Source organism: Tachypleus tridentatus, chromosome 9, assembly GCF_004210375.1.
Source record: "Tachypleus tridentatus isolate NWPU-2018 chromosome 9, ASM421037v1, whole genome shotgun sequence".
Taxonomy (NCBI): domain Eukaryota; kingdom Metazoa; phylum Arthropoda; class Merostomata; order Xiphosura; family Limulidae; genus Tachypleus; species Tachypleus tridentatus.
In genome coordinates, this window is record NC_134833.1 from 142,368,929 (window position 1) to 142,441,017 (window position 72,089).

The 72,089-nt window shown below is 33.5% G+C and overlaps 2 protein-coding genes across 10 annotated transcripts in view; both read right to left on the bottom strand.

Annotated features, from left to right (window-relative positions):
- Positions 1–27,417: 27,417 nt before the first annotated feature.
- Positions 27,418–58,269, bottom strand: sm (heterogeneous nuclear ribonucleoprotein L). Of its 9 annotated transcripts, none has more exons than XM_076457651.1 (15): positions 58,169–58,242; positions 48,888–49,057; positions 43,935–43,978; positions 43,634–43,703; positions 41,708–41,795; positions 41,506–41,600; positions 41,240–41,303; positions 33,859–33,933; positions 33,470–33,644; positions 33,075–33,294; positions 32,558–32,679; positions 32,172–32,376; positions 28,419–28,476; positions 28,122–28,217; positions 27,418–27,840 (listed from the first exon to the last, which is right to left on the bottom strand). In XM_076457651.1, exons 2-15 carry the CDS (start codon positions 48,939–48,941, stop codon positions 27,782–27,784), a joined length of 1,425 nt encoding a protein of 474 aa, XP_076313766.1. In that variant the 5' UTR covers positions 48,942–49,057; positions 58,169–58,242; the 3' UTR covers positions 27,418–27,781. The 9 variants fall into 9 exon arrangements, with proteins under 9 accessions (XP_076313766.1, XP_076313764.1, XP_076313765.1 ...); XM_076457649.1 differs by having other exon boundaries at positions 33,461–33,644; XM_076457650.1 differs by having other exon boundaries at positions 33,470–33,647.
- A 5,099-nt stretch (positions 58,270–63,368) lies between these two features.
- Positions 63,369–72,089, bottom strand: part of LOC143226548 (uncharacterized) — a 12,651-nt gene continuing 3,930 nt past the window's right edge. Inside the window, exons 2-4 of the mRNA XM_076457658.1 lie at positions 68,744–69,106; positions 68,152–68,259; positions 63,369–66,970 (exon numbers count right to left, since the gene is read on the bottom strand). Of these exons, the coding sequence (XP_076313773.1) occupies positions 66,515–66,970; positions 68,152–68,259; positions 68,744–69,106 (927 nt within the window). The 3' untranslated portion in view covers positions 63,369–66,514. The remainder of the gene's footprint in view (positions 66,971–68,151; positions 68,260–68,743; positions 69,107–72,089) is intronic.

Consider the following 72,089-nt stretch of genomic DNA (forward strand, 5'->3'; position numbering starts at 1 on the left):
GCAAAATTTTGTAGTCGAAAGTTTCTCACCTTACATTTCATGGGTACTTCGACCAGTACAATTTGCAGGTGTAAAGTTTTGTATAAATATTTTAAATGTATATTCACATAAGATCGTTATATAAATCTGAATTAAATTCTTGAAATGAGAAACAAAAGTCAGACAACAAGCAGGTAACATTCACGTTACTCAAAAACTTGTTGCAGGCTTAATAATTAGGGTTAGCAAACATGGGGCTGTTTTAGATAGTATGGTACCGAACGATTTAGAAAAAGTGAACATTTTCTGAGAAAAAAGATTCTTTTTACGGCAGGAGAAAAGTGTTCGGATTGTGCTAATACAAACAATCATTTGTGATATATTAAATGTGCTACCGTTTAATGAATAAACAACAGTTTTTAAAACTCCATTTCTTAAAGCTATATTTATAAATTTCATCAACAAAGATATAATCAAACCTTCATAATTAGCAATTGTGAAAGTTGGGTGCTTGTTACAAGGGCAGAACTTAAAATTCTACTGTATGATAAACAAAAATTTGTTGTATGTATTATAGTTACTTTGATAATTCTCTGGATTTAGGATACCAAAGTGGGAATTTTTTATTAGTTTTTGTTTAAATTAGAATAAATTGATGACAAAGACCATTATACTTTATTCAAACTTTACTACTTGACAGGTTGTGGTAAGTATTTGAGAATAATACGAATCTTATTTTATTTATTTGTTGTACCTTGCTATGATGGGTTTAGTTTTAAGCCTTAGCTACTTGACATCTTTAATTAACTGTTACTATATTAAATACTTAATTTAACTCTTCTTACATGGAGCTTAAACATCATAGAACTATTGTTTAAGCAGTTTCAACATCATTATTATTACCGTTTTGTTTTCATCCATGTGTGTGTGTGTTTATCACCAATATTTCTCGAAAACAGTTGGGTAGATTTGAACGAAAGATAGTATACACTTGGACTATAACCCAACTTAGAAGTGATTAATATTCAGAGGGTCGATGTCAAAGGTAACAGCGAGTTCACGAAAAAAAAAAATCATATTTGTTACCATGGAGACCGATTTTGTACACTATTTTTGTTTCATATCTTATACAAAAACGAACGGATTTGTTAAAACTTTGTAATTTATGTGAAATGTTATCACCTATTATTCGTTGATGATCATGACGACAAACATTCAGACACATTTTCATATGTTTTAAGAACCAAAAATGGTCAACGCCATTCAGGTACTGGCATTATTGTTTAAAGAATCAATAATGTTTTATTATTGACTGAGTTAAAGGTATTGCGTTGAGCAGGTTACAAAATCGTAATTTAGAATGAACTTGATTTCTGATAAATTTAACGCCATCCTTTTGTTTCGCTTTAAAACATCCTGTACTTATCGATCTGATTTAGAAACATTGTTGTAGAGCAGCACTTGGTTGAGTGAGGCCTGTTTCTTGGAAAAATAACGTTATTTAAACAAACCTGTTTCTTTTATAAACAATACAAAACATGGAAACGTACCAACTTGTCGGGATTAATATAAAACAGTACACTGAATATTTGGTTTGCGAGTTATTTTTATACGTTTGGTAAACATTATAATGTTTTGTTTATATTAAGAAGCCTTGACTATACCATTTCTTTCCAACTTGAGAATAAAACATTGTTTAATCTCAGTTGTTAAGTTGGTTAAGAATAACGATATGGATGTTAGATAAATATAAAATAATGAAAAAATAGATATATGAAGTTCAGATAGGAAGACGATGAAGAATATAGATCTGGGTGAGAATTGGTCGGTAATACAATGAAGAACAGGAATTTGGGTGTGAAATAGTTAGCAAGACGATTAAAAATAGAGATGTGGATGTCAAGCAGTCGGTAAGATAATGCAAAATGGAGATGTGAGGGATAAGTAGTTAGAAAATAGGTGAAAAATAAATATTTGGAAGTCAAATAGTTAGCAAGACGATAAAGAATAGAGATGTGGATGTTAAACAGTTAGAACGTAGGTGAAGAAAAATGATGTGGGAGCCAGATAGTTATAAAAATATGAATAATATATATATGAATTTCAAATAGTAACACGATGAAGAATGGAGATCCGGGTGGAAAGTGGTGGATAATAGAATAAAGAAAATATATTTGGGAGTCTAATAGATATAAAGACAAGAATAAAGATTTAGTGCCAAATGGTTAGCAAGCCGATGAAAAATAGAGACCTGGATGTGAAGCGGTCTGTAAGATATTGCTAAATAGAGGTGGGAGGGATCAATATTTAGAGAAAAAAGGTAAAGAATAGAGATGTGGGCGTCAAACAGTTAAAAGGTAGGTGAACAATAAAAATATGGAAGCGATATAGTTATAAGAATATAAAGAGTAGATTGATGAATTTCAAATAGCTAGACGAAAAAGACAATAGATCCGGGTTGGAAATGGTGGATAATACAACTAATAAGAGTTTTGGGTGTTAATTTCATAGAAGAACAAGAATGGAGATTCGGGTGTCAAATAGTTAGCAATGCGACGAAGAACAGAGACCTGGATGTGAAACGGTCGGTAAGATAATGTAAAATGGAGAACTGAGAAATAAATACTAAGAAAAAAGGTATGAATAGAGATTCGGATGTCATAAACTTAGCAAGGCAATGAAGAATAAAGATATGAATGTCAAACAGTTAAAAAGTTAATGAACAATAAAGATGTGGAAGCCAGATGGTTATAAAAATAAGAAAAATAGGTATATGAATTTTAAATAGCAAGATGAAGAAGAATAGAGATGTGGGTGGACGTTGTGAGTAATACATTGAAGAACAGATATTTGGGTGATAGATATATAGAATGGGAAGAATAGAGATTTGAGTATCAAATAGTTAGGAAGAGGATGAAAAATAAAGACTTGGATGTCAAGTTGTGGGTAGATAATGGAAAGTAGAGATCAGATGAATAATTACTCAGAAAAAGGTATGAATAAAGATTTCGATCTCAAACATTTAGGAAAACGATGAAGAATATAGATATAAATCTCGAACAGTCAAAATAAAGATCTCGATGCCAGATTTTTGTAAAATTATGAAGAATAGATATATGATTTTCAAATAGCAAAGCGAAGAAGAATAAAGATGTGAGGGGAAGTGATGGGTAATATGTTGAAGAATAGAGATTTGGGTGATAGATATAGAGAATGACAAAAATAGAGATTTGAGTATCAAATAGTTAGGAAAAGGATGTAAAATAGAAACTTGGATGCCAATTGGTGGAAATATAATGCAAAATGGAGATCTGAGGAATAAATATACTCTTCAAAAAAAGAAACGCGAAAGGGATATTTTTGATATTTTAAAGAGAAATATATGTAATAACGTTACAAGCTCAGAGTATGTGATGTTACACGTGTTAAGGCACTGATTGTCAGACCAAAATGACAATAAAAGTTGTGCACTTTGAAAAGGGAAGAAAACAACAGATTTTTCGCCAAAACGCATTCGTGTCCAATAAAACCCTATAAAAGTGACGGGTTCTCGGTTTCCATAGCTCAGTGTTAAGCCACCGACACGCAATACGGTTATGCCAAGACTGACTGAAACACAACGCAACAACGCCATTGGTCGCTTGGAAGCAGGCGAATCTCGATGAGATGTTGCCTGAGCTGTGAATGTCCATTTAAGCACCATCACAAGGCTATGAAATCGTCACCAACAACATGGATCAACTTACGACCGTCCACGATCTGATAGACCTTGTGTGACCACGCCCGCACAAGATCGCTACATCCGGTTACGTCACCTTCGGGATAGGACCACCACTGCGACGTCTACTGCCTCAACCTAACCAGGGCTGCATAGGATTTCCGATCAGACCGTACGCAACCGTCGACGAGATTCTTAGGCCCCATGTGCAACCCATCATGGTGAACGTCATCGACGTTTTTCAACATGACAACGCCCGTCCTTACACAGCCCGACTCACCACTGTTTTCTTGAGACATTACGACATCAACGTTCTTCCCTGGCTCTCCAGATCACCAGATATAAATCCCATCGAACATCTTTGGGACCAGTTGGACCGACGTCTGAAACGGCGACAACCTCAACCGCAGACTCTACCTCAGCTTGCAGCAGCTTTGCCGGCTGAGCGGACAGCCATTCCACAGGATGTGATTCGTCATCTCATCGCATAAATGGGCAGGAGATGCCAAGCAGTTATTGATGCTCACGGGGGGCATACTCGTTATTGACGTTGAGTGACGTTAAACTTCAACTAGTGAGCGTGGACTTCGCCTTTGCAGACTTTGGATGTTCAGCAGTGAATGTGCAAAGTTTCACACATGTCATACAGAACTACCCGGAATAAACTTCTTAACAACATGTCTCAAATTTTGCCTTTTCTTTTTTTGAAGAGTATATTTTGAAAAAAAAAGGTAAGAATAGGGATTTCTACATCCTATTCTGAGGAAGACGATGAAGAATAGAGATATGGATATGAAACAATTACGGCACGAATAGATATTTGAATGTCAAACAGTTAGGAAAACATTCAGGAATAGAGACCTGGATGTCAAGAATTAAGATAATGCAAAATGGAAATATGAGGAATGAATACTTAGAAAAGAGTATGAATAAAGATTTGGATCTCAAACGATTAGCAAGGCAATGACGAATATAGATGTGGATGCCAAACAGTTAAAATAAATGGAAAATATAGATTTGGATGCCATGCCTTTGTAAAAATATGATGAAGAGCATATGAATTTGAAATAGCAAGACGAAGAAAGAATAAAGATGTGGGTGGGAAGTGGTTGGTAATAAAAAGAATAGAGGTTTGGGTGTGAAATTGTTAGGTAGAGGATAAGAAATAGAGACCTGGATATCGTGCGGTCGGTAAGATAATGCAAAATGGAGATATGAGCAATAAATGCTAAGAGAAAAGGAAACAATGATGTTAAATACATAACAAAACGATAAAGAATAGAGGTCACACAGTTAAAAAGGTCGTTGAAGAGTAAACATCCGAATGCCTGATTTTTATAAAATTATGAAGAATACATATATGATTATAAGATAGCAAGACGAAGAAGAATGGAGATGTGGGTGGGAACTGGTTAGTTATACAACGAAGAATTGAGATTTGGGTGTTAGATATACAGAAGAAGAAGTACTGAGATTTGGGTGTTAGATACATAAGAGAGGAATATAGATTCGATTGTGAAATAGATAGCAAGACGATGAAGAATAGGGACATGAAGGTCAAGAAGTGGGCAATATAATGCAAAATGGAGATCTGAGAAATAAATTCATAGACAAAAGGTTTGAATAGAGATTTGGAACTCAAATACTTATGAAGGTGTTGAAAAAGAGGCATGAATGTCAAACAGTGACTAAAAATTGAGATTTGAGTGTGAAATAGTTAGGAAGAGGATGAAATAGAGAGACCTTGATAGCATGCAGTCAGTAAGATAATACAAACTAGAGATCTGAGGAATAAATATTTAGAAAAAAGGAAAGAACAGATTTCTACATACAATACTTATGAAGAAAAATAGTATTATGGATGCGAAACAATTAGAAGTTATGTGAAAAATAAAGATCTGGGTGCCAGATTATAATAAAAATGTGAAATACAGGTCTATGAATTTCAAATAGTAAAACGAAGAAGAATAGATGTATGGATGGGAAGTGGTGAGTAATACAAGTAAGAATAGATATTTGAATGTTCAAGAATGAAGACTGATATCAACGTTCGGTTAGATAATTCAAAATGGAATGAGGAATAAATGCTCAGAAATAAAAATGTAAGAATAGAGATTATGATATCAGATACATAGCAACACGAAGAATAGAGACATGGATTTCTAACAGTTAAGAAATATGATTTGAATGCGATGTTTTTGTAAAATTATGACATATGTACAATTCACAGAGCAAGACGAAGAATAGACATTAGGTTGTGAATTAAGTAACACAAAAATGGATATCTGAGGAATAAAATGCTTAGAAAAACGCTGTAATAATTGTATTAAAGTGGGCGAAGGAAAGTTTTTTGGTTTTAAAGCGAAGTTTGTAATAGGTTTTTTGAGAAGGAATAGAAATACAGACCGATACACATTTGATTATGTATGTACATTACGGGTATCAACACTGAATTACAGTAACTGTAGATGCCTCTTTCCTATATTACAACGAAGCCTTTACGTGGTGCTGTTGAAGGAAGTTTCATTAACCAAGGAAAACTTCCGAAACCCCAGTTCTTAAAGAACGATAAAGAATTGTACAATTTTAATTTAGACACATGATACAAAAGTTACAAATGAGCGAATGACACCACAATATATTTCACTAAAAAGAGTTCATAGTTCTAGTTAATGGCCTTCCGTTGGAGAGACCGTGGTAGCGCCTTCGCCAGCCTCCCGACGCCGACGTTCTACGCCTTCCGTTGGAGAGACCGTGGTAGCGCCTTCGCCAGCCTCCCGACGCCGACGTTCTACGCCTTCCGTTGGAGAGACCGTGGTAGCGCCTTCGCCAGCCTCCCGACGCCGACGTTCTACGCCTTCCGTTGGAGAGACCGTGGTAGCGCCTTCGCCAGCCTCCCGACGCCGACGTTCTACGCCTTCCGTTGGAGAGACCGTGGTAGCGCCTTCGCCAGCCTCCCGACGCCGACGTTCTACGCCTTCCGTTGGAGAGACCGTGGTAGCGCCTTCGCCAGCCTCCCGACGCCGACGTTCTACGCCTTCCGTTGGAGAGACCGTGGTAGCGCCTTCGCCAGCCTCCCGACGCCGACGTTCTACGCCTTCCGTTGAGAGACCGTGGTAGCGCCTTCGCCAGCCTCCCGACGCCGACGTTCTACGCCTTCCGTTGGAGAGACCGTGGTAGCGCCTTCGCCAGCCTCCCGACGCCGACGTTCTACGCCTTCCGTTGGAGAGACCGTGGTAGCGCCTTCGCCAGCCTCCCGACGCCGACGTTCTACGCCTTCCGTTGGAGAGACCGTGGTAGCGCCTTCGCCAGCCTCCCGACGCCGACGTTCTACGCCTTCCGTTGGAGAGACCGTGGTAGCGCCTTCGCCAGCCTCCCGACGCCGACGTTCTACGCCTTCCGTTGGAGAGACCGTGGTAGCGCCTTCGCCAGCCTCCCGACGCCGACGTTCTACGCCTTCCGTTGGAGAGACCGTGGTAGCGCCTTCGCCAGCCTCCCGACGCCGACGTTCTACGCCTTCCGTTGGAGAGACCGTGGTAGCGCCTTCGCCAGCCTCCCGACGCCGACGTTCTACACCTTCCGTTGGAGAGACCGTGGTAGCGCCTTCGCCAGCCTCCCGACGCCGACGTTCTACACCTTCCGTTGGAGAGACCGTGGTAGCGCCTTCGCCAGCCTCCCGACGCCGACGTTCTACACCTTCCGTTGGAGAGACCGTGGTAGCGCCTTCGCCAGCCTCCCGACGCCAACGTTCTACACCTTCCGTTGAGAGACCGTGGTAGCGCCTTCGCCAGCCTCCCGACGCCAACGTTCTACACCTTCCGTTGGAGAGACCGTGGTAGCGCCTTCGCCAGCCTCCCGACGCCAACGTTCTACACCTTCCGTTGGAGAGACCGTGGTAGCGCCTTCGCTAGCCTCCCGACGCCGACGTTCTACACCTTCCGTTGGAGAGACCGTGGTAGCGCCTTCGCCAGCCCCGCGACGCTGACGTTCTAAATCACCAGTCATTTGATCATCGTCCGTAACGAATACCGTGGATGTAGATGGGTCTGTAGGGTAAAAATACAACGATGTGAAGTTAAAATACAAGAACAAAATTGCTAATACAATCTTACACTCCATCGTTTCGACACTCTAAAATACGTATAAAATAACTAAAACTATAAACATCTCCTTCTTCTCATCTACTGGTATTTATACAACTCGTCTTTGATGAATTCTGACAGCTCTGAACTTGCGCATGCTCATAAATATGCCGTAAAGAGAACAGACCCTATGCATTGTATGATAAAGGTAGGTTATGTTGATTGCTGGCCTCGTTCCCTATACATAGGTTCCTTACTATGTGCATATTGGGAATATTCTCTAAACAGTATTATAATTATCGTTGATTGCGCTATGTACTGATGGCACGGACACTAGTTTAAAAGTAGTACAAAACTCATCTAGATTTTCTGATCCACATGTCATAAAAAGGTACATATAGTGTCTTACCTACCGTAATCGCTCCTTTATAAGAAAGATACACTTTCTATTAACTTATAGAGCGAAATTGTGTACATGAGCTTTGACCATTATGTTTATTATAATACTATATTAAAGTCTGGAATCTATAAAATACATTTTACAACCAACTACCCACGTATATTATCTTACAAAAATAGTAAACAAACATATACAAGGAAAAACCAAATCATAGCTCAGTCGACAAGTAGAGTTGACTAGTGAACTTAAAAAGAAAAAGAATTGAAACTGACAAAACATAGGGACCCAGATTTTGTATTCATAAAATATTGTAAATTATTCATAAAAGAAATATTTTAAGGTTGCCTGATTAAAAACTATAATGATTCTAATGAAATTCCGAGATAGCTATACACAAAGTAGGTGAGTTCCTAATATCAGTCATCCCTTAAATAATGTCTGATTTGAGATTCAGTAAAGGAGAAAGGATTTCAAACGCTTTCAATGTTATTTAATTAATAATGTATGTTCCATTATTATTAATTACTCCCTGCCAACGATTCACAAGCTTCTGAACGTAACTTCCATAAAATTGTTGGGGTTTGGAGGAAAAGAATATAGAGAGGGTAGTTTTGAGATGTTCATGTGTTCCAAGCTCTTTTTCATCAAGATAATTTTGCAAACTTCAGAAGAGATGATAATCAGATGAGGCAAATTCTGGAGAATAAGGAGAATGATGGAGGTTTTAACAAGTTTAGCTCTTCAATTTTTGCAGATGTAATCCTTGTTGTATGGGGCCGTGCATTATCCTGGTGTAACACAACACCTTTACGATTGACCAAAACAGGCTTCTTATCTTTTAGTGCAACATTCAAGCGCACTAACTGTTTTGACAATAGAAGTCTGAAGTAATCCTTACATTGAGTGGCACCAACTCAAAGTAGATCACTTCAACGATATCTCACCAAATGCTTAACAAGACTTTCCTAGGGTCTAAGTCCATTTTGGGTTGTGCTTTAGCCAGTTTACCTGCACTAATCCATTATTTGCGGCACTTAAAAACTGTTATAAAATATCCATTTTTCATCTCCAGTCACTAACATGTCCAAAAACGGTGAGTTACGTTCACGAGAAGACAGATAAGTACAAATGTCCACTCTTGTACTAAGGTTGAATTATGTCAAATCATGTGGAACCTACGTTTCAAGAGTTGACACTTTTCCAAGCTGTTCCAGATGACGGTGAACTGTTGAATGGGTTGAATTAAGCTTTTGTGCTAGTTCTCCAACTGTAACAGCACAATCTTCATCAAGTGCACCAGCAGAAAGTCAGGAAATAAACTCAACAGGACGACCTGAACGTAGCGCTTCACTTAAGCTGTAGACACATCCATCTTCATAAGAGTTTATTTTATTGATGATCTGATAAAGGGGAGCTGGTTTAGTTTCTTTCATTTGTCTGGACAGGTGTATACACGTCTTAGTATATATTGTAGTCATTACAACCTTCTAAAAAGACAGAAATGGTGATTCCCTTCTGTATTAAAGTTTGGGACATTACTAACGGGATAACCTGATATAAATGAATTATTTTCCTTCTGAAGTGTTCAGTATTCTGTGAAGTGGCATGTCCTTTTATATCTCTGTCTGGTTTGGTTCCATTTTACAAGTTTATTAACTAGTTCTACCTATTTTTGTGTTTAGTGATTTTTCGTATTTGTTTAGGTTAGATACTAAGTACATTATTTTGTATGTTAGGTATTTTAAAAATAATTTACAGGACATAAAATGCAAGCTCACATTATTTAGAGCTGTATTTTTTGTTATAGAAAAATATAATACCGGACTTAAGTGTTGTAAGTCCAAAAATTTACTCACCTAACCGAAGGACAATTACACATTGGACAAATTTGTGTGATATAAAAAATTGAATGGCACAAATTGTGTTATTGTAGCTTAGAACAAGCGTTAGACGCTACCAACATATTTGAAACTATCAATATAGTCATAATGAAAATATCTGTAATTCATTAAGCAGTGGCGAAACCCAGGGGTTCGGTGAGTCAGTGTCAGGTGTTCGGCGAAGGTCAAAACACAAACACTGTGTGTGTATCCATTTCGTTCATGCCCACCTGGCCATCATTGGCTGCGGCTGATCACGTCACATCACTTGGCCTTAATATTTGTGCTACAGGGAACTTCGTGGGCTTAGTAGTCGACTTGTGACTGTAGTAATCGTGCGTCATTTTTCTATTTTTATCCTTATCTTTCAATCCCTTCATACTAACTATGTCGAGCAAAAAACAGAAGGTGGTCGAACGAATACGTACAGTATGGATTCACGTGTATAACGGAACATGATGGGAGTCAGCGTCCTCAATGCATGATTTGCAATGCCAAGTTGAGCAATTTTAATCTAGCACCTAGACTAAAAAAACTAAGAGAAGACTCCCTAAAGCTGCATGGAGATGGAAAATACAAGAATACAACGCTTGCTGAATTCAAGGTAAAGAGAGCCAGGTTCGATGAAAAGGCTACTTTGCCTGTTCTCGGCTTTGTATCCATCGACAAACCGATCCTCACAGCATCGTACGAAGTTGCGTACCTGATCGCAAAGCAGGGCAAACCACACACCATTGGTAAAGCACTCGTAAAACCAACTGCGTTGAAAATAGCGAATATCATACTGAGAAAAGCTGCTGAAAATAAGTTATCCCAAATTTCTCTTTCAGATGACACCATCAGCAGCAGAATAGATGGCATGAGCGATGACACCTTGGCTCAAGTAGTTGCAAATCTGATTTCAAGCCCAGCAAAATTCAGCCTTCAACTAGACCAGACCACTGACGTTTCCACTCTAAGCCAGCTCGTTGTATTCGTACGCTATGTGAAGAACGACGAGATAAGATATTTTTTTATGTTGTAAGCCTCCTCTTACAACAACAATTTAGGCAGTCGACGTGAAGAAACTTGTGGATGACTTCTTCAGAGACAACGATCTTTCGTAGGATATGGTTGCTGCAGTTTCTTTGGATGGAGCTCCAGTCATGTTGGGACGAAACTCTGGTTTTGGTGCACTGGTGAAAGCTGATGCACCACACATCATTGTAATGCACTGTGTTCTGCACAGGCATGCGTTGGCAAGAAAAACCTTGCCTTCAATACTGGCAGAAGTATTAAAAATTGTTGTGGAATGTGTGAACTTTGTGCGAAATAGTGCCTGAAGCACCGCATCTTCAAAGAGTCATGTAATGAAATGGGCTCTGAATTCAAGGTACTTCTGTACCATTCTAACGATCGGTGGTTATCCCAGTGAAAGGTACTGAATCGTGTTTTTGCCATGCGTGTGGAATTAGCCCTGTTTTTGCAAGAGCACCAACATTGGATGGCTAGCGCAGATAGCCCTCGTGTAGCTTTGCGCGAAATTCAAACCAAACCTTACGGTTCCAGCTTTTCTTAACCGGGCGAGGTGGTTGGTTTGTTGGTTTGTTTTTGAATACGCCCACATGACGTCATGTTTCATTTCGTTTGAGATTTAGACAGACGTCAGATCTGGCTTAATATTTTGTTATTTGGGTTTAAAAAATTCTGTTAAAAAACAAAGAAACATGTAAAAATAATAGGCCAGCCTTTTCCTTTAGAAAATTATATTATTCCAGCAGCCTAGCCTTTTTTCCACATATTTTTTTCTGACGTTATGACAACACTGATCTAAGGTCAGCATGTCATTGTATGATGACAAAACTGAAGTTCTCGAATGAGTTTTCTTCAAAAGTATTTTCACGGACACAAAATAGCTTCTTAAAGTGCCATAGATATAATAATACGTTTCTAGACAAATTAATAATTAGTTGTCTCCCTTATAACGGATAAGTGGCTGAATATCAGTAATAAATCTGATAGGAATAAAAAATCTTCCTGGGCCTAATACGTTGTCTTCGTGTGCAAGCACTTCAACTCAGTATTATGAAAGAAGTAGCGAAACAAGAAAGAAAAGAAAGTGTGATGAAAGTTTTATTTAATATGGGTTTACATGGACAGGTAATGAAGATGGATCTAGTGGGTTGTGTGTTGAATGAAGTACAGTGTTAAATAACAGCAGTTTGCATCCAGCAAAGTTAAAACGGCATCTAGAAACCAACCACTCCCAATTAAAAAATCCATCTTCCGAGTATTTCAAAAGAAAGTGTTTGTAATTAAATGCAAGGAAAGCTACATTTCGTTCGTTTGTCCATCAGAACAAAGACGCTCTTATTGCTTTATATCGTGTTATTTAGCGTATTGCAAAAGCATACAAGTGCAAAAGATTTTATAAAGCCATGCACAAAAGATCTGGTAGAGTGCACTATTTATGAGAAATTTCTTTTAAACATTAACTCTGCGCCCCTTTCTGACAATTCGGTTTTTCGATGTTGCTTGTGTTTGTTCGCTATATTCACGAAGCTAGTTTTGAAGAAGACATGCTTATTTGCAAACCTTTGCCTACTCAAACAACAGATGAAGAAATATTTAAACTGATCGATTTATTTATGGAAGAACATGAGATTCAATGGCAGTTTTGCTCAAATATTTGCACTGATAGAGCTCAAGCTATGATAGGAAAATTTTCAGGCACAGTAGCACGTATAAAAAAGAAAAACCCGACATCGAGAGTATCCACTGCTGTCTTCATCGTCATGCACTTGCAATGAAATGAATGCCAGAATACTTAAAAGAGGTACTGGGTTATGTCATAAAAATAGTTAATTTTATAAAATCAAAATCACTAAATACCAAGATCTTCAATTTACTCTGTGAGGATGTGGAAAGTGTGCACAAAAATGTGCTTAATCATACTGAAGTCCGATTGCTTTCTTGAGGAAAAGTGCTTGCTCGGTTTTACCAGCTGCGTGATGTTTTTTATCTGAATGTCATTTTCAATTTGGATACGAATTAAGGGACAAATGCTGGATGCAAAAAGTGGCTTACCTTTCGGACGTATTTGCCTATCTAAATGAAGTGAATGCTACAATGCAGGGTACCAGGATAACGTACTTCAAAGCTCAGAGTAAAATGGAAGCGCTTCAATATAAGCTAATGCTTTGGGGTGAATATATACTTATGGAAGAACTTGATTGCTTCGAAAATCTCAGTAGTTTTTTTTTTTACTTATGAATGAAATTTACTTAAGTGAAGATGTAAAGTTTCAACCTTGCAGCACTTTTCTGATTTGTGTACTATTGGGGAGAACTTCCCTCCTCATTTAGAAAAATTACTGTGGATTCAAAATATCTTTGTTGGCTCTGCAAATACCAATTTCTTCCTGCTGAAATTTGTTTTTATGGTATAATTAGTTGAAACTTCAAAATGCTTTTTTCTCTTTCAAATGCAAATACCAACGATTTGCCTTTTGAAATAGAAAGACAGCATATGAAAATATCCACTAATTATATACTAAAAACAAATTTCAGCAGGAAGAAATTACACTATTTTAAATTCAAATGGTTATGGAATACCCTGAAATAAGTAACAGAGCTTTGAAATTTTTTATGCATTTTCCAACAACGTATCTTTGTGAGCAAATATTTTCACTGTATTCAGCTACGAAGACCAAATTTAGAAACAGGCTAAATATTGAACATGATTTGCGCTTACAGGTAACAATCATAACTCCAGATATTGAACTACTTTGTGAACCAAAGCAAGCCACTAATAAATAAATAAGTACACTGTACTTTTATTGATATAAATTTTACAAGCAGAAATGTTTGAAAAAATAAGTAGAAGTAAACATTTTTCTTTAAATATAAATTTATATTGTAAAAGCTTGAAGTAAACTTTATCTGGTGCTAGTGACCCATTGTTTCTATTATTAGTGTATTTTTATTAAGGTTCCAAAATGTTTTATTCTTTCTGATGTGAAGCTCCGCAGGTCTAAAAAGTTTGGGAACTCCTGATGTATAGTAAACTGATTCTATAATTTGATGTTTTTATTATTCAAAAGTTAATGTTTTAATCCCACAAAAATTATCTTTACACGCTCCACCCGCCAGTCTCAACAAGATTTAGTATTGCACATTATGCACTCGAAATCAATGTATTTCTTATTTGCTTTCTATGTTTTAAAAAACATAACAAAAATGTAAACATTAATGAATCAATAATAATATGCATATGCATATTATACAACAACGTATGGTAGCCGAAATAGTATACTTTTGTAGACCAGTACATAGTTAGGCCTACTGCATTTGTGTCATTGTCTAAAGTCTAAGGTAAATTTAACACCACATTCAAAACTTAACAACTTTAAAATAAGAGGGATTTAAATTATATAAGTGCCCAAATAATACATTCATACACACATGTTGCGAAATTCGACAAACATCAAATAGATGAACAGTAGTACTGAAACACCTACGATGTCAGAACCTACAGTGTTTATTGAACCAGCGAAACTTTGAACCATATAATAAATATTTTCACACATTTAAATTACAATTTTATTAGCCTTGGAAATTTCGTTTGTAGGCGTTGTAGGAAACATAAGCCACTTAGACCAATATTGTGTTATTGGAGCAAAGGCATGTACGAGTGATACTTTTCTATTCTGCGCGAGCCTTTTTGCGCTCTAATGTGTCATGTTAAGGCACGCTGCGCAAAAACGGCCAGAGACTTCAGCTTTTATTTACAATGGATATCCTTTCTGACCTGAAACTGCAACTCAATAGGCGATTTTCTGATCTTGAAGCGAGTACAATAGAAATAAGGATCTCCCAAAACCCATTTGATTATGTTATTGATGAACTGCCACCTGAAGTTCAAATGGAAGTGACTGATCTGCAATCTAAGGACATGTTGAAAGATAAATACAAAAAAGAGAAACTGATGAGTTCTATAAAATACATTTCAAGTGATCAGTATGTTAATATAAAAACTTTACTCGTGGATTCATTTTCTAAGATGAAGTGCGTGAAATCTAGTTACAGATCAGCCTTATCTGATGAGCATTAGTCGTCGCTTTTGATGATAGGGAGCAGTAACTATGAACCTCAATTAAGTGTAATTTTGTCAGAAAACACCAGTTTCATGTTTTTCACTAATAATAAAAAAGATGATTGTGCATCTTAAATATTTTCAATATGTGCTCTTATGAGAAATAAATTAGTGATATTGTATTATAATCACCTCTGCATCCTTACTTAATTTTAGGAGGCCCGGCATGGCCAGGTAGGTTAAGGCACTCGTCTCTAACTCGGAGGGACGCGGGTTTCAATCCCGGTCGCACCAAACCTGATCGCCCTTTCAGCCTTGTGGGCGTTATAATGTGACCGTCAATCCCACTATTCGTTGGTAAAAGAGTAACCCAAAAGTTGGCGGTGCGTGGTGATGAGTAGCTGCTTTCCCTCTAGTCTTACACTGCTAAATTAAAGACGGCTAGCGTAGATACCCCTCGAGTAGCTTTGCGCGAAATTCAAAACAAAACTTAATTTTACCACGACCCCTCTGGCCTGTAAAAACTAAAAAGGTTTGGAGACCCCTGGATTAGGCCATTGACATTTGTTTGGAAAAACTCTTTCAAGAGGAATCTCTTGTTCATGGCTTAATTAAATAACAATTTAGATCTTTAATTATTCATTCTTTAAATAACAACCATTTTGTATTTAATGGATAAACTTAAGACGTTTGTCGAGATTATGCGAATATTACGATGAGAATGTTATACGTATCACATTAATTTATTAACTTAGTTGTTTTAAGCCTTTTGACATGAACCTGAGCCAGCAACTGCTCACAAAATCTAAAGCATATTTTTACCGGCTAATTTCTTCTAAAGAATTTTGTAAAATGAAAATCAATTTGCTTTATCTTGTTTGTTTGTACTTATAATTCTGGATCAGGTTTGTTTTTTGTTTGTTTCCATTTAATTTAATATCGATATTTTCTTTTACTAACACTTTTCAAGTTTTATTTCAAACTTTACTCACGATTTGAATTCATACAACAATACGTTTTAGATCCATCAGTTCAGCACACTTCTTACTTCTTTCAGCCAGCACTTATTACATAATTTTGTGTACAGGAAAACTTAGTCGTTTTAAACCTTTTGACATGAACCTGAGTCAGCAACTGCTCACAAAATCTAAAGCATATTTTTACCGACTAATTTCTTCTAAAGAATTTTGTAAAATGAAAATCAATTTGCTTTATCTTGTTTGTTTGTACTTATAATTCTGGATCAGATTTGTTTTTTGTTTGTTTCCATTTAATTTTACTAACACTTTTCAAGTTTTATTTCAAACTTTACTCACGATTTGAATTCATACAACAATACGTTTTAGATCCATCAGTTCAGCACACTTCTTACTTTTTTCAGCCAGCACTTATTACATAATTTTGTGTACAGGAAAAGTTTTAAAAAATAGGTAGTAAAAGTTATTACAGTGAAACTATAAGTTTATCACAATTCACTGTCACTGCCTCAGAGACAAATACATCACAGCCAAACTATTTATTCGTGTTCATATGTTAGGTCAGATTGGTTCGGTGTCTTAATTAGAATTTATACATGCATCTTAAAAATAATGTAAAACAAGATTAATCATATGAAACACATTACTTTAATTTATTAGCAGAATGTATAAAATAAACCAATGAATAACATAACATTATTTAAGTGTTATGAAACTATTGTAGTAATACTTCTTTGAGGTTTTCTTTCAGAAAAGACTGATTGTTGGACCTAAACATGCCTCAGGTTGATACTACCATAAGCACTGAAAACTTAATATTTGTTAGACTTACAATAGTTACTTAATTTATTTAAATGTTAATATTAAAAGAAATTCATAAATATTGGTTTTTCTTTGTCATGTGATATACTATATGCTTCTTTGGTTTAAATTATTTGTTTTTGATGGCCAAAGACAAAGTCTGTAGTATTTAAAGAAATAGAAACTCAAATAACTAATATTTACAAGTTTGAATATAAAATAAGAACCTCCTATCTTATCTATTTTCTGAGATAGTATATTTAGAGAATCGAGTTTTGGAAATGCTTATTTACATATGCTTACTTTGCTTTTAAAAGTGTTTATAACCAATCAATTGCTCAGAATTTCTCCTGGCACGATTTCTCAGCCTTTGGAAATTGTCTTCGTGAGTAAACTTATCTTATCTGTAGTAGACTCAAGAAGAAACAAAAGATGAAACGTAATTTTTAAAATATTTTATATACCCAAATATAGATTCATTAGTAACGCTGAATATTACCTCACTAATATTCTGAGGTTTTAGTTTAGTGGTTTATGATTTTCTTTATGTCAAAATACATTTATAAAATATAATTTTGCTTTACATATTCCATTTGTAAAATTTAACAAGACTTAGCAGATTGGGGAAAGTAAGTATAATCTCATTGTTTTCTACATTATTTACTCTTCTGTATTATGAGACAACTGAAATTTAAATATGTATTTGTAAATAGTAATAACACACACACACACGTGTAATCTGGGGCGTGGGTGGGATGGGTGAATTACATCCCCTCCCTCATTTTAGGTGGGGGGTATGGTGCATACAATCATCCCTCCCTACAGTTTGCTCTGTTGAATTGTTTTATTATATCGCAGGCCTACAAATTGTGTGTTTGTTCTTGTGATTCTCGTGTTCTTAGCAATCGAATTACATAATTAGGCCTAGATGTAGGCTTTTTCAGTAGCCAAAATGTACATCTTTAATATAGGCGTGCTTCTAAGCGATAGTTCGTAAGTATCAGTCAGTAGGCCTAGGTATACATGCAAGTATCGTGGCAACAAGATTACTCTGTGACTACATGTTTACAGCTTTCAGGTTCACGTAATCAGAGATTACCAATTTGCAAAATTGAACAGTCCACATAAGTGGTTGCAAAAATCATCCCCCCTATCGGGTGTAAAAAATCTACGCCCCTGTGTGTAATGTATTACAACTGAAATATGATTGTATTGTACAAAATACCGGTCCTCAAGAACAGAACAAAGATAGTTGTACTTTGTATAGGTTAGTATCATACTATTTTATATGAGCTGTGGTTATATGCGACTTGCTGATTTGTGTATTAAAATTGTTGCATTGTTAAGTAAACAACTTTTTGTATTATCTTATTTCAGAAGTTTAAATTAGTTGAATACCTGCAACTATAACTGACTAAAATACTTTGCTACATTGACTTACCATATCATGATACTTATTTCAGTTTCTGTGACTCAGCAGTAAAGAATAGATTATAAAAGTTTAACTACTACATAGTATTATATTAAGGCTTGTTTGACTGTGTCATCAGTACTTGGAGTACAAGATATAATCAACTTGAAAGGTTAGTATGAGCTGATAATTTGCGTTTAGTATGTACAGTAGAACTTGGTGTAAGTAATTAGGAAGGTTTCATTGTGACTTAACACTGTGATGTGTGATGTATGTTTACTCATTTTAATCTTGTGTATAAATACTTTCTCCAGTAATCAGAACTTGATTTTTTTAAAACATAGAAACAAAACTGATAATAAGTTGTAAAGCCATGGCAACATATGTAAACATCTGTAATGAATGTTTTGAATTACACATATTTCATCTTCAACAAATCAATAAAATTAATGAATTAAACAATCTATAGTATAAATATTAATATAAACATACAATAAACAGTGTTACAAATATTAATATAAAACAGTGTACAGCGTTATAAATATTAATATAAAACAGTGTATAGTGTTTTAAATATTAATATAAACATACAATAAAGTGTTATAAATATTAATATAAATATACAATAAAGTGTTATAAATATTAATATAAATATACAATAAAGTGTTATAAATATTATTATAAAATACAGCGTACAGTGTTTAGGAAGTTAAAAACTTTCAATTTATAAAGGAGGGAATGCATGTGGGAATGAGTTTGAATTTATTGATAGTTGAACTTTCATTCATATGTAAACTTTCTTTTATCATCAGTTTGTAATCATTACATCCATAAGTTATTACTCAGAAATCCTAAGAAATTGGGTATGATGATCACATTTCATTGTAGTATGTACAGGAAAGTTAAGTGTAGCTAGAATATTAACTACAGTTCTGTTAGAAACTTTCATGTGTTCCAAGGTATGTATTAACAAGTGATGGGAAGTCTTGTCTATATAGGGAATCTTACAATTACCATCTCAGTTGTTAATGATAAATAGTATTTCACGTTATATCAATAGATATTTGCTAGCAATAACTCAGTCCTTTATAAGATCAAATTAAATATCACAGAATTTTATCACTTTATTTGATGTTGTAGTTTATAACTTTCATAACATTATGCTAACATTGCACTTAAAATTATACAGTGTGAAGTCTGTACTGTGTATTAAAAGCCATGCCAACAACCTACTATTTTTTTTCAACTCATCTATTATTAACACGTATGTACATGGAACTGATAGCCACACACACACATACAGAAATTTTCATGCCCAGTCAACACCAGTTGTAGTTTAATGTTTTTCACTCAGCTACTACATACTAAATCTTGCAGGTTCACAATGTTTGATTGCCTGTTACTACTTCTACCACTGGGATACAAATGGTGTATAAAACAAAGTCGAAGCAATAACCTTATAAACCTGGAAAGTAAATCATATTTTGTTGTGTATTGTGGCAAATAAATACTCAGCTGATTTTCATTGTACCAAATAGTATGTCTATCACGTTACCTATTGTTAATTTTTTATAATTGATGAACCTTTGTTGTGAAAAATATGTTGTGTACCCAGCTGTTAAATGTTTACATAATTGATGGATATTTCTTGTGAAAAGTAGGTTGTCTGCTTGGTTTGACAACCAGGCTGTTTACTGTTGTATTTTACATATTTGCTGTATAAAATAATTTTTCCACGAAGTTATTTGCCATTAAATTTTATATACTCAGCATATCTATGTGGTTCTATCATATTATTGATTGTATAGTTTTGCTCTCTATAATAGCTAATTGTAAATAATGATTTATACAGATCTTTTCCTAATGTAGTGTTTTTACCCACAGCATAGCAGCTCACAGAATGGCTTTGAGTTTTTTGTTTAGTCACGTATAAAATTTTAGCTTATAACTCCAGAATCTCTTGACAGATATGATATAAATACACCATTGTTTTAGGAGTAATTTGATTATTGTACCATTGTACCCTTTCAATTGATATATTTGACCATGTCCAACATCTCGTACAGAGATGCCAACTATTTCAAATGACTGAGCGTAATGATTGTAGACAGATATCGTACAACCACTGGATACAGTTTTGAGTCATCCATGTCTGTGGATCCATCTGTAGCTAAACTGTAAACACTGTTAGTGAGTATGCTTGAAATCATTTTGTCATCTTCACAACCCAACATTTGTACAATGGCTGTAGTTTTGGTTCTAGCACAGTCATATTTTTTCACTATATCAGAGGCTGGGAACAGTTTTCTGAATAGATGTCTTGCATGATCGGCTACAGCTAGGGGTAAATTACGAGCAATGACGAATTGCGTGAACATCACTTCTGCATTTATGGTTTCATATTCTGAATTCTTACTCATAAATGTCGTTATCTGCATCATTTATGTCTTCGCCTCAGCCTTTTGTTGGTGATATGCCGATTTTGTATGTCTGGAACAATCGTTTATCCCGTCATGCGCCACAGAAAAATCGATGTGACAAACTGTACAAAACGCATGACTCTCACTGACTTTTCATGCAATGACCGGATATTTTGCACTATACTCTTTCCTAAAGTTTTGATTCACAGTTTCAGTCCTTTTAGATTTGCCAGAAACAAGACTTGTGAACGATCGCATTGGTGTTTCTATGCCGCTTAGAAAACGAGAAATACCCATCTACGCGAGCGCTGATTGGCTGACAAGCACTGGTGACGTAACTATGGATTCCCCCACGTACCCACGAAGGAGAAGCACCGCACTCAAACTATTGGATGACGTCGGAGATAAAATATTTATTATTTCAAGCACAAACATGGTTATTGCAGGTAGCCTTTTGGACTATGTCTTTTATTTATTATCAAAATTTATTTGTATCTCACAAAAAATTTTCTTTTCAAGCCCTGGGATAACAATTTATCACTCTTTTGTATAGGCCTATGTAATATAATTTGGGAGTTGCAACAAGTCGTAATGTATACACGAAAATCGTATGGTTGCCATCCCTGCTTGTAGATAAATTTATACTAATCCTGCATGATGAGTTATATAAATGAACTGAGTGAGTATACATGTGTTCCATGCTTGATATTGCTGCTACACAAAAATATAGCTAATAGAAATGGGAAAAAATTTAGATTAATGTACTTCAATCCTGCCTAAATGAATTTCAAGTGCCACGGCTATTGAGGATACTCTCTTGTTATTGGATACTGAAGATTACTTATCTGAAATAAAAAAATATCTGATGTGAGAACCTTCATAAAACATTTCTTGAAATCATTGATCTTGTATTTAACATATCAAGTATTAATTTTCTTTATTCAGGTCACATGGAAATGACAAACATGTTCTGCAATGTGGAGTATATTCAGCCACTGACTGGCCAGAAAGAGGAGAAAAATGTATTAATTTTGACAGGGAAGAAGGAGGTAGTTATATTGATCTTTTGTCTTAATTATATCATTTTCATTAGGTTTATGACATACAATACAAATGGTCTAACATGACTGGAAGTTCATCAACCTTACAGATTTTTAAGTGGCAACTGTCTTGTGCAGTCACTTATATTTTTTTTAGAATGTTTTTAAATAGCTGCTACATAAATTAATATATGCACTGCTGGCCAAAATCTTTAGGCCAATGAATATGAAGAACAAATATGCATTTTAGACTCGACCACTTATTTGAGTAGAGCTTCGAAAGATGACAATAAGAAAAGGGAAAATAAACTATTTTAGCATTGGCCTTAAGATTGTGGCCAGCAATGTATCTAAAACTTACCCCTTTCTTGTAAGTTTTATTAATTAAATCTTCAAACAATTGTGCAAATTTCAATTTTGTTACTTATTGCTGAGCTGATTGAATAAGTATGAAATGTTTAGAGTGGTTATAGTAGTTTACTTAGTTTAGGACCTTTTAATTCAAAATTAATCCACTTGTCGAAAGTTTTTCTTGAAAACAAATTAAGTTAGAGTTATCAGTAACTTAAATTAAGCTAAAAATTTATTAATATGTTAGTCTTGGTGTCTCACTTCCGAGTTGGAGTCTTGAGAAAAACAAAACGAAACTGTTTTAGATCAAACTATTCAGATTGAAATGTCAGTAAAAGTGTAGAATATCGTATAAGTATTAAATGTCTTATTACAAATCAAATCGGTATTTTTTTTTGAATTTCGCACAAAGCTACTCGAGGGCTATCTGCGCTAACCGTCCCTAATTTAGCAGTGGAAGACTAAATGGAAGGCAGTTAGTCATCACCACCCATCGGCGACTTTTCAGGCTACTCTCTTTCCACCGAATAGTGGGATTGACCATCACATTATAACGTCCCCACGGTTTAGAGGACATGTTTGGTGTGAACGGGATTCGAACCCGCGACCCTTGGATTACGAGTCGAACGCCTTAACACAATTAGCCATATTAAAAAATATATATATATATAGTGAAAGAGGAAGTAAATTATATGATAAACTTTGTACGGGCACCAACAAATATCCAAGTAAAAGGAATCATTCATAGAGATGTAACCAAGTAATTTCTTGTACAATTAGACATTAAAACGTTTGAAACTGTACATAATTAGTGCACGATTGCCATTTATCCAAAAACATTCTTTCCCAGGGGTAAATCTGTATAAATGAAAAAAATACGATACGTTTTTAAACTTATTTTAATCAACCTCCTAATATTTAACATATTAAAATAAATGTAGCTTTTAAATAAGTACTGACGTTTTCGTTGTAAAATATTTTTTATTACTTAATTACTAACCCACAATTTGTATTTTTTTTACATTTCACCTCTCGTTTTAAGCCCACATTAAATGTTCGTAAAGTTCAGAGTATATTTGACTAATTTGTGTTCTTTACTAATGCTTTATTATTTAGTGATGTGATAAACTATATAACTGACTAGTACTACATTCTTACCCTTAGATATGCTTTAGTTTCATTTAACATCCCCAAAACTTGATAATTTTAGTCTATCTAAAATGAATTCATCTATACTTAAGATAGCATTAACACACCGTAACTAAAACATCACGTACAATAAATGATCCAAGGTTAGTAGTTTTAAGGCAACCACGGCTATGTGTACATGTCCATGTAAAAAAAAAATTTGTACTAAAGATAGAATCACAATACTAAGATCAGGAATGAAATCGTGTATTTTACACCAAACAGTTTTATCAGAAACTACACCCTGTGGATTACGATGGTTACCTGAAGTGTATCAGTCAGGTAAAACCTTTTTGGCATTAAGTTATCAAAAAAAAAGAATTCAGTTAAGTTTATTGACGAACCACTAACAATCACCCAGAAAATATTTAAAGAACAGTAAACTTCCTGTGTCAGAAATGTCCACAAGGGCTCTAACAAAAGTTGAGTGGATATGTGAACCCTGTGCTTTTTTTTTTTTTTTTTTTTTTTTTCCCGCCACTTCTTGAATAGTGGCCAGGTACAAGTGTTGGAATTTAACGTAATTACTTTTTCAAGGGAGTTGATAAAAAATTGTCCTTGTAATTATAAATCCTATTAGTCTGATATCAGTTGCGGGAGAAATGTTGATCGGAAAGTCTTGACAAAAGATGCTTTGCAAACTGATTTAACAAAATTTAGAAATTTATTGGATAGTTAACATGGGTCCAGTAAGGTAAAATGTTGTCTGCCAATTTTCTGTAGTACTATATAAGTTACTGTATGAAGAGAAATGTAGATTTTCAAAAAGTGTTTAACAAGGAATTACACAGAGCTTAAAAATATTCTGTTGGCATGGGGAATAAGTTATCAAACTCCATGGAAGAAAGCAGATGATTGTTACAAAGTTTAGTCAAACAAATTAATATCATAAGTGTGATACCAGGGGGCTCAATCTTAGAATCTTTGGGTTTTATTTAGATCAGACATGAAGGAATAATCAATTACTTAAATTTGCATATATTAATATCTTTGGTGTTGTTGGCCGTGAAGAGGATGCTGCTGATTTACAAAAGGACTTAAAGCCATTTAGTGAGTAGCACAAATGAGTTTAATAAATACATGCGGGTTATCTTAATTTGAACAAGTATAACTTGAATGGGAACAGCGTGAAAATATCATGAAAGTTATCTTGGTATAATAGTCTTTAAAGCCATTGAAGCAGTGTGCTGTTGCTTGTGGTGCATAAACTAATATTTGAGGTTTTATCTACAGAAATATTACCTTAGGAAAGTCACTGAATTGCTGAAAAAGGTTCCTGTAATTGGATGGAGGGATTTTCACACCAGGAAAGGCTGAAATTTGTTTTTTTCTTAAAAAAAGCTAGGATAAAAATTACTGTTAAAGGAACTGACAGCGTTGATACAATTTTTTTATTCCCCATACTTAACAGCTATAGTCGTAGGAACTTTCGGCAAAGTTGGAGTCATCTCCAACCATGTTTTATTTCTCCAAGAGTGATTAGCCTTCAAATATTGTGTAGATAGGGAATTTAAGAGAAAGCTTGATGACTATTTGAATAGCTAATTTAATTTTTTTCTTTAATTTATTAATAATTGTAGTTGGAAGAGGTTGGTTGGTTGTTCAGCGTTTATTGGCACAAAGCAACTGGGCTATCTGTGCCAAACAGGTAAAAAAGTAAAGTATGTTAAAAGGAATCATGCTAAAACAATAGTCCAATTTTCAAGTTACAGTCTCAGTTAGAGAGACCAGTGGCCCTTTAACATTTAAAAACACAACTGAGGTGGACGGCATTACCATCACCAATGACACTGTTCAATGTCAAGGGTGAACACATGGTAAAAAATGTTTAAAATGGTGCGGTCGGTCCTCATTGTAAAGACGGCATGGCAGTAAAATGCAGGCTACTGAGACCCGAGTGTTACACAAAAAACACATTGGTGCATCAGTACCAGATAAAAGAAAGCAATGAGTTAAAAAAACTGACCAATGCATAGCCTAGCCAGAACTTCCTTCTTCTGGTCCTTCATGGAAGCAGGGCTGTCAAAGAGCAACAGAAGGTTTGATCTGGAAAGCCTTGTTATCACGTTTGCTCATTCCAGGTCGACTGCCAAATGGCACGGAGCCATGCCTCTTCCGTACATGGACAAGTCTTGTATTCGAGGCTCCTCTCCTCCTCTTCACGGATCACCACTCACGACAAACACGTGGGTGGGTGTTTAGATCCCAGAGGTAAACTGAAAGTACAGAACATTCTCAGGGCGGTCCCTTCATCACATACAGGAATTACCTCGAGGGGAGTTGGAAAAGGTCCCAAAAGGGATCAATCACAAGTTTACATGCAACCACCTGTAGATAACATACACCTTTCTTTTCCCTATAATAACTGGCTATATTTTAATCTTTCAGCAATCTTACTCTATTTAAGCATGGAACCATATTTAAAGAAGTTAAATATCTAAGTCCACATCTGTCATACACGTCCTTGTTGTACCATACATATTTGAAATATATAAATACAAAATTTCTAAGAATCATTCATTCTACGGTTTGAGTTTCTTTGCCAACATATTTACCTCATTAACTTGAATAGAAAAAGAATAAAAATATACATCAGAAGGTGGGAGGACCAAGCTTGTTTGTTTTTTTTTAAATGGTGACCTCAATGTAACAATAGTGCTTTCCCTAATCCAATGTAATGTGGTCGGTATAGTTATAACGTACTGCTTAGATGTGTACTCAAAACACCTCATTTATATCACTATCTGAAATGAATAAAGGATATTTTAATTAAAATAAGCAACATTAATAACTTAAAATCATACGCTCGTGAAATTCCAAACTTTAGTTTCTATAAGAATATTTCGTTTCATGAACATCTCAGACAAGGGAATCAAAACAAGTACAAAATCTGAAGCAGGTTTTGACAGTACATGTTAAAATGTCAAATATACAACCACATTTCTCAAACCCTGTGTATTTTTTCCTATATTGAGAAAAACGTTCTAGGATTGTAATTGCAATGTATGAGAATATTGAGGACTTCATATCCACGCCCTACTCAAGATCTGTAAAACCCCCAGACTTCATATATAGTCACTTATTTAATTACACCTTTTATTCAAAACATGTTTTATTACTTTACGACAAAAAGCATCTCATTCCATACAAGACAGATTTCTAGTGCTTGTTAAAACCAGTTTGTTCCAAATTATTGACAAAACAGTAATGTTACAATAATCATTCCCCCATTCATAACGAGATTAATGTTTAACAAATTTAAATTGCATATTTACTCTGAGAATTCCCTCTTTGGACTAAGGACGACATTATTTCAAGGCATATTTGAATTGTATTTGAAAAATCTTAAGTCAAAGTGAAAGTTTCTTTGCACTGCTGTTAATTTCGATGTTATATGAATAATTTTAAATCTGCTACTAACAGCAATAGTCCAGCTTTTTAAAACAAACTGGCAAGATAATTTACAATGAATTAATGAGAAAATACATTAAAACAAAATATCAAACCAAGCAAGTTGCACCAACTTTTAGAGTACTGTCATCCTTCTAGCCATTGTTGCTAGGAAGAAAAGAATTAACTTGTATTAAATCATTGCATTGGAAAGTCATCTCTTGCATCAAAAGTAGGTCTTGGAATAGTCATCTTGTCAAAACCAAGCATGAAGAGCATTATAACTCTGGTCTTTTGGAAGTTCCCTTGTAAAACAAGACATCAAGATACTTTTGTTTTTAGTTTCTTGTACCACAGGATACTATACCAATTACTAAACACTAAATATTTGGATAAGGACTTAAGACAGGTAATGCATTTTATATAACCACTAATCTTAGCTACAGGGTTTGAGGTTTGATTTTCTTTTTTTAAATAATGGATTACAGATGTTACACTTTTAAAGTTTCCCTTTGATGCAATATTGTCTCATTTCTGGACTTATAATTTACATGATGAAATATTTAATGAAATTAAACAGTAACTTCACTGTATTATACTTGTATAAGATATATTTTCACTTTTAATAGAATGACTTCAGCTGATGAAATGTATACCAAGCAGTTTTGTACTTGCTATTGTACCCACCTTATAAAACTACATGGAAGTTTTATACCTGGATATCTTTATTTCATACGTAACAAACAAAATCAAATCACAGCTTTACTGAATTGGCTTTAAACAAAATTGTACTTTAAACCTACAAGATCTGAACAGTAAAGCCTTTGCCATTTACTTTAAGTCAATACAATATTTTTACAAGACAAGACAGTTTAACCAATGAATATTCACAAAAGAAAATGTCATATCTTGACAATGATGTAAGTATGGAGAGGTAAAACTGTATTAAAATGAACATTAAAAAAAGTCCTTATCTTGTCTAAGACTAGTTAAGACAGACACCAACAGAGCCCACTGAAGTTTAAAGTGCAAGAAACGTTAAACATTAAAATGGCACCATACTAATGATATCTAAAAGCGTGGTCCAGTGGTTGAAAAACACAGTTTGGTGATGTACGGGAATTTACTATCTGTAAAAGAAAAGAATTAGGATGAGTTTTTGTTACATTCACTTATCACACAAAAACAAATAAACTACATATTGTGAAAAACAACGAATGTTTAATTACTGGGGAGAGGGAGACAAAACACACAACCAAAGTTTATCTTAAATTCCCAATAACAGCATATCGTTTGGAAGTATTTAGTTACACATGTGTAAACAAAACTGAAAAACATAACTACCAATAAACAATAACCACTGCCACCATCCACTAACATTACACCACAATAAAGACATCAAAAAACATACCAGGGTTAGGAATAGCCTTATGGTTAACAACAGCCAGAGCTTCTAGGGCATCAGACACACCACCAAACTCTAGTAGTCCCGATGAGCTTCTTTCAGCTAGTAAATTATAAAGTGATCAACGTAATTTAATAACAAGACAATTTAAAGTTATTAAATCCTAGTTTCTGAATGGATTCTGATAAACAAGTGTTAGCTGTCTGATCTAGTAAAATGTATTACTTAAGAACAATGATATAACTAAGATCAAACTTGCACTTACAATTTCGTTGTAATGGGAAATACAAAAAAAACACTTACATTTGGACTGGAATTTCTTCACAGACACAGGTGGTTTCACTCCAGAGTCCTCAAATAGCTATAAAAAATTAAATACAACGTTATAAAGATAACTACAGCTTTCTGGCACAAGTTCTTATTTACACTTTTAAAACTGGTACTATTACACCTCAAATAAAGTTAAAAAATAAAATTTCTTTCTAGGGTTTATTCTCTTTAGGTAAAAATACCTTTAAAAATTTAAGAACTACTAACAATAAAATGCCTACATGTTACTCAATAAATTCACAAATATGAGAAAATTTTAAAATATTGAAAGTCAAATCTTGAACTCAATCATAAGCTTAAGGTAATGAAAATAAAACATAAAAGTACATTGTTTTTAGTTCACAAGAAAGGAAAAAACATTTTTAAAATATTGTATAGAAAAACAAACCCACATTTTTAGGGGTTTAATAATAATTTTCCTGGCTGAAACATTAGCCAGTGATTACACAGCCATGTAAGCCAATACCATTCAGAATTATGCAAGTTAAAATTTAACCTACTGGCAATTTATGGTAGCATTAATAACAAATTCAAAAGTTTATTCCATCTGGTGCTTGTAGTTTGAGAAAGTATGAAAGTTTGAATAATACTTTGCTTTAGTGCCTCTACAAAACTTTAAAATATGCAATTAACCTCATAAAACAGCATACATCTGTTCAATTAACTTACAAAATTTAGCCTAAGGACTACACCATTTCAATTAAACAAATACTGCTTTTGGCTTCAAAAGTTAACACATGCAGAGGGGATGAAATCAAACATAACACAAGCTTCAATGTTGTAACATACTAGCTAAAAGCAACTCTACATGTTATTTCTCACTGACAATTACTTTAATAAAATGGAGTGTAGTACCCAGTTAATCCTTTCATTACAGGTTGGGAGAAATCTACCCAGCTCGTAACCACGAAAGTATCCAAGTGATTATACCATGACTTGACAGCGTATGCACATTTACAAAAATTTGCAGGTTATTAGTAAAATTACAACACTCGCACAAAAAATCAGGTTTTCAAATTAAGTAGCAAGATATTTTAAAGATTCTCAATTTCTTTTTTGAATGGTGATTATGCCACATGTAGAGTAACTGATTTGAAAGTGAAAAATACTTTATGCAAGAGAAAAATTTAAGTTTCTCATGCAAAATTTTTACAACCTCCAGATAGTTTTTTAAACATTTGATAACTTATTTCCACTATCAAATAGGAAACCCTGTAATGGTTTTATAAAACTTAACTGACTAACTACCATAAATAAATTAGGGAGTAAATAAAATTATGCTTTTTTACTTTTTAGAATAACTACAAATTATAACTTGAAAACAATTTTAATATCAATAGTTTAACAAATATCATAACATTATATATTTATTATACTAACCATTCAACCACTGCTAGCTAATATAGAAGTTACAATAACACAGCACATGTGCACTAATTATGGTATCCAAGAATATAAAAACTTGTGTTTTGGTTGTTTTAGTAGACTAGTATTTTGTGAAATAGCCACATTTCAGTTATAATACATACATATATACTATTACTATTTACAAACAAGATATTACAACTTATTTTTTCTGAAAATATAAAACAGTAAATAAAGTTGCAACTTTTACACTCAGTTGCTGCTTGTCATAGGATGCTAAGCCTTAGGAAATGATTGATGTGAAAACAAAATAACTAGGTTATACACAGTTGAATAGCTAAAGTAATAAATTACTATATTAATACCATAAAATTCAATTATAAATCAAGTTTAGCACATCTTTAAAAAACAAACTAAAAACACAAAAGTTGCCAGCACTAAAGATTGTCTGGAAGGAAAAATACATTTGAAAATAACTGGGAAAACCACTTGAAGTATTCTGAACCTTTGAGTGGTTGTTCACATGCAAATATATATAGAATTACATGCACAAGAAACCATTTCCAAAAATGACAGGTGGGTTTCATTGTAGGTGTACATCAGTGGTCTCATCATAGAGTTTACATTATATTCCAGCTCTTAGACTCAGTAATTTGAATTCATATAAAACTACATACTTTGTATTTTGACATCCAAACATCTCATTCAAACCAGTGCCCATTCAACATACCACATACAAAAATCAGGTCACGTTGTTTTTTAAACAATTATAATTACAGGTTGATACTATGCATAAAGACAAATTAATAAAATAGTAGTTTAATAAAACTGAGTTCGAGTCAACAAATGCAATAACATGACCTTTGACCCTTGCCCTGTTACAATAGGGTGATTTATTGTCCCTTCTTAAAATATGGAAAAAACTTCCTGATATTCAAAGGTTACAAACAGTTTAATTTCACACATCCTGACCTAACCCTGAACATCTTGTGTACAAATATACATGAATGTACGTAAATGGTTTGTCCTACAAAAAGCTCTATAAAAATACTGCAAAAATTAGTCATAATAACTGTTATAAACCAAGTTAACTGAGAAAAGTTTTTAATAAAAATGAATTAACCATAAGCTAAAACAATAGTATGTTAACCCTATTACTATGGGCACTATTTACTTCATGTCAAGGTTTTAGTGACTTGTTATACTAATTAGCATAGCATATAATCTTAGCTGAAAATCTATATTCTAACAGTGTATAAAATTTAATTTCATAGAGGTAATATTTAAAAAAACCAAACCAAACAAATCCCCTAATGTAACATTTTCTCCAAGTGACTATAATCCCAACCCAACAATTATGAAATTTGATGTAAACTACTCATCACAAAATTGTCACTGCTCAAACCATATTCTTTGTAGCCTTTTATTTCATTTGGTTAGTCAAACAAAATCTGACATCTACCTATCACATTGTCTCCTATGATTTAAGATTTTACATTTAATTTTATATTATATATAAAAAATAGTACAAGTCCAAAGTTTTATATCTTAAATGACTGTTTTCTGAATGAAGAATTCAGAATTTTGTTGCTAGTACAAGCTTTATTCCCACAGAAAAAGTGACTAGCTTGGATTATTTTTGTTACACAGAATTACAAAATTAATGGAGGAAACTCCCCCCCCCCCATGTTATTATCCTGTATTGCTCAGTGCATTATAAGACATAAAAAATAGTTAAGTGTTATAGACAAAAGAAAAAAGCAACTTAAGCACTTGTTCCAAGTGACTTACAAAATTATAATGGTGCAAATAGTAGTTAGACATGTTCAAAGAGCAATAACAGTAAAATGTACTTATAAACATACATACTGTGTTACAAGTTTAAAGCTACTTAGGATAATCAAATGTTTCACAATGCAATTTATCATAGACAGAAAAACAAAGGAAGTTTAGATTTATTTTGGTAGCTATGAGGTTGGGTCTAACCAACCAACCTTTGGGTAGTGAGGATAGAGAAAAATGAAAGTTTCATGGAAAAACATTTGAGATGTTTAGGTTTTTGAGATAAAAATATTTTTAATCTTAAACATGAAAATTACATTGCATATAACTATTCAAAATAAAACCTTGATATGTTCATGGGTAAATCTTGTTGGTTTATTAAAAGAACTTCAGTAACTTATGTGAAAAAGTTGTAATGTTTACTAAAAAAAAATACAAAATTTAAGATATACACAGCAGATTAATAGTATCAAATCTATAAGGACTGACTTACAAGGAGGACACTTGGTTGGTAAACTTAACCCAGCACATTTTGACAGATGTTTAGTTCTATTACTAAACAGACTGCACTAGTCTCACCTTCTTCAATTCTTCTTCAGTAATTCCACTTGGGGTGTTGAAAAAATGAAGCATTTTGGATGGTGGTGCAATTCGGTTCTTCATGGCTGCTTCTGGAGTTGTGAAACGGTTATTTTTGTTACCCATGTAGTCCTTGAAAGATGGAGTGCCATCAGGAAGTTCGTACGGCTGCTGAACATCATTAAGAAAGGCTTGTTTGGAGTAGCTGGAATAAATTGTTTAATTACCAAAGGAACTTCTTGCACACACAATTGTAAAAATTTCACTTAACTGTTCCCCCCCCTAACAACATGCAAAATACACGATAAAATGGTCTAAGTACCAATTTTCGATACTATGGTAAACTTTATTATCTACTTAAAAAATAAAATAAAAAAATTAAGTACCCCAGATTCATCTTGTGGTCAAAAAACATGGCTCCATTCATGTGGGTGACACTTTTTTCTACAGCAATTGGATCTCCCATCTGGATCATGGCACAACCTTCTTTACTCTTTAAGAACTTGATCTTTGAAGGAGGAAAGAAAAACTATTACAGAAATCATTCATGTGAGTGGGCTATCAAAAGTTAGCCTGAGGTTTGGGTGTTATCATGAGTGATCATGGTTTCAAAAACAAACCCTCATCCCCACCCAGATTTTTCCCTCAGGTTTGCATCAATATCAATATAATCTTTTTGTCATGAGTATAACTATTAAAAATTCACACAACTCACTGAAACCTTAAATTACAAGAAAACTCATACAAATTTAACATTAGACTTTAATCATATGTTAAAGTAACATTAAGTATATACATTATCTACTTTGACTAGTTTCTTGCATAACTGCTGTTAAGATTCCTTGAAAGTAGCTTTTTAATCTTTACAATACATACAGTAATCAAAATGTGAAAATGCTTTACCCTGATTACATTCCCATACAGACAGAAAAGATTAAACAATTTGTCACAATTCATTTTCTCTGGGTTTAAACCATACACCATCATAACAGAGCCTTGATGAGGACCAGCTCCTCCAGGTGGGGGAGCACCCATAGGCCCATAAGCTGGACCACGTGGTCCTGGTGGGCCAGGTGGTGGACCCTCAGGGCGGCCATCGTAAGCATCCCTTCCTCCTCCAAATCTAGGGAAACAATTTATGAAGAGCATAAATTTTTTTAAACATTAATAATCAAAAAAATGTATGACTAGACAACTATAAAATAGCCTTTTAGTTTCTCAGATACCCAGATATCTAGGGTGCTTTTCAAAATTAATTTAAGTCTTTCATTTTCGTTATAACATAATACCTTCCAAACCTATCTGGTGGTGGTGGTCCACCATAACGTTCTTGCGGTGCATAGGGCTCGCCTGCTCCATAACCTCCTGGTGCTGGAGGTACTGAGCGAGGTCCAGAATTATCATATCCATCAAATCCGTCACCTCTGTCTGGCCCATATCCTGGAGCAACTGGTGGCCCACGTCCTCCTTCACCTCCTTTCATCAAGTGAAAATTAATGCCTTAGAACAGAGCATTTTAATACATGTCCATAAATTAGTGATTGCAATAATAAAAGGCAAGAACAAGTCAATTTTATTTCAAATCAACCAATACTCACTTTTATTTATAATTAACTGTTATAGTATGTTTTATGTAACCACTAGTATCTTTCTCTTTAACCATAAGCAGATAAGAAAGATAACTCACTAAAATTCTGTGGACCACCTCCAAAACGTGGAGGTTCCTGAAGAAGGGCAGGTCTTTCATTGCCAGGTGCTTTTCCTGCACAAGAAAAAGCTAAATTGCAAACGTGTACAATTTCCTCTCCTGAAAAAACTTGAAACTAAACTACTCGCATCCTGATTAATATTAAAAAACCAAATGCAACTTACCAAAGTCTACTACCATTTCTTTAAACCAAAAAACTTAGCAACATTTTATTTTAATTCAATTGACAAGTTTTATTTTGAACAATATTAAGGATGTACAAAAATACCTCAGCAATTAGAAGATGAACAAATCACAATCCAGAACCAATTTTTCTACTTTTTAAACAAATTAGTCTTAATCTTGTACAAAAAAACCCATTAAGTCTACAAAATTTCTTTGTAGACAACTTTTAAAACAATTTGATGATAGAACCAACATCAAGGGTTACAATAATCACTGAAAAACAGCTGTACAAATAAATCAGCAGTTAAAAAAAACATTTAAAACTGGAAATAAATATTTTTGGACACTGTAAAATATTTTATTCAACCACAATACAAAATACCATGGAAACATTAAAATATTAATGCCATATGAAGTTAACTGACATGATGAAACTTTCATTTATTACACTAAAATTTTAAAATTCAGTAAAAACTTTAGCGATTACTACACAAATGAATCATAACAAATCAGTACCTGGGAATTTTTACCTTCTAGTAGAAATAATACATCAATTTTTTACCTCAGATACACACTGACAGAAGTAACTACAACCCCCTTGACTCACTCTGACAGCTCACCAAGACTACAAAACTGCTGTGGAGATGCCTGGAGGATCAGAGTGGCAGCCATCAGCCAAGAGCGACTACACCTTCGCCCCAGGAGTGCTGCCTTCTAAGTCCATCAACCTTGCCTAAATGCAGGGTTGAAATGCTTTAGAACACAGAAAACTTTTGACAACAGTAAATTTTGTGGCTGTGTTTGAAGGAGTACTGGGTGTACATGAGGACTTCAGTGAAATGTCTTCTGATGTCAGCGTTCTAGGTCTGCATTCTTGCCACTCACATTAATTGTAATGCACAGATCTGTTCTTTCACCGTGTACTGTTGAGATGTTGGTCGTGAACATCTATTTTCCCATAACTACAGCTTAACTGTAACATCATGATTCAAACTTAACTTGTGTATAGCAGTCATGGGAAAGGAGTACGTGTCTGTATCAGACATGAATAAATATTTGCACTATGGTCCTTCTCACTAAATAAAAAGTATTCTCTGAGTAGATGCTGCCTTTTTAAATATCTTTCAAAGGCTTGTTTCAAATGGGATCCACTGACTATAATTGAAAGTTTTTTTTTGCACATAACACAAATCATCTAATTGTAGGTTTGAACACTGATGATTTTAACCCTCTTAATTTTACTTCTTCTGATGATATTAAAATAACAGTGTATTCATTTTATCTGAAGTGAGAATGTGCATGTTCAATCCTATACATGTATTTTAATTTAAACTGTACCCTTTCTTCAGAGGAACACAGGAACAAACTTGTACTTATGTCTTCTTGTAATGATTGACAAAATGTACTTGCTTCTCTGACAATACTGATGTAAAAATCCTTATTTCAATGGCATATATTCCCCTTTTTCTTCTGTAAACAGTATTACAGCAAAATGTTCTGTTTCACTGAAGATAACATGAAAATGTAATCTTTCACTGGTGAGAATACTGACATGATAATGTAACAATCTTCTGATATAAATGAGCTGCATTTAATCCAAAAACAATACTGACATGAAAGTTTATATCTGAAAATACTGAAACTATAAGACTGACAAATGTTCTTTTAATTCTGAATATCAATATGAAAATGTACATTTGTTCTGATTATACTGGCATGAAAATGAAATTTCTTAACAGAATTTAAAATTTTGGTTCCCCCTGGAAAATTTGTTCAAGATCACACCAACAAGAGCATGTTATACCTGACAATATTACAAAAATGTTCACATGAAAATACTTAAATAACCATGTATTCACATCAACAATAGTCTGATTCTTCTAAAAACTATAAACTTCAATGACAATATAAACATGAAATGTATAATTTGTTCTGGAGGCAAGATGAAAATTCATTTGTTGTGATTACAGTTTACATACAACATCTGTGACATGAAACTATCCTGTCTTGAAGACAATGAACTGAATTGGTAGTTACTTTTAACACCAACTTGAAAATGCACTTCATATAGAAATGGATTTTTAAACAGCGAGACATGTTTAGAAAATGTAAAAGCTTAGTGTTACATTCATAACAGAAAGCACCACTATCCAAACCATTGTGATACCAGGTAACTGTAACCATTGAATACACTAATGTTTGTATAAATTAACTAATTTCCATTTACAAACTTGTAATGTAAGGCTAGCAGAAGTACACATGAATCACTTGAAACCTTTTTAAGTACTTGTGTGGGGGTACACATGGAACTCTTAGTACAACCCATTTTTATTTAAAAACAAGATTTTCAAAGTAACTACTACTACAAGGTTGTCTTCCCATCTAATATCTTAAGAATTATTTGATTAAGGTCCACACAGACCCCAAGCAAGTGCTTAAGAGGTAAAAGTATTCTAAACCTTATCTTGGAGCTAAACTTTGCAATTATTACATGTACATAAAAACTTTTTAAAAGCATCACTAATTAACTTTAATTGAAAATAACTTCACTCACCAGTATGTTTAACTTTTGGCTAGGTATGAAACAAATTTTTTTATCTTTATCCGTATAAACATCAACATGAATTGTTTGTTGCACTCATTGTTTTGACCCAACATGCCATAGTTTTTTAAATGTTGTTGTGACAAGATATGCCAATAAATATATTTCCTTTTTGGATTTTATATATATATATATATAAAAGATCTAACCATTGTTTCAACTAATTTGTAACATATCTATAAGCTGTGTATCAAATAACTATCACCACATTTTCGTTTCACAAGTTTTTCCAAATTTTTTTCAGCTAAATGTTACATTTATGCAGATTATTAACAATAGATAATAGTATGTGTTAATTAACATGGCACAATGAATTTGCATAAAAGTAAACCTGAACTGTGATAAACCAAAATTACATTTAGATATCTAATAAGCAAGAAATCATGGTTTCCATGACAAATTTTACACATCCTTTGGGCATGCAGAGTAATGCAATTTTTGAGCACATAGTAAAGCACCTAACAAGTTGTGTGACCACTGTATTACACCAAAAGACAATTTCTGCAGTTAATGTATAAACAAATGTACTAGCTGAAGGATGGGTCTAACAAATGTAAGGTATGTAAAATGGTGCTTTATTGAAATATTCAACTACTTTATATACAATACAGTTTAGAAAATTACTTTTTTTACAGATCATTGTTGTAATCATTACTCTTCAAAATAAAGTTTTGAATAAATGTTTCAAATATATATTGATAAATTGTAAGTTACAATTTTGTGGAAAAAAAAAATTTGCATACTGCTTTTCACATTGTTTAAGTTATTAGTGACAAGAAACTGGCTACACAAGAAGGAGAAAATGTATCAAAACTTAGACTTGCAAGTGGTATGTAAAAAACATTTGTACAGTTGAAATATAAGTGACAAAACTGAATTCTGCAGTTGGAAACTTCTTTAATCAAAGATGTAATTTACCAACAATTCTGTGACAAATGACTTCATGTTATATATCTTAAAAGTTAACAATGCAAAGTACATTCTCTGTGAACCAGTGTCATCCCACAAGACAAGATCATATAATACATAATAAAGATCTCTTTGTACAATTATAAATCACCATGTAACAGTTTTAATTTGATGAAACCGAAATTTGCTATATAATGCTTGTTCATTTGTTTTGTTAAGATATGTTTTACAGATATCCACAAAGAGTAGAAAATAGGCTGAGTTTTCAAACAGCTATACCAGCACTACGACATACATCTACACTTGTATTATGATTATCATTTGGGAAACAGGTTTACAATTTATACAATGTTAGTGCTTTTGGACTGTTATATGACATGTTTAAATTGGATTTGTATCTCAAAATAAAAATACATGTTTACAATAACTGAAAATTGTATTTAGCTTATAGAGCAAGAAAGAGATCTTGTAAAAATGATATATAATAATCTTAACTTATCAGTAAAAATTCAGAATCTAGTATTGTAATATTCCAACATATTTTGTAAACCTCAGATAATAGAGTGATGTTTAATACTGTAATTGTAGTACTGAAACAAACATGATTCTAAACTAGTTTAAAAATTACAGAAAATCACTTAATAGTTTTATTGAAAATTTAATTGTAGTACTGAAACAAACATGATTCTAAACTAGTTTAAAAATTACAGAAAATCACTTAATATAGTTTTATTGAAAATTTAATTGTAGTACTGAAACAAACATGATTCTAAACTAGTTTAAAAATTACAGAAAATCACTTAATAGTTTTATTGAAAGTTTGGCAGTGCACATCTGCTAAACATTCAAAATTAATACCAAGTAAACAGTACAAAAATAGTAATTTGTTTTTACATTGAATTATGTACTCTCCACTAGATAAGTAATGAAATACATTTAACTACAGCTAACTAGTCTTAAAGTAACCCCAAAACAGATGTTTTGATCTGAAACTGGCTACTGTAAAGGGAGATATCTCAAACGACTAGCAGAATTTGCCCTGCACAAGTAATTAGCCCATTTTTTTATATTCCTGAATTAATATAAAGTAACTGATAGCTCATACAATCTACCCCAACATCACTAACCCTTCTACAAAAGGATTCTCTTTTGTGCAAGAGACTGCATCACATTAAAAATTTAAACACATTTAACCCTTTTGTGATGGGCTTTGTATAAAATAAACAAGCTTATATACATATTTGCATACATTAAAGTATTCAAATTCATTTCTGATGCATTATATATACCTTCAAAAAATTTAAGAGGCTTTTAGTATACAGGTCTTTTATACACAAAAATAAGAATTTAAGTATTTTCATTAACGATTTGTGAAAAAGTTTTATTACAAACTGGAGTACACTACAAAGTGGTTTGTTATTTTTAAAAACAATTTTCCATAAAATTCTCATGTATTATTGTGTAATCTCTAAACTCTCCTGAATACATTTCAAACTTTTTAACAGACAATATTATTTTTTCCACCCTACCTTTCTACAGAATCCAATTTAAATTACCTTTGTAACAACCATAAAAAAAAGGGAAATATAAATTACTCTAGTTTTAAAACTACAAATCTTTAGTCTAAAATGCTTAAAATTTCTTAACAATTAAAATTGTTAAATTTTGTGGAAAATATAAGTGTTTAAAGTTTTTACATATACACGCACATTTTGAAACAACCAAAATTAAATTACTTTCAATACAACAGAATTCCAATAATATATCTAGCTTAGTAACTATGCTGTATTTGATGCTAAAAAATTAAATATAAAATTGGGCCCATCAAGGACTTGGATATGTCATTTGAAATACACTAAAAAAAGAACATTTCCACAAATACCTTGCAAAAGTTTAGCAAATATGAGGGACATTCCAAAGTTTTGATTGGTTGGAAACATTGTAGACAGAAGTAGGTGTACATAAGCATTTTTAAAAATAGAAAGGCGTGCAAGGCCGTTGTGAATCAGCACATTTAGCAGTATCAATAAATTGGATAGAGGTTTATATTTTAGATTCTAGCTTGTCAATATCAGTAATTTCAGTTCATAATTCATAAGAAACTATAGACCTTGTATTTAGACAAAGATATAATCCAAGTTAATGTTGCATTCATAACCACATAAAAATTACTATTTAGACTTTTGGCTATGACAACCTCTACACTATCCTCAGTGGCAATTCTGTGGAGGTGCATATCTGGACATTGAGATGCTTAGATAATCTTTTGATGCAACTTCTCAGAATGAACACACCTGTAACAAGTCATAAAATTTAACCCCTGAAATTAGCTAAGCTTAAATCAAACAGCTTTCAGGTCTTATAGACTTTATGTAGACCTTACATACTTATAACTGTCAGCAGGATATTCTACAGTACAATTAACAAATTTTTAAGTTAGCACCAAGTTGGTGTCACAGTACATGAAACTGATTATAATATTGACTGCTTGATCAAGTTGTATTTATGTTTTGTTATACTTTAGTTAAAATTTCAAAATACATAAGAGGTTAAACATTTAAAAAATATACATCATATGTTGCATCTGTTCAAGTCTCAAAATATGTTCCAAAATTAAAATTGTGCTAAAGGGTTGTATTTAAAAGAAACATGCCTCAAGAATGAGTGGTAAAGGGTAACAAAATACGAAATATTAAAAAGATAATCCAAAACTAATAAAAACATCAAGATACTCTACAGAAAAAAAGCCCTCAATTCTAAGCATTAAATGTTAATAAGAGCTAAAGAGAGTGATACAGTAAAGAAAATGGGAAACAAAAATACACCTTTACATTAAAAAGTTGACACCCTTCAGGAGGTTCTAGAAGTTACACAAATGAAATATGAAAACGGAACTATTTTTATACTTAATGTAAACCACTTTGTAATAATTTGTAAGGAACAAAAACCTTACTAAAAACATTTAAACCATAAGATCATTCTTCATGTACAAGATAATTCTGACCTGTAATAAAATCTTACCAGTTTTTGAGATATTAATAAATCAGTTATACTCACAAAATTTGTGACTATTCTTGCAAATTTAACAAGCCCACAGCAAAAGGGTTAACTCAAAATTCTATAAACTGGAGTACCAAAAGAATAGTAATTACTGTTGTTCTAGTTCTATTAGAGTTGTGCACTACTCAGAGAAGCCAAGAAGTAAATTACCCAATGTTCTTGAAAGTTTCCCTTTAACATTAATTTCACCTAACATTTAGCAAATTCAAGTGCATGACCTACATAACTAATCTTTTATAATGCTACGATACCTTTAAAACAGTGCCATGTAGAGAATTAGGTTTTTAATTTTAAGAATATTTATTCAAATCTAGACCTCTCATTTATAAAGCCCTAAAACTAAATTTAAGTCCTAAGAACCCAAGAGTACTTTTAAACTTTTTAGCAATGTGACCCAAAATATCAAATTTGTAAGCATTTTGAAAGGAATAAGTTTCAAGATTGACTTTTCCTGTCCTTGTTATAGATGGGGTGCACAAGATAATCTAGCCTAATTATATCTTATAATAAGTTAGAGTAGTTATCTGAAATGATAAAATTAATGTAAATTAAAAAATTTTATTTACACATTTGATACTGTGAAATTATAAACCACAACAATAGCATTCTGAAAAATTAACTCACCAAGGGTAGGATTTGTGTAGTCCCAGCTTTCATTGTCATTTTTGAAAACATTTAGTCTTTTTGGCTAAAAAATTAACAGTATAATTAGTATTGCTGTACATTACACATCATCCATTCCTAACCAGAAACAAAACATTCAAAATTCATGAACTTCCAATAAATCAACAAAACAAAAATTACTCACTACTACATCAACAGGTCATTTACAGAACTTCACAACAAGTTAAAAAAATAAAAACCACATAAGATCACACAACTGCCCCTACCTTGGCATACTCAATTTTCAATGTGCAGCATCCTGAATAAATATCAGCTCCATTCAATGACTGCTTTGCTCGTTTTGCAGATTCTACACTGTCAAATGTGATGAACAAGTTAAGGTTCCAAACAAAATGAAGGCCACAATATAAAGTTATTCACAGATTAGACTGAATGAACATTTAATTTAAAGAAATCAGTAAAAAGGATATTCAACCATAGCCTGTACTCCATTCTTCTTGAAAATAACAATTCTTTGTACTTTCCCACTGGGACTACTGATGGTGTGAATAACATCCTGAAATAACAAAACCAGAATGAATGAAAATTTAAAAATGTGGCCAACTCTTATTGTGGCAAACTTCTTAAACGTGAAAAACAAAGTATCTGATGAATAAAGCAACAATTAACCCTTTAAACCTGGGTGTGGCTCTCTTACATGTCATAATATTTAAATTCACGATTATAAAAAATTAAACTATCATCAATAACATTGGCATTAGTGAAGTTAATTCAAATTTTAATATCTGGCTTTTAAAAAATTGTACAATTTCAACACAATAACAACTAACACTACCAAAACAGGTCCTCATAGGGTCACGAGTCAAAGCCCATGTCATTACATATGTAGACTCATTTAAAATGTAATTGAACTATGTTATGAATGTATGTCAATACATTTGGTATTCAACTTAGATAATTCAAATTATATTATACATTAGTTAATTTAAAAAGTATATATTAAAAAAACACCTAAACATCAATTTTTGTATCTGCTGCATGTAACTAAGAGCACAGAGGAAATTCTGAAAACATGGACGTTCTATCCAAGAACTTTGTAGAATGGACAGCAACTAGCTGTTGTCGAGACAATTGTAGAGGATGTTTCGAACAGACAAGTGAACACAGTTTTGTGGCAGTTTTTTTTTTTTAACATGTTTGTTTTGTTTCATGTGCCAAGTCATAGGGAATGTACAATCCAGAATGGGCTTTTTTTTTTTAAATAATTTCCATTTTGAATTGTGTATTGGTTTTTGCAGTTTTGAGGTTGAAAAATACTATAGTTTTCTCATGTTCATAGGTGAAATTAATGTCAAGGTGTATGAAGTAATGTGGTTGAAACAAAATTGTGTGCGTTCTGTAGATATGAATTCAGTAAATGTATTGTCAACATATTTGTACCAGCATAATGGTGGGTGTAGAATAGTCATTTTCTACTTGTTGCTTTGCTGGTCATACATCATAAAAAGCAGCACAAGCAAAGATTATGGTGCAGGCTAAAGTAGATTAACTGAACAGGAATCAACTAAAGTTTGTAGACAAATATAACAAAGAAATGAGTAAAACACTACAAATAAATTTGTGAAAAGGCACATTACATATACAATTCAATATATTACATATACGATTCAATATATTTTAAGATGATTCAACAAATGAAAAAATACATTTTAATTTCATAAGTTTAAACATTTCACTGGATTATACTGATAGTGATATGGTAGAGAAAATGGAAAATTAAACCCTTATTTTAAAAACATTTAAATTCGTTTAGGGGATTCTATGGATTTTGCAAGTGAAAACTCTTAAGAATTAAAATTCCTGTACATGAAATCACCTTGCAGACAAGCTATTGTGTCCAACTGCAAATAACTACATTAATGACATTAATTAGAAGTATTTCTGAAACTAGATACTTTTGGGAAAGTTCAAATTTCATCCACTAGTTTAATATTTGAAGAAAATAAGTCCTTTTGCAATTGACAAATAAATGTTATAAAAGTACTGTACAGGATTTGATTAGTTACATTTTGAAAAGTTAGCTGATGCACACATTGTTTTATGACCTACTTTAGTTATGATATAGGGTGTATCTCAAAAGTAATCCTATTCTAACAGATGTTGAAATAAATTTAGCTAAATAAATTAATACAAAAAAAGAATGTGTGCATATTTAACCTTTATCTCTTTCACCAATACTTACAGGTCTCAGGTCACTGGAAATATGTTACTCACTTTACAAATTTACTTTGAAACAGAAGTTTTATTTAATAAAGTAGCCACACACATAAAAGCAAAAAACTAAAAATTCATAGAAAACACAAATCAATTTTTCAGATGTAAATAGACACTTACCACAGTGATGGGATATGCAGGATTAAGAATGGTCATCAGCAAAATGTGGTTTGCCCGGTCTTCATCTTGTCTGGGAGAAAAAAACAACTAAGAAATACTTGTCACAAATGATTAGACACTAACTTGTACACAGTTCATATTTTAGAATGATGTACACGTAGCAAAAAGGCAACGTGCTTCAGCAAACACCAAAACTGAACAATAATTTCACTTGTAAGATGTGTAAAATGGAAAGTGAGAATTAGCACCTTTAACTTAACTGGACTTTAATATAAAAAAAACAACAAAAAACGTGGCTTACCCTCGTCCTCCACCCCTATTTGGAGCATACCCATAACCATATCCCTGAAAATACACAAAATTTAATTACAGGATGTCACACCACAAAATAACTTCTAGTGGGCTTTTCAATAATGATCTCCATACTTATAATCACTGTCATATAGCTGCAACCATTATGCAGAGTAAACTTGCATATTGTGTGTAATGAGCATTTATAAAAAAAAAATTTACACAGCTAAATATTTATTAAACATAAACAAAAAATAGTTTAAAAAATCATGACACCCAGTTAAATTACACAAACCTTTCCAATTATTTTCATCCATAACACCCATGCGATAAACAATTTTTTTGCACCCTATTTATAGGACAGGGAAGGAGTTAAGCAATGAAATATAATACACCAATACATGTTAATCTACTATTTGAGTTGTAGTTTTCATTTGCATTAATAAAAATATTAAAATGCTTAATTTTGTATTATTGCAATACTGACTATCATAATACCTTGGGAAATGCTGGTTTACATTAGAGCTATGAGGCTAAGTAATTCTTGTATTGAAAAGCATACTTGCTTTTACTAATTACAAAACACGAAAAAATGAAAAAGCTTAACATTTCACTTGACACACCTAGAGCTTAAGGAATTCACACTATAGCAGAAATAATCTAAGCTATATTAACCATATTAAAAACATTAAGATCACTAAGGGTCAATTCAGAGTTGTTGCACTGAACCTCTCACCCAGGAATTCCTCATAACATTACTAAGTAACAAATTACAGAATTTGTGATCCATCCCTATAAATGTTACAAATAAGATTGCAGACTTATCAAAATATGAAACAAAAGCTGAAACTTGATATTCCATACAAATTTGAAATTTGTTTTTACCCAAAATGTTTTAAACAATGAACTTTTGAAACTGACACCAAGAACTGTACAATTAAACTATTCAACATTGTGATAAAACACTGAGCTGAAACTAAGTTTAAGTACTTGTCAACAGAACTCCCTTTTTATTCATAACATGGAAACTCAAAAACTTGTTTTTAGTGCATCACAAGACTTATTAGGTGCTGTTTTAAATAGTGCAAATTACCAATTTATTATTTGTGAATAATTCACTAACTTTTGATTGTATGAATATTACTCATTTTTATACAACAGTATTTTAGGTAATGCAAGATACTGGTGAATCTTGAGTAACAATCTGAAACTCAAAGGTTGATTTGCAAGAATATTCTTTATGATTATGGTTGCATTTATTTATTATTTCCTTCTTTGTTTAGTTTATTTACAAATTTCAGCACATCTGTGAAATGGCAATTTTTTCTTTTTTATAATTATGGTTTGGTTCTGTTTATTTTATGAATAAATTTTTAGTTGTATTAAAATGCTACTTTACATAATTTGTATTTTGAGTAAATATTTATACACATCAATTTGTGTATGATGAAACTGACACCAGCTTCCCTAGCAATAACTATAGATAGAATTAATGTAACAGAAGAGTACTGTCATTTTATGACTATATGAGGTTGTAACCTACTCCAAATAAAATCAGGAGAGCCAAGACAGTTATTTGTCATACAGGTTTGTTTTTTTTAAAATCAGGCATTTTTTCTGGTTTCTAGTTCTTATTCCCAATCTCATTATTGATTTATTAATATTTACCATAAATTTTGTTTATTAACTATTGTGAAGACCTGGTCAGGCACTTGTTTATTAACTATGTTCTGCTAAGAATTGTTGAACCCAACTGTAGTGGTACTGTAAATTTACTGATTTTAAGAAATAGGTCATAGCCTGATGTTTAAGTGGATACTGCATGATGGTATCATATACAATTGTTACACTTTTTAAATATCATTACAGTTAATAAATTCACTAAGATGCATTTCAAAACATCTCATGGTAATTTCATGCAATGTTGAAATGCCTGTCAACATTCACAAAATTAATTTTTATTAATAAAAATAAAGTTCAAAGCAAAAGGGCTATATAAAACTATTTTGACCAACAAACACATTAACTCTACTTGTAGCAATATGGCTGGTAAGTTAAAGTTGTGTGAAGGCACAACGGAAACTCAGTAAAGGCACACCACAGTTTGATGAGTGGCCTACATAACCTGCAGGACTCACTAGCTATTATACTAACACAAGAGTGACAGTAACACTTTCATTCTGTACCTTGAGCTTTGGTTACCCAAAGTACCACATTTTAAGTAGATATGCTACACTGGGATCTTATTTCACATACCAAATGTCAAAATCTATCAAACCTCCAATCTTCATTTAATTTTCTCTTTGTGCCAAAAGTATGGAAGTTATTTCATAAACATTTTGGACTTTTTTTTTTTAAATTTCATACTCAGATCTTTATGACCTATATTAGGTATCAAATGTGGTCTAACTACAAATCATGTGCAAAGATAATTCAACTCAAACCACACAAATTTGATCAATATTTTTTATGCACATCTGTGCAAAAATGTTGTTTGAACCGACAGACTAGGACTATTTCCAGGAATTCGGGTTAAAGACAACCAATATAGAGCAGCAAAAGAAAAAGAGTGGAAGAGCATGCAGATACATAAATTCTGGTTAGGACAAGCCAACAAGATAAGCAGGTTTCAGCTCATGTTTTCAAAGTAATCATTGGTGGGAGGCTATTATTCAATATTTGTTGGCAACTTAAACATTTGCCAAATTTTATGAAATTCTAATGTGATGGCATTCGGCACCACGTGATATTAGGATAAGCAATTGCAATAAATATTAATGCTTGATACTGCTGTACTTGATACACGCAGGTGATAAGATCCCATGGCATTATACAGAAGAAAAACTACCACCATACGCATCTCAGAATTGCTGGTATGGGTATTAACACTTACTGATAAGGAGAGAACAACGTTTCGACCTTCCTAAGTGACCTTCAGGTTAAGAAGGTTGAAATGTTCTATCCTTATCAACAAAGGTGGTTAATACCCATAACCAGCCATTCTGAGATCCATTTTTATTTCAAGTGGGTTTCTCATCATCAAGAATTATCACCATATATAACTTATGACTGGTTCTGTGTAGGTCCATTCCAAATAATAGGATTGCAATTCTAAAGCTAAAGTAGGTTACTACCAAGTGTTACTTTAATTGCTGTGATTCATTGGTGTGTATTGACAAAAGTGGGCTTGACTCCTGTCCCCACTAGCATCCAGCCGTGCATTGACAACCAAACAGAATGGCCTACCTCAATATTCTGACATGAGCAGTTACCTTGTGTTAATAGTCTGAATCCAATATACAATATAAAATGAGCTGAACATACTCAGCCTTTGGTTCCCACAGTGTTCCTCTTGCTCCCCATGCTCTTCATTTGGTAACTTTTGGCCACAACACTTTACAGTTGCTTGTTAGAGAAATATACCAAAAAGTAAACTACCAGGTTTAATTTTAAAACAATTATCAACAAACTGATTTAAGACAATTTTAGGTAGAGAATAAAATCTAAGTTTGCTTTATATGTTAATGCAAGCAGGAGGACTGGTTATAAATTAGATGTCAAGTATTTCACTTTTTATTGGTGCAACTGAATACACAACTCATAAACATATTTTTAAATTTGGAATAAGAAAGGTTTGTCACGAATGCAAATTTAGACAGCAGGATAGTGTAGAAAATAGCATTTACCAATTTCCTTGGCTGCTATGCAAACAGTGCATTGTGTGAAGGCCACGTTCTTAAGATTTCAGACCTTGAGAAATTGGAAAAGTTATTTCCTATAATTTCTTTATCACAGGAAGACATCCAGCCTTTAAAAGCCACTACCCTTGCAACCAAATATCAACATTAGCTTTCACTTCTAGATATCTCGAAATTGAAATCAACATCAAAAATTAATCCATGCCTAACCTGATATGTTTCTTCACTGGTGTTTAAGACAAAAATATTTAAAGGATGATAATTGTCATGATGTACAAAAAATCTTGGATACTTACATCTACTTAAGATGTTCTTAGACAAGTTAATTAAACAGGTTATACTGTAAATTAAATCAGTTTAAAATTTTTTTAAATAAAAACGTTAGTTTTAATTAAACACTCAAAAACGTTAATTTAGAACGAAACACAGGCACAAATTAAAAGGGAAAAAAACATTGTTTTGTTGGTTACAAAGAATTCTTATGGAGTACAAATTTTGTCAAATGAATAACAATTTTTGTGTAATAAAACATTCAGTTACTATTGTTATGAATTCTACTAATTTTAGTTAGTTTTATTCTGATGTAAAAAAAACTCAAATTCACTACCTTAACCTTTAGCAGAAAGTCAACAAGGAAACGACAAAGGACTGAAAAATCCTTTTACATCAGGCTACGCTTCGTATTAAGAGAGAAGAATTCAGATAATTAACTTTGTTAATATTTTAATACGTATACTAATATACTTATTTTACACATACATGAACAGTTTTCTGTTTTACAAGCAAAAATGTTACATCGGAGAGTTTTAGCGTAGCTTACGCCATGTTGAATACGAACTCCTATTACATTTTTCATCAATTTATTATATGTACCAATACTACCATAATTCCATCATGCTTTGTTAAACTTACATGTTCTATTTATCAAATTTTATTAATTAGAAACATCCTTTGGATGTTTCTACAAAAGAAGTGAATTATATAGAAAACTATACTACCTGCACTTCCATAACAGCTAACACAAAATATCGCGGCTACTCTTAACGTTAGCACTTACTTAGGTTCTTATTCAACTTGTATCTCGTTGGCCAACCGTAACACGCTAACTTTTGACTTCAATTACACATTACTCTCCAAGATATTCACTCTAACGATAAAGTGCAACTTTACTTATCCTTAAAAAACGTATCCATTGAAAAATTACAAATCGAAGCAATGAATCACAACATACTAAAATATAAATGCAATATATTAACAAAAATTACCCGTGCATCAGGCTCTGTTTTTATTCTTTTCGCTGGGTGTCCGTTATACGCCATCACGCTTTCACTAATACAATCTTCCCTTTGATGAACGCTAATATGGCGACTACCGCCGCTGTCTTTTCTCGTAAAATAATACGCAAAGGCTTATGGGATAGTCTTTGTCTTTAAAGCTGCGCGCCAAGCATATAAGGAAAGAATAAGCACTATTTATTAAAAGTAAATAAAAATATATGTAAATAATAAAATAGTTTAGAAATACGCAAATTAAAATTACAAAACCATTTCTTTTCATTTTTACACTTACAGAAATATTTTTTACAATTTGTTACAATCACAAAAAATGCACAATTATACGCATGCGCAAAAATACGCTTTACAAAATTACCACCCTATTTTTAAATACTCTTGTTTTTTATTTACGTCTGAGAAAACGCTCATTTTATTACAAATATGTTATAGAGAAGCGATAAATTGTTCACCAGTTTAACTGTGAAAAAAACAACTATTTTGCAGGAATCATTTATCGATTATCATATCGATATCATCATGGTAAAGACAAGATTCTGCATGAGAGATCTTTTTTTTTTTCACTTGTGAACGTTTGGAAGTATACTTGTTAAGCAGTAGGCTAAATAAAAGCTCTCTTTCATGGCATTGTATGTAAAATAATTATCTATGTTGAACTGTTTTTAGATATTTGTGTAAAAAATAATGTTTTAATTTTGGTTTAACTCCAGCTCAATTATTTTCAATTAACCTGATGTACATTCATTCAAACAATTAATAATATATATGCATATAACACTCCTAACTTTCCAACCAATAATAAGTAGTTTTACAATAAACTGTCCTAAATTATAGATATTAACATATACTTATTTTGTGCAAATTAATATTCTTTGGTTTTGTTTTTTAATTTCGCGCAAAGCTACTCGAGGGCTATCTGCGCTAGCTGTCCCTAATTGAGCAGTGTAAGACTAGAGGGAAGGCAGCTAGCTAGTCATTACCACCCACAGTCAACTCTTGGGCTACTCTTTTACCAATAAATAGTCGGATTGAACGTCACATTATAACTCCCCACGGCTGAAAGGGCGAGCATGTTTGGTGCGACCGGTATTCGAACCCGCGATCCTCGGATTATGAGTTGAACGCCTTAACACACTTGGCCATGCCAGGCCAATATTCCTTTATATTATAAAACACTCAATTTGCTTCCTTTAGTTACGGTTCCAGCCCGGAGTGGCCATGTGGTCAAGGCATTCAACTCGTAATCTGAGGATCGTGGATTCAAATCCCCATCACACCAAATATGCTCGCCCTTTCAGCCGTGGGAGCATTATAATGTGAGGTCAATCCCACTATTTGTTGATAAAAAGTAGCCCACGAGTTGGCGGTGGATGGTGATGACTAGCGAGCTGCCTTTCTCTACTCTTACACCGCTAAATTAAGTACGGCTAGCGCAGATAGCCCTCATGTAGCTTTGCGCGAAATTCAAACCAAACCTTACGGTTCCAGCTTTTCTTAACCGGTAGAGGTGGTTGGTTTGTTTGTTTGTTTTTGAATTTCGCACAAAGCTACTCGAGAGGTATCTGTACTAGCCGTTCCTAATTTAGCAGTGTAAGACCAGAGGGAAGGCAGCTAGTCATCAACACCCACCGCCAACTCTTGGGCTACTCTTTTACCAACGAATAGTGGGATTGACCGTCACATTATAATGCCCCCACGGCTGAAAGGGCGAGCATGTTTGGCGCGACGGGGAAGCGAACTCGCGACCCTCAGATTACGAGTCGCACGCCTTAACACGCTTGGCCATGCCGGGCCGAGAGGTGGGAATGAGATATATAATTGGGACAAATCTGATTAAAGGACAGTTTAGTTTGAAAGTAAAGCAATAAAATTTTACTGGAATCTTCCCATCAGCACTAGCCTCGGTTTCCATTATACTTTAAATATGAAAATTGTAACGTCAGAGTTAAAAGATGTTTTGTGCTATTGCCGTGCTATTTTTTTATGATCATTTTAATGCATGCCAGATCTTAAAACACACTGCTGGCCAAAATCTTAAGGCCAATGAACATAAATAAAAAAATATGCATTTTGCGTTGTTAGACACTACCACTTATTTGAGTACAACTTCGAAAGATGAAAATAAGAAAAGGGAAAATAGAAAATAAAAATATTTTTTAGAATTTAATAGGGAAAATGTGAACACTATGAAATTAGCCTAAATACCAGTTGGTCAAAAGTTTCATACCATACCAAAAAGAAGTCCTAAACAGGGTAGGAAATGTCCAACAAGAGGTCTCAGTAGTGAGATGCACGGCCATCACTGTGGATAACTTCAAACATTCGCTTTGGCATGGTCGATATAAGCGTTTGCAGAAAGCTGGTTGGAATGTTATTCCAAATGGTGAAGATGGCTTCACGAAGATCATGCACTGTTTGGAATTGACGTCCATTTCCACAGACTTCCCTTGTCATCCACTCCCAAACATTTTCAATGGGGTTCAGTTTGGGCGAACACGCTGGATGGTCCAAAAGAATCACGTTACTCGCCATGAAAAAGTCCTTTGTCCCGCAGGCATTGTAGATTGCAGCATTGTCCTGCTGAAAGATCCAGTCATTTCCACACAATCGAGAGCCTTCAGTAAATAAGGATACTCTCTCCAACATGTCAATGTAGCCAGCTGTTCTTTGACGCTCCTGTATAACCTGAAGCTCCATTGTTCCATGTAAGGAGAAAGCATCCCAGATCATGATGGAACCTCCTCTACTGTGTTGTGTAGAAAATGTCTCCGGTGGGATGTTCTTATCATGCCAGTAACGTTGGAAGCCATCTGGACCATCCAGGTTAAATTTGTTCTCATCAAACCTTCGTCCACTTTTCTACGTCCCATGTTTGGTGCTTCTCAGCAAAGTTTAATCGAGCTGTTTCGTGGTGTGGAAGGAGGCGTGGCCTTTGAAGACGTTTACGGTTTTAAAAGCCTTTCTCTCGTAGATGCCGTCTTATTGTTTTTGAGCTGCATTCTGCGCCCGTAAGGGCCTTAATCTGATTCGACGATCGGCTGGTGTCTTGCCAGAGAACCCGTCAAATCCTCCTGCTCAATGCCGGCGAAATTTTATTGGGTAGACCACTTGAAATTCTCGTTCTATATCCCTCAGGGTCTTTTAAGAAATTTGTAATAGCAGTTTTACTACGCCAAATCTCACCAGCGATGGCACGTTGAGAAATACCTTGCTTTTGCAGCTCGACAATTCTACCATGTTCAAACTGTCAACTTTTTAGCCTTTGCCATGTTTTTACCCAATATAACACAGAAAATGTCAGTGGGAGATGTTGAGAACGCTAATGCGTTACTAAATTTCGTTACGTGTTTACCAATTAACGCTTCGTTTCTGTATGGTTTTAATCTTTTGACCAGCTAGTATTTAGGTTAACTTCATAATGTTCACATTATCCCTATTAAGTGCTAAAAACGTTTTTGATTTTGATTTTCCCTTTTCTTATTTTCATCTTTCGAAGCTATACCCAAATAAGTAGTTGAGTCTAACAACGCAAAATGCATATTTTTTCTTTATGTTCATTGGTCTTAAGATTTTGGCCAGCAGTGTATTGTAACCTTCACCTTCTCTTATTTTCAATAGTTTAAATTACTAAATTTATACACTGGTTAATAAAGATTTGGACATTTGGAAGTTTATATTGTCAGTGATTGATTATTACATTAATCAAAAGGAAATCCCAGTACCCGTGACTGTAATTATATCTCAAATCAGTCAAGAGATGGAATTTTGAGCTTAAACGTTGTACTTGGAAAACAAGAGTGGAGCAGGCGTGTATTGGATTCCATTCTATTACTCATCAGGATCTCTACCAGCCTACTTTAAAACTGAAATTATTTTAGGCAGAATTAGAGTACTGTAATCTATGAGTTTCACCTCGTGTATACAAAACAGGATCTCAAATCAGTAAAGAAACTTCGAAGCTAAGAGCTAAAATTATGTACTCGAAAAAAAAAAACTCGAATGAAGTTTACTGTGGTTTTCATAACTACAGAATTTCCAAAATCAAGCATATACCAAGCTGTATAGCTATTTACAAAAAATTCCTTTAATTGATGTAAATTATATTTATACAAGATATTGGTGATGCATGCTTTAAACTTGAATGCTCTTAATATTCTGAGTTATTCACGATATTTATTTTATTAGTTTTTACCAAAAATGAGATACACTACTCATAGCCTCCCGATAGTTCAGGATTAAGTCTATTGGCTTTTAACGTTAAAAATCAGATTTTGTTACCCGTTGTGTAGATTTTCGCTTGACAACACGAAAGCACTGCCCGTAACTAAACTGGACTACCCTATTATCGAATAGTGAGGTTTTATCTGTCACACTTATCACGCACCACGGATCCAGAATGCAGAGTACGATTTTACAACAATGAGGTACGAATCCTGAACTTCGAACTCACAGAGTGGCATGCTGATTACTTAATTATTATTAGTCTTCTTTGCATATGTACTTTAGTTTTTTCAGTTAGAAAGAAATATAACTGATAAAAAACTCACAAACAAGTAAAAAATAAACGTCTAAATTGAATTTTTCAATTACAAAAACTGAAGTTTTTGAAAGATGTGACTATAAAACTATGCTTTGAATAATGTTTTAGTCGTGTATACATACACACTACAAGGCCAAAATTTTGTGGACACCCGACCCTCACACCCACATGTCCTTGTTGAACATCTCATTCCAAAACCATGGGCGTTAATATGGAGTTAGTGCCTCCTTTGCTGCCATAATAGCCTCCACTCTTCTGGGAAGGCTTTTCAGTTGATTTTGGAACATAGTTGCAGGGATTCGCTCCTATTCAGTCGCAAGAGCTTAGTGAGGTCGGGCACTGATGTCTGGCGAGAAAACCTGACTCGCAGTCAGCGTTCCAATTCATCTCAAAGGTGTTCAATGGGGTTGAGGACAGGACTCTATGCAGTCCAGTCAAGTTCTTCCACACCAACCTTGGCAAACCATGTCTTTATGGACCTTGCTTTGTGCAAAAGGGGGAACTGTTATGCTGAAACAAAAAAGGGCCTTCCCCAAACTGTTTCTACAAAGTTGGAAGCACAGAATTCTCTAGAATGTCATTGTGTGCTGTACAATTAAAATTTCCCTTCACTGGAACTAAAGAGCTTAGGCTCAAACCATGAAAAACAGCCCCAGACCATTATTCCTCCTCCACAAAACTTTACAGTTGGCACTATGCATTCAGGCAGGTAACGTTCTCCTGGCATCTGCCAAACCCAGATTCGTCTGTCAGACTGGCAGATAGTGAAGCGTGATTCATCACTCCAGAGAATGCATTTCCAATGCTCCAGAACCCAATATCAGTGTGCTTTACACTACTCCAGCCAACGCTTGGCATTGCACATGGTGATCTTAGACTTGTGTGTGGCTGCTCGGCTGTGGAAACCCAATTCACGAAACTCCCGACAAAAGGTTCTTGTGCAGTCGTTGCTCCCAGAGGCAGTTTGGAACTCAGTAGTAAGTGTTGTAACTGTGGGCATACAATTCTTACGCGCTTCAGCACTCAGTGTTCCCATTCTATGGGCTTGTGTGGCCTACCGCTTCGTGGCTGAGCTGTTATTGCTCCTAGATGTTTCCACTTCACAATAACAGCACTTACAGTTGACCGAGGCAGCTATAGCAGGGCAGAACTTTGACGAACTGACTTGTCAGAAAGGTGGCATCCTATAACAGTGCCACGTTGATAGTCACTGAGCTCTTCACTACAACCCACTCTACTGCCAATGTTTGTCTTTAGAGATTGCATGGCTGTACGCTTGATTTTATGCATCTGTTAGCAATTGGTGTGGCTGAAATAGCTGAACCCACTAATTAGAATGGATGCCTACATACTTGGACCATACAGTCAGTGTATATATATATAATCATGAATAAATTGAAAATGAATGCGAGGTCTCCGATAATTGTTTGTTTTGAATTTTCACATAAAGCTACATGGGTTGGTTTGTTTTGAATTTCGCGCAAAGCTACTCAAGGACTATCTGCGCTAGCTGTCTCTAATTTAGCAGTGTAAAACTAGAGGGACGGCAGCTAGTCAACACCACCCACCGCCAACTCTGGGGTTACTATTTTACCGACAAATAGTGGGATTGATCGTAACATTATAACGCCCCCACGGCTGAAAGGGCAAGCATGTTTGGTGCGACGGGGATTCGACCCCGTGACCCTCAGATTAAGTCGAACACCTTAATCAACCTGGCCATCCCGGGCCACAAAGCTACATGAGGGCTATTTATGATACCCGTCCCTAATTTGTGCTGTAAGACTAGAGGAATGGCAACTAGTCATCACCATTCACCGCCATTTATAAGGCTACTCTCTTTCCAACAAATAGTGGGATTGACCATAAATTATAATGCCCCCACGGCTGAAAGGGCGAGCATGTTTGGTGTGATAAGGATTCGAACCCGCGACCTTCAGATTCGAGTCGAGCGTCCTAACACCTGGCCATGCTGGGGCACTTTTCTGACAATAATTGAGGATTTGTCTACATAAGAAATCTTAATAAATATTTGCACCAGCACAATATTAGGTAGTCCAGATATAAATGTTGTTTTTGAACTGCTGGGCCCGGCATGGCCAAGCGTGTTAAGGCGTGCGACTCGTAATTTGAGGTTGGCGGGTTCGCATCACCGTCGCGCCAAACATGTTCGCCCTTTGAGCCGTGGGGGCGTTATAATGTGACGGTCAATCCCACTATTCATTGGTAAAAGAGTGGCACAAGAGTTGGCGGTGGCTGGTGATGACTAGCTGCCTTCCCTCTAGTCTTACACTGCTAAATTAGGGACGGCTAGCGCAGATAGCCCTCGAGTAACTTCGTGCAAAATTCAAAACAAATCAAATCAAATGAACAGCGAAGTTTGGAAACGTATAAACCAGTGTCGTAAAACATGCTTTAATCAAAATAAGCACCATTTGCTTCAACAAGTTTCTGCCAACGTGTAACGATGCCATTTACGCCCCTACTAGAGAAATCAGAGTTTTTCTGGTTAATGAGCTCCCTGATAACTTCTTCTGCAGCTGCCTGGTTTTGAAAGTGTTTATTGTTCAAAAAATTGTCAAAGTGCTTGAAAAAATGAAAATCTGTAGGGGAAAGGACTGGGGAATAAGGTGGATGAGGCAAAACCTCGATACCAAATTCGTTTGATTTTTGGAGCATCATCCTTGACAGGTCTCATAACGCTGATTTTGTTGATCTTCAGTTAGTTCATGCGGAACCCACTTATCCAACTTTTTCGTCTTTCCAATTGCACTCAGGTGGTTGGCTATGCTTGATTTGCTTGTGCCTAGCTTTTCTGCAAGCTCACGTACTGTTGTATGGGGTCTGTCTCAACTGCTTCCCTTAATGTGTTTTCACCTAAGGATGGCTTCCTTCCATGACATTCGTGGCCTGCAAGACTTTCATCTCCACGTCCAAACCTTTGGAACCAACTCTGAACTGTACATTCAGTAACAGAGCCATGGCCGAATGCTTGATTGATGTTCCATGTAATTTCGGTAGCTTTTCGTCGAAGTTTGAAATCATAGAGGGAAATCAGACGAAAGTCCTTCTTGTCCAAGCTGCTTTGGGGGATTCGAAAGTTGCTCTGAATAGAGTCGAAACAGCAGACAATTAAGATACCTTGTAAACGACAAACATTGGATTAAACCGACCAACCAACGATAAGTTACTAAATATTCAGCTTCTAAGTCTCATAATGAGAATTCCGACATTTATGTTTGGATCACCTAATATTTACTACAGAAACCAATATTTTTAGCAAAGTCGTATCGATGGATTATAATTTTGAAAATACTTACATATAACTGAATAGGTATGTTAAAACGAAGATGAAACTGGAAAAAAAAATCTAATTCTAACAACCCGGGAATGAAATGAGAAGAAAATGTAAAATAATATGTTAATCATAATCCGTATGCCATATTCACTGCCGTCAAGGCCTTTCGCTTGAAACCAGTGGATGGAACAAGAGAGTGTGCTATAGGCGCTATATGTGTGTGTGAATGTTCATGAAAAACTACTTTTATTAGTGTAAAACAGATTAAGTGACCTATAATTATTACAATTTTAAATTAAGTCACCAAAAATTATTTCACTTTGAAAACTGATTATCTATTTCTTTTTATTACAGTTTTGCTGGAATCAACTTTATTCTCACTCACAAGAACTGACGACCCAACTAATTAGTCGTTTTACTTTTAGTTAAAACAAATTTAAAAAGTTCAAACACTTTTTACATCTGAAGTTTGATCGGGCTTGCATACACAAATTGTGTTAGATATATGTATTTGAAATGACAAATAGTGCTACGAGTGTGGAAAATATGAGGTAAACCTGTAGGAGATGGGTTAAAAACAATATATAGATTAATAAAATCACTAATCACTAAATCAATTTTTACAGGTGCATAAACGATTCAAAATTATTTTATACCATACATAAAACGTTAAAATACAAAGTCTGCTCTAAATTATCCTGTTAACAATATTAAAATGTATACATCAAAACATTCATTGTGAAATACGACAGCTGAAAGTTTTCGTACATTTCCTATGCTGTCTTACGTATGTGTCTCATAGACATAGAATGAGCAAATTGAGGAAAGACCCGCCACTTTATCCTCATCGCGCAAAAAGATAACAACATCCTTACGTAACTTTTACATTCTCATGCTTATCCATCAAAATCTTAACGAATACAATGTATATGAATACACATAAGTATGAAGCCACTCCATAAATGAGTTATTATAGCATAGAAAAATATATATATATACCACAAAATGTGTCAAAAGCATTAAACAAAGTAAAGCGCCGTTATGCAAGTACTACTAATAAAACACAGATACAATTTTTCCACATTGCCGCTGGAAGGTCTCGAAATCCAAGCCAAATTAAAATTAAATTTAATCATTCGTTGTGAAAAAAATACAGTTTTAACAAATGTTTAATAAATTTATTTAGCTATATCTACCTTAATTTAATTTCTCACGTATTTATTTTTAATATTTTAATCTACTCTTGGATAAAACTAAGAAACCGATATCATTGTCACACACACAGTGAACGCCCTGCTTTTACTTTATATCACATAGCTTCTTTCCATTGTGAGTAGTGGGTTGCTTTTTTCTTCTCGCGATACCGTGAAAGTATTCAAAATATAGACTAATAAAATTAAATCCAAGCAATCTTACCTTTATCATTCGAGCATCTCAATACCTCTCGGTTTAACGAAAAAGCTAATAGCGCCTTACGCTTCTCTTCTGAAATTTTTTTAGAAACAAATCGCCCTCTTACGGTAGTATTTCCAAACTTAGGAAAATAACATCAATTTAATAATCATTATTTTTACAGTAAAGATGGAGACGTAAATTATGTATTGATCATTTGAATAATTAAAAAGCATATTCGATTTGCAGATAAAAGCAGTATTATACAGTCAAGACCCGCCACTCCGTTGGCTTGAAGTAATTCTTAAAAAAACAAATAGAACTACATATTTTGCAAGTATGTCGACATCGTAAATTCCATCTTGTTATTTTTAACTTTTAAAAGTTTACCCTTTGACAGTCGGAGAAATGTATTTCTTTAATATATTTTACAACAATAGTTAATGTGTTCTTTTGATGAAAAGTACATTCTTATTTCCATAATATAATATGTAAATAGATATTAAATATAAAAGGTAGAAACGACTGTACGTAAAGAAGTCAGTAATTACCAGTCAAAAGCACCTAACCTAAACACAAACCCTTATAAACTGATATCAAAAACTATTATGTGGCAGAGAAAACCTATAACGAAAAATACTATATTATTGTAACAATTACTGTCATTCGACGAGTTCTTTTTGTTATTTAGCGAAAAAATTATGATTGTTTGTTTGTTTTTGAATCTCGCACAAAGCTACTCGAGGGCTATCTGTGCAAGCCGTCCCTAATTTAGCAGTGTAAGACTAGAGGGAAGGCAGCTAATCATCACCACCCACCGCCAACTCTTGAGCTACTCTTTTACCAACGAATAGTGGGATTGACCGTCACATTATAACGCCCCCACGGCTGAAAGGGCAAGCATGTTTGACGCGACGGGGATGCGACCCGCGACCCTCAGATTACGAATCGCACGCCTTAACACGCTTGGCCATGCCAGGCCCGAAAAAATTATGAAAATATCCAGTCCACTTGACGAAACAGAAAAAGTTTCATTAATTCTAACAACCTTTGTTGAGCTCACTCAGCTATAGGCTTAACTTACAAATAAATATAAAGAATTATTTACTTATTAAATTTTATGTCATAAATATAAAACGCAAACTCAAAATTACCGAGTGACAGATTTATTTACTGACTAAAATTCTCTGGTACTCTTAGTATTATAAACTATATATTTTAATGTATGGTTCGTAAATGATCTCGTTAAAACAATCCTAGACAGATCTAAAACTTCTGTGCCAGTTAAATAATAATACGCAACAATTTCATCAAGTGAGGAGTGGTTTAAAAGATAATCAAGGGTATAGTTAAAAGATTATAGGGTCATTTGAAGAAATGAGTTGATTTCGGGATGTATTTAGAATTGAGTTTACTATCGCACTTATTGAATTACTTTGTACAAGTAAATTAATTTTAAGTTAGTCTTACTATTGTTAGAGAAGCTTTGCAATATTGGCCTACAGCTCGCTCGTTCGTCTCCTTGTTGGTATTTAGATAGTTGTTATACCGTGGAGGTTAAGGTTCATTCGACCTCTTCCTCCTTCCTTAACTTTTGTGAACACTGGTCTTAAATATTGCTTAGACACTACACGAAAGCCGGAGTAACCCTCATTTACTCCAGTCCATTTCAGGGCAATGTTCATGCACAGTCGACGGACACATTTGTGCAAATATATCATTCTCTTTTATAAGTTCCACAATTATTTGAACTTTCATTAGGTAGGCCTAATCAGGAAGCATTTACATTAACACTCTCGTAATGTTAATTAATTAGGTCTCACGCTAATGTGGGTAACGACTATATATATATGTAAATGTATGATAGTCTAGTAGTCGATGGCCTGGTTATTTTCTATTTTTGTGCTAATCTTTACAGGTACATAGTTCTTAAATACCACATATTCATAGGAGAGAAGGCCACTTTATCCTTATCCCGCAAAGAGAGATATCAACATCCATCAGTAACTTTTACATTCTCATGCTTATGCATCAAAAACGTAACAAATAAAATGTATATGAATACACATAATTATGAAGCCACTCCACAAATCAGTAATTATAACATAGAAAAAAAAAAACAATAAACGTGAAAGTGATTCACATTATTGTCGCAAATCTCTTACACTTGTAAATTAGAGATGCCTAGTGCAGATAGACCTCGCGCAGCTTTGCGTGAAATTCAAAACAAACTAGTTCTTTAGTTTCTGTTTTAACTAATGTCTGATATTGTTAAGACAAAGATTTTTATTTATTTTTCAAAATAGAACATTTATTTTTTTAGTCACTCAACACCAATATCTGGAAAGCGCTGCTTTCTAGTGCAGTAGTTGAGAATTTGTTTGGTTTATTTATTTCATGATAATTGCATGGATCAAAAGAGATAATATCTGCATAGAACTCTATGTTTTCTGAATCTTTTGCTAATACTATAATACTATGTATCCATTACTGTTTGTTTGTTTTTAATTTCGCACAAAGCTACTCGAGGGCTATCTGCGCTAGTCGTCCCTAATTTAGCAGTGTAAGACTAGAGGGAAGGCAGCTAGTCATCACCACCTACCGCCAACTCTTGGGCTACTCTTTTACCAACGAATAGTGGGGTTGACCTTCACATTATAACGCCCCCACGGCTGAAAGGGCAAGCATGTTTGGTGCAACCGGGATTCGAACCCGCGACCCTCGGATTACGAGTCGCAACGTGGGTATTAAGTACAAATTGAAATGGTTTTTTTTCTATCTCATATTTGACAGTTCGAGATGTCCGAGAATAACTTCTTGAGAAGATACAGAGCGAGAATGTCATGACTAAATGAAAAAAAAAAAAACTGTTCGGTGTCGATATTATTAATACATTTATTATGTGAGTGAATATTTTATGATTGTGTAGCTTTTTTTCATAAGAGCTTTAGGAGCAATTATTTTAAAGTAAATGTTTAGTAGGCCTAACTGCGATAAAAGAGCAGACACTTTTAGAAGTACAGTTCGACGGTGGTAACATGACAAAACATAAGGAAACTGCTCGAATAGCGAGTTATAGAAGAACATTGTTCAGTTTGTAAACTGAAATTCTAAAATAAGCGTATAGGCCTAAATGGGCTCTGACAATAAGAAGAGAACTCTGTAGTGTAAAGAATTGGTTGTACATACCTTTAACTAGTTCCTAATATATATGTATATTACCTTACAAATGAGTGCTGTTCGTTTAGAGCTTCGAATTTACCAACACCATGTCACAGGAGCCTTCTGCATTACGATCCTCAGGCCAACAACAACACACAGTATACATATTTTAACTTACTGTAATGTTACAAAAATGCAAGTTTCCTGACAGAGAATTAGGCTGGTTTGAACTTTGCTCTTGCAAATTCCATTTTACAGAATTTTTATTCTGTCCCAAATGTTCTTTGAATTTGCTGTTATAATCTCTCTTCACTTGGTTGACACTTTCATACTTCTGTGATGTCATTTTCTACTTCGATTTTGTCACAATCTCTTCGTTTGGCTTTCTAACTACAGTGTGCACATTTCCTGTTTTTTCTTCCTTCAAACTTTATTATGTGGGTTCACAATTCTTCTGCGAGTGTCATGTCTTGATCTTGTAATTGCTATAATTAGTTTTCTATCTTTTTAGTTTTTGTACTTTTCTAATTTTGTCTCTTTCTCCTAATGCATTACATCTTACTTCTTATTCATTTAATTTTCTAAACCTTTATTCTATTTTTCTTGAGTTTCTTTTACTTTTCTATAATTTTCTTGACTCTAAATTTTCTTCTTTGTACTCCATCATTTTCAGCAAATCTTCAATCTCAATTGAAGCACATCATTATCTTTAAAGTTCAGGTGAGACCGTTTTGCTTTTACTCAAAGAATCCAACTTCCGACATATTTGTTAATGGTTTCTATCATTTGGTAAAAATAATACAGTTCACATATTGGAAAGAAAAGCATTTTATTTATTTAACCACAAGTTCTACAAGTTGCTATCTTTAAGTTTGAAGTGTTGACCCCAGGCAGGAAACCAGCCAGCAACACCTCCACCACCCATTGGACTGCTCTTTACTAATTAAATGTGGGAATGCCTGTCCTATCATGATGCCCTCCATAGCTTAAAAGGATTAGCACAGTTGGTACTGGGTTTCATTCCCATGACCCACAGGCTGAGTACATCAAGATTATTTTGAAGTCTCACCACATCACTACGCCTATTTACTCTCTCTGATGACCTGATCTTGACAATAGTCCTTCAGTGTTTGTTTTTTTTGTGAAAGGTTCCTTTCTAAGCTCAGTGGTTAAATTATAATTTTGGGATACACTTTGAAATTCCAACCAGAAGACCAAGAACACAAATGGCCTGAAACCTTAAGAAACAGAGTAGTTCCTGTTTCAAGTCCTGCTTGAAACACACCTTTTCTCCCTGCAGCTTTCCATATCCAATTTGGCATTGAAGAACAGTACTTTCTCAAGACTTATTTCAGTAATCCTATCATCCATCTATCCATCCATAGGTACTGCATTTAGGATTTGACATGTACGTCTTAGCATGAAATAGCACAAATATAATTTTATTTCCAGCTGCGTAACATACCATGGAAGTAACTTGTGCATATTGACCATTATGTTCATACATTACAAAAATGTCCACTATACTTACAATAATCAAGGTACGACTTCTTGCAGGTCTCTTTATGGATGGTCCTGGTGCCTTAGGTTTATCCATATTTTTATATTTTACAAAGCCATTAACTTCAAGGAATATCTCAACCTTGAAACTTCTAAACCCACTCTTCCTAATACATGTTTATGATTTGAGTTTATGAATATCTTGCATTGGAAGAGGCACTTATATATTTTTTCTCAAAAGTAATAAAGTTTTGACAGCATTGTAGTACCTAAAAAATTCAAGTAATTAATCCCATTAGTTACTGTTAAGGCCCTCTTCAGGTTTTTCATAGAAAATGAGTGACTTCACTCAATTTTTTTTTTTTTTTGTTAATTCATTACACTAAATATTGTGACAAGTGGAAACATGCAATCATTCAACAGGATGAAGTATGTGAACATCAGTGGTAATGAATGCAAAACAGTATAAAAACAAGCATCTGATTTTAGGGTTAATTTTCATGAATAAGTGTCTTTAAACAATGAAAATGTTTTGAAATATATAAAAATAAATATTAAATAATGCAAGTAGAGATGTCTTTATTAGAAAATTCTTTTTAAAAAAATTGTTCTTGTCCAAGGGTACAAAAATATGCTCCAATCTTACAAAAGCCTTAAAGATTAGACAGCAGTAAAAATAGGGTTTGATATAAAAGTCCTAAATGCACCCCAACAACAACCACTTCATATTAATTATACATACAATGGATACTGCTTATGCTATTACATTTGAATGAAATCATTTATAAAAAAAAAAGATATTTTGAAAATAAGCAAACAATTTTTGTCCTTAACTCGTGTTGCATGTCTTATCTGCTACATTCCATGTAGTTATCCCTAAACATTTTGATAGTACCAAATTAAAAATACTCTTAACAACTAAAAAAAACTATCTTTCTCAATAATTCACGAAAACCAACAACCCACAATATTGGGCTTGTTTAGCACAGACTAGATAGTTTACTGTACTTCTTTTCATATTATTGCATAGACATTCTAATTATAAACACATACAAATATCTCAGAAAATTAATCTACTAATTTTTGCTACCAATTACCTTCTTTATGATGTTCTGGTAAAGCACAAAATAAAATTTCTATCTGTACAAAAACAAAATAAATAACTTTTTCAATCATATTTACACAAACTAAGTAAAAGAAATATAATCAATTATACCTTATTCAAAATATCTTTGGAAACTAATTTTGTTTTTTCATTGAAATATACGGTTCTACAATAATAATACATTTTAAAAACTGTTTATGTATTGCCTCACATTTCATGTACGTATAGCAGATATGGTCTTAGCAGTGACAAAATCCTCACTTCGAACATTTTGCCATCATTAAAACACGTGAAAAAAAAGTTTTATTAATCATAGAACATTTCTCTTCACAAAAGGATTTATGATGGTTAATCCTGGGAGACAAAAAGTAAAATGAAAATTCTGATTAGAAAATCAGTTATGAAGAAAACAAGATAACATTTTATTCATAAATACAGAACCTACGTACTTACTTTTTGTTTGTGCATGTGTGTGATTATGACCTTTAGTACATTTCACAAATGTAATGTTTATAGTTTCATGATAACTAATGATTTAGATATTTTGTTTGAAATCTGAACCTGAACTATTTAACCACTACAAAGGATTTTCTCTTATTACTACTTTTAAACTAAACTTCAGTGTACAACAAAAATAATCTAATAAACGAATTCCATAGATGGAACTCTAGTCAATTTAGTTCCTCTCACCATAAAGTTTACCAAGTTTTATTGATGCATCTAAATGCATGGTTGAAAAGTAATATATATCACTAAACAACATTTGCAGTGTTTCACTTTCTAACACATTAACTTCCCTTTTCTTCTACTAAAAAGTAAAACCTTTCACTTCAGGGAAAATATGAATGAATTCATGAACTTCATCTCACTTAAAGTATTATCAGGAAAGCAGTATTAATTTACAAGGTTTAAAAACTAATCAGTGGTGTTTTTGGGGGGGGGGGGGAATTTAAGGTAAATAAAATGTCCTTTAATAAACTTTACCTATTTACATTTATCTAGTAAATTAATTAAGGTAATATCTTGCTTTCTTCAGCACACACTTCAAGTCATACTTAGCTAGAATAATATGATAACATAATAGAACTAAACATTTGTGATAGGTTATCATTGTCACAGAAAGAGAGTTCATAGTTCATACCTGATAAATTTTTCTGAAACAAAAACAGCTGTGAAGTGAAACATTACTATTGACATGAGCTTAGTTGTGAAGACTGGACAAATTAACATCCAAATATTAAGAGTTACTTTTTAAAAATAGTGATAAAACATTGATATAGAAATATTTAATCACACAGCAGTTAATAGGCTTTGCAGATAAGACACTTGAGAGAGAGATTATTTTTGGAGCTTAGATTTTAATATACAATACTTGTCATCAAGTTGGAATCTGCTTGAAACATCACCCATCAAGCTTACTCAACAAGGGAAAATAATCGTTCCAGAAGCCTTCTATATACTTCTTACTTCAAGGAGCCAACATTATGACTAAATTAACCCCAGGTATTCAAAATACCTGATCTTAACATTTATTACCCTCAATCAAAGATTTAAAAACTCTTCCCTAGTTCCCCCCCACATAAAATGTATTAATACATTGTTTCTTTTTGCATATTTTTCTATTTCTACCTTTCTTCTTTCCATTTACTTTTATTTATTTTCCCATAACTTAAAATTAATTCCATATATCTTGAACACTTATTTTGGAAAAAAATTATTCTTCCATATTTATATGTCCTTAACAAAACGTAATTGCACAGATAATGTAAAAATAAAATATATACAAGTGGAGTAACTGAAAGAACCAAAATGCATTATTAGAATGAGAGATGATTTTGACTGTTGAGGGAGTGATTTGTTTTTCACTATTTACCCATAAAGCTTGATTACCTATACTTTGCTTTACTTTTGAACTACATATTTCATCTTCTATAAAAAAAATATGAAGAGGTAGGTGTACCCTGTGGGTTTATACGTTTTACAATTACCTCAGTAACTTAACTCTATATAGCAGTTACAAATTTTCATTGGTGATACTTCTCAATAAAACACATGCAGTATGAGATTTCAGTGAAATAACATGAACTATTGGTATAACTTAAGTTTTGTATATGAATATGCTTAGGTGTCATAACTCAAAGACACGTGAAGATGCATGCTTTTATTAATAGTGCTGGATTAATAATAAAACTGACTTTAAAACATTATGCCATTGTTGAAAATTGAACAATTGTATAAATCATTAGAGATTATATGTTAACAATTTACAATCAATTTCAGAAATAGAAATTTAAATAGATCAAACACAAAATTATTACCTAGTAATAAAACAAATCACTTTGAAATGCATGTACAAATTAACTTAACATTAATAACAGAGGTAACAAATACAAGTAACAAAAAAGGGGTACTTTCATAAACATAATACTTATAGCATGCGAATTCAATAATAAACACAAGACAGATAAAACATTGGTTTCAACCATTATTACAGTCATTCTATTCTAGAGAAGACTCAGACACAAGTTTAAGATATAAATACTAAACCTAAGATAACAACTTAAAATGTTCATACAATTAGACAAAGAATTTTAAAGACTGTGTCACAGAGACACCAGTTTAGGAGGATTCACACTGTCTGGACTGGACAATTCACTACCGGAGTTCCTCTGTTGTCCTGAACATGAAATCACGACTGTAGCTCCAGATGATACAGGTGTCAGTCCAGTTCCCCCTTCCATTAAAGAATCCATGTTGAATATCCCCGTGGTTGGAAGACCTGAAGAGCACAGATATGTGGATGACACTGGAAGAGATGTTGGCCTAGAAACTGGTTTTGATCTGATAGAGATTCCATCTCCACATGAAGGGTTAGGCCCATTTTTTAATAGTAGACTATCAGATGACCCCTTCCCATTATCAACAGCTCTGTGTGTGGTGACCAGCTTGCAAGTGGCTTTGTGGGCTGTCAATAGAAAGTCAAGCTCCTCCTTCTGCGATGTCAGTAACTGAATTTCATTTTGTAAAGCCAGTCGTTTTTTTTCTAGACCATCAGTTTCCTATTGATAAAATTAATATGAAACTTTGTGGGTTTTCAAATAATTTTCTCTAATCTTTGCATCTGTTAATATCCACCTTAAAACTAAATCTAAGATAACTAATGGGTAGAGCAGTTAGTTCTATGTAAATAAATGTGTATACAATTTCAGTTTCCCAGATTTCTGTGAATGACATTTAGTAATTAATGAAGTTTTATCAAAGAATGGCTACAAAAAATCTGAATTATTGGACATAGCTAATGTGAATTTCAAGTTTCTTTCTTTTGTCTATTGCAATTCACAATAGAAATAAACTATGTACAAGTTTACCATACCAGATTATCTGTAGCTACACTGTTTTAATACACAGTTTAGAATAAGTTCTGAAAAACTGTTGAATAGTACATAATCAAGAAAATATTACTCAAAGTGTAATACCATGAAATATTTGAAAGATTTTAACAGCCTTGTTTTTAAGTGATAAGCAGTATTCCCATTTCTTGAGTTTGATCTACAGTCTTCTGGTACTATATTATTACATTCATGTCTGATTCGTATTTTCTATATTAGACAAGTGAGTCATGCTACTATACCCACAGTTCCACATAGAGCTCATAATGACTCACTTTTGCTACATGACTCGCATCTTCCAAATGTCTTTAGACAAACAAGAGCATATTTTTATCTTCTCTAACAATAAACCACTAAATGACTCACAAATATAGCTCCACACATCCTGTACTTAGCTACAAGAAACTTGCTGGAAAATCAGTTACATCATAAAAGTGGACAATTCATTAATAATACAAAAATACATTTTCAATACATGAAACATGTACTTCAGCTTTATATCAATTCAAATTTTTATTATTTTAAAAAATTCATCCCTATCTTAGAAGTTACAAATACAGCTGGGTACTATAATTATAGCAATGACAACATTCCACTTCAAAAGTAGCAAGACCCATTAAAGAGTTGAAACAAATGTAGAATTTAGCAGTAATTAATAGATGGTCAATTCTCCTTAGATGTACTCCTTTTCTGAACATATTAAAAAATTGTTTTTGTAAAAACACTCATTTAGAACTAAAACACAAATTAACTAAATTCTACAAAATTCTAAGAGTAGTGCAATAATAGTTAGGTGGTCAGTTTCTCTTGATACTTTTTTTAATATTAAATATTAAGTTGTATTTACTTACTTTTAAAAGGTTGTTTGTGTGGTCTAATCTTCGTTTTCTACACCTGGCAGCAGCTAGTTTGTTTCGTTCTCGACGGACTCTCCTTCGTTCCTCTTCTTCTGGTGACACCTGTTGTCAATGTACACACCACCAAGATACTTTTTATAGCTTCTAGTAGCTTGAATTATATAGTAGTAACTCATTTGTTAGTAATTAATATTACATATTTTCACACATGCATGTGTGTGTGCAAGCACATACCTTACAACTTATTGATATGCAGAGATGTATATACTTTTGCCATATAATTTTTCTTCTTACAATCTGATTAGGGCTTCCCAGTATACATACATATATATATATATATAACAATTTCCAAACAGCAGTCCAAACTTGATAAATGTGAAACATGAATCTCCTATAATGCTTGAATAAAATAAAAGTTCACAGCTTTAAAATAAGCTCAGGACAACATATTTTTTTGTTAATGAAACAACTAAAATACATTAAACTGATGGTAAAAAAATCTTGACACCATTAGTTCATTAAAATATATATACACACACACACACACATCTTGAACAAATAAACAGAATTAAGCATTTTGATTAACCTTCTCATTTTTGGGTCTCCTGCCCCCTGAGTTGCGGGGCTTCGATGCCGAGGTAGTTGTTACTGCAGGTGGAGGAGACATGGATAGTGAATCTTCTGAAAAGAAGCTGTTACAGGTAGATTGGCTATGGACTGAGGCCATCCACTCTGGATCTTCTTCCTGCTTGATTATAGGAAGAGGTTGATATGATGTTGAAACATTCACAACAGGAGGGACAAATCCTGCCTGGTGTTGATGTTCCATTGGGGCTGGAGGGATGGACTGTAGTTCAAAGAGAGTTTCAATATTCTTCAGGGTTGTCGGAGTCACAGTAGGAGTTGTACGAGTAGGAACACCAGATGTAAGGCCACTAATGTTTGTGAACTATTAAAAAACAATTAAAATACATTTTTTTCATCCTGAACATACTTAAGCTTCTAAATGGTTATAATTACAGAGAAAATTAATAAGTGTGTGCTTGTGCTCACGTGTGGCAGATTTTGTTGAAAAATTCTTTTCAAGGGGTGAAAAATATGCAGTATTGTATTTTTCAATAAGTTATAAAATTTTTACAAAATGCAAGATTCTACATTTTTGGCAAATGTCCTTATGGGTTTAGTTAAAACAAATGTATAATTATTACATGAAAAACTTAATGCCTTAATTCATCAAGTTCATATCACTCTTTTTATTTAGGTGAGATTTCCTGTGTGCAAAAACTATACAGGAATAAAAGAAAAGGCAAGATGACAGAAAACTATTCAACACATCAACCCCTCATGAAAACAACAAAAGATACAGCTTTTCACATTCTTATCTAATAAAATTTTGTTAGAATTTGAACTAATAACATGAGTGATATTGTCAGAAGAACCATTTCAAAATGATGTTTTTATTTTAAATGCATCATTATATGAGAGATTTACGGTAGCCAAACTTATATGCAAAATAATCTACTACAGAAAAAAATTTTGAATATTACCAACAATAATAAAATGTTTTGTCTGGGAAAAGGTAACTTCCAGAAGTCTGAAATACTTCTGATAAGCATGCCTGAGTTTTTCAACTTCTGTACACAATTTGTTACTATTTAACTACTCTTCAATTTTTACTTTTTTTTAATGTGTTACTTTTCTTTCAAGTATATTGATTAATACCCATTTCAAAATTTTATTTTATTTTTTTACTTTTCCATAAAAACATTGAAATTTACTATGATATTACAAGTTTTACTGTATATATTATTATCTACAAGTTAAAGTTAACCAAAGTTAAAGTATATTGACCATGTGAATCTAAATTATTTCATGGGCTCCAAAAATGTTAATTGTGTTATATTTGTCCGAAATATACTGCCCAATGCAAAAAATCATTATTAAACAGTTCAGTCATACATAGAGATGCTCAACAATAAAGTATGGTAAATATACATTTTTATTATTTAAGTTGCATGACATTTTGAAAGGTGAATGACAGTTGGTTTGAAAAGTAACTATCGAGCTTTACTTGCATATTTTTCAAATGCAGTATTGGATGTGGCCATCATAAACAGGAAATACAGAAATGCTTAGACAGACACCACAGTTCACAACACATATAACACAGTAACTCATTTTTCATATTTAGACATTTGTTATATGGCTTGCATGTTAATTAAGAAAAAAGATGAACTGGCAGATGATTTAATACTTTATCTTTTGCAATTATGTCTTCATTAATGGTGAACAATAAATGTATAGTTACATCCCCTCTCTGTATTGTACAGAAAAAGAATTACAAATAACTTCAAAAAACATCTCTTCCCTCACTACTTGGCTCCATGCGATACAAATCAGCATGTTTACAATTTAAGTCTCCCATAGTTAATACATTATTAACCTTATTAGCTACAACCCTGATCTCATTACAGAATTTCTCATTGACCTCATCTGTCTGATAAAGTGGTCTACAAGTTTGCCAATTAAAACCTCTCTATGCTTGACATCCATATACATACATCCTCTAAATAAGCATTTTATATCTTCAATATTAATGGGATGCAGTGCCTCTCTTAAATAAAGAGCCATAACCCTCCTCTATTAAATTTGCTTCCATTACCTCATAACCTAAAATTTAAAATTTTTTTTTACAATGAACATTCTCCAAAACTAACTTTAGTAACTACCATCATGTCACAGTTTTCCACTGCAGCTAGAACCCTAACTTTTTTCCCTACATTAGAATGATAATGTAGCTTATTACCAATTTTACTATGTTTAGCTTTAAATCTCCTTTTTCCAATCTGCTCATTGCTTTACTATCCTACCAATTTGTTTATTCCTCATTTTGCAAGCCCTCTCATTACTATCCAAGTTTAGTTTAAACTATTATTAATGAATACAGTTAGAAGTTCTTCTAACTATATCCTCCATAATTTTTCATTTAAGCCTTGGGTACTACAAAGTAGCTCATTCCCCCAACTAAACCCAGACAATTCCCAGAAGGGTCAAATGTCTATTTTTATCATTAACCTTCCCAAGAAGTTCTTTATAACTTTTAAAAAGCTTATCCCATATACAGTTTTGGTCATTATTTGTTCCTACATGCAGTAAAAAATAAAGTGTGTTCTATGATGTCAGAAACTAAACTCTCAGCAGCCAGCACTCTCTATAACATCCTGAACTTAATAATCACTTGGCAAACAAATTCTAGCCAGTCGTATTCATAACCTTTCTATGCTCTTTAGGACAAATCATTTTAGTAAATTACTAAGAATGTTTCCAATATCAAAAACTCTTGGTCACCAAATTCCTCTGTGCAAGTAGACAATTGTTTAACTTACAGACTGCTATCTAGATGCTAATTGAACCTATATTTCTCTACATTTTTAACATTTTTTTCTTACTAATTTGCACCTTTGAAAACCTAGCATGCTTATTTTCCCCTCCCATAAATAGCTTTTATGTGGATGACTATCCAATTCCTAGTCTACTTAATTAACTTTTTATTCTAATCTATTACTTTCACCTTCTAATAATGTAATCTTCCTTAAAGCTATGTGCAATTTATTCCCAAGTAAACATTCTCTGAAAGTGTAGTGTACCATGTCTTTCTAAGCCTCCTGAAAGTCATAATCATGCCCACAAGTTTCAAGCATAAGCCACTCCTGGCACCTATCAGAACTTGTAAATACTGCCTTATTTACACCTAAATTACCTCTAACTATATGAAGATGGCTAGCCTTTATTCTCTATTTCCAATCTACTCATCCAATAACTATACATTTTAAAGCTATTTTACAGTTTATAGATTAACCTGATAGAAATCATGTATTAGCTAATAAGGATAATATTAGTTACATATTACACTACACCTCTAGTTGCACACA

Coding starts and splice junctions, on each gene's coding strand:
- sm (XM_076457648.1), bottom strand. CDS start 48,941: ATGGCGTATAACGGACACCCAGCGAAAAGAATAAAAACAGAGCCTGAT. Junction 33,648..33,858: donor AGGTGGTCCACAGAATTTTA/GTGAGTTATCTT, acceptor ACTTGATGAAAG/GAGGTGAAGGAGGACGTGGG. Junction 27,841..28,121: donor TAAGGCTATTCCTAACCCTG/GTATGTTTTTTG, acceptor TTTCTTTTACAG/ATAGTAAATTCCCGTACATC.